The following is a 72,089-nucleotide window of genomic DNA, read 5'->3' on the forward strand; positions in this document are numbered from 1 at the left end:
ATTGCATAGGAGACCTTGCATGTCTCTTCTACAACAAAAAGCCTGCCTGCTCGCAGTTTTTTTTTTTTTTATTTGACACTTTAAGGACTGGTTCAGACCAGAACGTGGTCCAGGGAAGGTGCGTTCCTTGTGTGTTTCCCTCTCTGAGTTCAAAATGCACTGCTTTTGCCATCTGCCAATGCATTGTTAATGGCACCCCCAAACGCAGATTGCATTTGCGAGACCAGATCGCATAGTACTGCAATACCATGTGAATTGCTGCGGTGCTTTTTCCAAAAGCAGTGTATGCTCTACTTTTTGTGTGTTTCAGTGTGATTTGCAGCTTATTCAAATGAACAAGCTGCAAAACGTATTGCAGAGGAACGCACAGGAATCGCAAAGGAAAGCAGACCACGTTCCTGTATAATTCTGGTGTGAACCAGCCCTGAGGGATTTCTGCTTACCTCTGGATCAGCGGTTTGATGAACGTATGTCTTTTTTCAGCCTGATTAACCATGTAACAGGTACTCTTTGCTTGTACAAGAACAGCTTACATTTGGCACATGAGAGCAGTTACCAATCCTTACCAGTAGAGGCGCCACACTGACACCTCTCCTGACATGGCTCTGGAGGGAGTTTTATATCCAATGGGCCGAAAATCAAAGTGTTTCTGGAATCTCCAAACATGTTCCAATCAGATGACAGGCACAGAATGGGAGAGTAGTTCCAGCGCTGATAACACAGGAGCTATTGTTGTAGGTTGGCCTTGAATGTCCCCATTTATGGCTCAGATCCCAGAAACAGAAACTGGGAGGAGTTTATTCTTTTGTGCTCCCCCAAGTCCGTGTGACCTCCGCACCAGATATGAGAGTGACATTCCTCTGTGCAGGGGGGCAGGGTGTCAAGCAAAGCAACATATGAACTATTCCAAGTACAATGCATTGCCAGAGGTTTTCTATAAAAAGCTAACAAATAGGTAAAATGTTATCGTCCTGTAGTAGTTTGTGTCTCTGCCCCTCCCACAATGGTGAGATACCCCAACCAGTAGTTGATTTCTCTGCTCCTCCCACAATGGTGAGATTCCCCCCCCCCCCAGTAGTTGATTTCTCTGCTCCTCCCACAATGGTGAAATCCCCCCCCCCACCACCACCACCAGTAGTTGCTTTCTCTGCTTCTCCAACAATGGTGAGATTCCCCCCCCCCCCAGTAGTTGATTTCTCTGCTCCTCCCACAATGGTGGGATTCCCCCCCCCAGTAGTTGTCTCTGCTCCTCCCACAATGGTGAGATCCCCCCAGTAGTTAATGTCTCTGCTCCTCCCACAATGGTGAGATCCCCCCAGTAGTTAGTGTCTCTGCTCCTCCCACAATGGTGAGATCCCCCCAGTAGTTGATGTATCTGCTTCTCCCACAATGGTGAGATTCCCCAACCCCAGTAGTTGGTTTCTCTGACCCTCCCACAATGGTGAGATGCCCCCAGTAGTTGGTGTCTCTGCTCTTCCCAAAATGGTGAGATCCCCCCCAGTATTTGGTGTCTCTGTCCTTCCCAAAATGGTGAGATTCACCCTCCCCCCAGTTGTTTGTGTCTCTGCCCCTGCCACAATGATGAGATCCCCCCCAGTAGTTGGTGTCTCTACTCCCCCCACAATGGTGATATTTCCTCCAGTTGTTTGTGTCTCTGCCCCTCCCACAATGGTGTAATTTCATACAGTAGTTTGTGCCTCTGCCCCTCCCACAATAGTGAGATTCCTCCCAGATGTTGGTGTTTCTGCCCCTCCGACAATGGTGAGATTTCTTGCAGTAGTTTGTGTCTCTGCCCCTCCCACAATAGTGAGAGTCCCCCAGTAGTTTGTGTCTCTGCCCCTCCCACAATGGTGGGATTTCTTGCAGTAGTTGGTGTCTCTGCCCCTCCCACAATAGTGAGAGTGCTCCAGTAGTTGGTGTCTCTGCCCCTCCCACAATAGTGAGAGTGCCCCAGTAGTTGGTGTCTCTGCCTCTCCCCCAATGGAGAGAACCTCCCAGTAGTTGGTTTCTCTGCCCCTCCCACAATGGTGAGATTTCTGATAGTTGTCTTTTTGGGGTTCTCCCATAGGTGCTCTCAGAAGGTCTCTGACATGAAGCAGTTGGTGGGGATGACGTTAGTTGAGTTGCCCTTTAAGTGTTACTGAGATTGTTGGCACAGCGCTGATTCCAGAAGTGTTGTACCTGGAGCAGAAAGGGCGCGGTCATGTTATCCTCATCGATACGCTCTCTGAATCGCGGTCTGTTTACCCTGTGAGTCACCTGCAGAATTCAGGCACCACTACTATGTGACCTCACTATGTACATATCCCAGGATTTCACAATCACTCCGGGGAAGAAAGTCAGAATTCTCCTGGAGCTCCGATTCCTCCTGAGAGAATCATCCAGTTTATATTTGTAGGTGAAGTGGCCATATTTGCAGATTACATAAATCTGTTTTCTGTAGTGCTGTTCAGTGACTGTACTTTACTCTTCCTCTACATCACTGGACGTCTGTAGAATTCCAACTATATCTATAACCTGCAGCCAACCCAACCATATCTACAAAATGTATCCAACCCAACTATAGCTACAACCTGCATCCAATCCCGATCATATCTACAACCTGCATCCAATCCCGATCGTATCTACAACCTGCATCCAATCCCGATCATATCTACAACCTGCATCCAATCCCGATCATATCTACAACCTGCATCCAATCCCGATCATATCTACAACCTGCATCCAATCCTGATCATATCTACAACCTGCATCCAATCCCGACCATATCTACAACCTGCATCCAATCCCAACCATATCTACAAGCTGCATCCAACCCAACTATAGCTACAACCTGCATCCAATCCCAATCATATCTACAACCTGCCTCCAACCTGACCATATCTACAACCTGCATCCAACCCGACTGCATTTACAACCTGCATCCAATCCCGACCATATCTACAACCTGCATCCAACCCGACTGCATTTACAACCTGCATCCAATCCCAACCATATCTACAACCTGCATCCAATCCCAACCATATCTACAACCTGCATCCAATCCCAACCATATCTACAATCTGCATCCAACCCAAATAGATCTACAACCTGCATCCAACCCAAATAGATCTACAACCTGCATCCAATCCCCACCATATCTTCAATCTGCATCCAACCCAACTAGATCTTCAACCTGCATCCAACCCGACTATATCTACAACCTGCTGCCAACCCGACTATATCTACAACCTGCATCCAACCTGACTATATTCACAACCTGCACCTAACCCAACTATATCTCCAACCTGCATCCAAGATTCCAGCCTGACCATATCTTCAACCTGCATACAACCTGACTATACCTACGTCCTTCACCCAACCTGACTATATCTACATCCTGGATCCAACCAGACTATATCTTCAATCTTTATCCAACCTGACCATATCTACAACCTGCATCCAGTCTCGATCATATCTACAAACTGCATCCAACCCAACTATAGCTACAACCTGCATCCAATCCCGATCATATCTACAACCTGCCTCCAATCCTGATCATATCTACAACCTGCATCCAACCCAACTATAGCTACAACCTTTATCCAACCCGACCATATCTACAACCTGCTGCCAACCCGACTAGATCTACATCCTGGATCCAACCAGACTAGATCTTCAGCCTTTATCCAACCCGACCATATCTACAACCTTGATCCAACCCGACTAGATCTACAACCTGCATCCAATCCGACTAGATCTACAACCTGCATCAAACCTGACTACACCTACAACCTGCATCCAACCCAACTATATCCACAGCCTTCATCCAACCCACCTATACCCAATTGTTGCAATTTTATAAGGGACTGATAGAGACTGATCCCATGTTGGCTGAGAGTTGTCCCGTTGCATTTGACGTTTACGCATGACATAATTCAGGACTCTGCCTCTGTCAGCTGGATTGCAAACAAACTCTGCTTGTTATGTATCTAGAAACTGAGCCTGGACCCCAAAGTGACCTGCAGAGGAGTTTTACCGCAGTCCACCCGGTACGGGGTCCGTATGGCAGCAGAACTTTTCAGAGTCGCTCAGTCCTGTCCCAGGTCTATTCAGAGTCCCTCAGTCTTCAGAAATGAGTGGGTGAGGGATGTGCGTGCTCCTTCCAGCTGGAGTTCAGGGGTTACTATAGGACACGTTGGGTGTGACCCGATTACAGAACCGGAGGGGAATGTTCCAGGACAAACTGATTAACCCCCAACATCCCAAAGGTATCAGTGGCCCCTGCAAGCTGGATGAAGGCCCACTCTGCATCCCATTCTTCTTATGACTTCACCTTCCCGGATAACTCGTGACAACTTAACGACTTCCACATTATGATTGGCGAAGGGAGTTCTCTAAACGCCCAGCGTTGTGCAATGGGACCTGCGTCGATAAATGCAAACTCAATCCAAGGACACTTCAATAAAAACGAGTGTGTGTGTGTGTTGAGGAACAGTGTAGTCATCCTGCATTGTAATGCATTGCAATGTACAAAAACGCATCAACACAGTGCCTATCAATATATGTCTTCATGAACACTGAGCGTTTGCTCAGCTCCTCTGAAGGCCTTCTCTCCCGGCAGGAGAAAAGCTGCTTAAAAACCGCATATAGCACATGCATTTATGTGCACATTCACCTTAATGCATTCTGTTGGCCAGAATATTCATGTCTTTCTGGCTATTAGAATGCATTAACATGCAAACGCACCTAAACACATCATCTAGTGTTCTATAAATGTTTGATTTAGTCAAGACAATTGGGTTTTAGTGTTTATGCGCACTTATGTGCAATCTGTCTTTTTTTTCTCCCAAAAGCTCCTCTCCTGAACTTCTGCCTTCTCTTCTTACACGCCTGTGAGCCTGGGTTGGGTAAATGCGGTGCGGTATATCACATGTGATTCACACAGGAACCGCACCGCATTCCTGTCCAAATCACATGCTATTTGTATGCGGTGCGATTGGTGACGTACATTTTGTATGGCTCCAATCGCCCTGCACCAAAAAGGTGCAGGACCCGTTTTTTGGTCAGCACTAGAATCGGATCACATGCGTATTCACACCTATGCGATCCGATTCTGCACATCGCACTGCGTTTTGCGGACCGTTTTCGGGGTGTTATTAACTTAACATACACACCCGCAGCGGTTTGCATGAACGGGGCGTGATTGTGATGCGGTGCGGAATTTGCACAGAAAATGCTGCAAATTGTCATGAAGCCGACCTGTCTGGAGCCATTTCCTTCCTGGTTTTCCTGAAGGTGACAAATCTTATTAGAACCCAGGTGTCACTTCCAGCCTGAGGAAGCTCTGTCTTTTCAGATGCTAATGGATGACCATATGCCTCTGCCTGAATATTTCTTTAATGATAAGGACTGAACTAAATTTATGAATACATTTTGCTACAGGTCACATTTCAGCTACTCAAATCTGTATATTTATGTCACAGTCAGTAAAAGCAGCATTTTTTATGCCTATTGTGTGCATGAGGCCAATGGGCAAAAAAAAGGATTTAAAATGCTCGGTGTGGTCTGCACAGAAAAAAAGCCTTGAAAAAGACGCACAGTAATATGCAGTGCCGCATAAAAAAGTAAAAAACCCTACATGTCAGTGAGCTTTAGGGCTCAATGGTTAGCACTTCCGCCTGGCAGTACTCGGGTCGTTGGTTCGAATTCCAGCCATGGCACCTCCTGCCTGGAGTTTGCATGTTCTCCCTGTGCCTGCGTGGGTTTCCTCCGGGTACTCCGGTTTCCTTCCACACTCCAAAGACATGCTGGTAGGTGAATTGGCTCCTGTCTACATTGGCCCTAGTATGTGTATGTATGAATGTGAGTTAGGGACCTTAAATTGTACACCCCTTGAGGGTTAGGGACTGATGTGAATGTACAATATATATGTAAAGTGCTGGAGCTATATAAATACCTGAAATAAAAATAAAAAAAAAAATAAAATTTACAGCACATTCAGTTGGGTGCATTTTTAAATGCAGCATGAACGCATATGGAAGAAAAATGAATGTATGTCAATGGACCATTGCAGTGCTTTCATGTGCGTCTAAAAAAAAGTATAGCATGATGTGTTTTTCCCTACCAGAACACACTGCAAATGCACATAAATGCACCACGTATGCATGCGAACTTACGCAGATGCATGTAAGCATGACTTGGCAAAAAAAAGTTTAAAGATTAAAAAAAAGAAATGCACTGTCAATGCATATAAATGCACTGAAATGCATGTAAATGCACAACATGCAGAAATTCACAGTGAGCGCAGTGATTGTGGTGTAAACCAGTCCTTAACGTGTGTCAGCACACATGCATTTTTTGTGCTGTTTGATGTGAATGAGCCCTTAGTACATGGCCTTATCGGTAATGGATTGCAGCAGAAGCGCAAACATGGCAGTTAGTGCGCAGTGACAGTTAAGGGCTAATGCTAAGGCACTAAAGTATAAAAAATGGGTGTGTTCTAGTGCCCTGGAATCGCAGGTGCTGCGTACAGCCTGCTGCCTGCAGATCTGTCAGAAATCAATGACAGGCTGCCGCAGTGATATCCTGTGGCTCTATGCCATTGTGAGAGGTGCTTGCGCTCAGAGGCACGTGCATTTGGGGACGTATGCTGAACACAGGAGTTCCACATTTTGGGCATAGGTCTTTAAAAGCATCTTGTCCTGAATGCAAGTCCCTCAGAACAGCGTAGAGCCGTGGCGTATTACAGCCTGTCATTGACTTGGACAGAGCTGCTGGCAGCGGGCTGTAGGCTGCACCGGTGCCCCCCGGGTGTCGGAATACGCCCGTTTTTTATATGGGCAAAAGAGGCCGTGTGCTCAGCGTTTATCCTCCCCATCCAGAGGATGCTCCAGGCGGATAATTCCATCCAGACTCTGCTCAGTCCACAGAGATCATCTCCGGAGATGTCCCACTTCTCATATCAATATCCATTCCAACAATTATATTACTGGACCTCATCTCCTGCATATTGGATGGAATTCTCGGTATCTGTTCTTATCCTGTATGTATGGACTCTGCACAGTCCCACTTCTCCTGTCCTGTATGCCGGGTGTAATGCTCAGTACCAATCCTTATTCTGTATGTATGGACTCTGCACAGTCCCACTTCTCCTGTCCTGTATGCCGGGTGTAATTCTCAGTATCTGTTGTTATCCTAGATGTATGGACTCTGCACAGTCCCACTTCTCCTGTCCTGGATGCCGGGTGTAATTCCAAGCATCTGTCCCTATTCTGTATGTATGGACCAGGGTCAGACTGACCATTTGGAAAGTCAGGCACTGCCCGTGGGCCCGGGGTCAGTAGGGGGCCCCATGAGATATCCCTGGTACCTTTTTCATAGGCTTTTTGAGTTTGGGCAAGGACACAGGGGTCCCATGATCCCCTATTGCCCGGGGGCCCCATGAGTTGTCAGTCTGCCCCTGGTATGGACTCTGCACAGTCCCACTTCTCCTGTCCTGTATGCCAGGTGTAATTCTCGGTATCTGTTCCTATTCTGTATGTATGGGCTCTGCACAGTCCCACTTCTCCTGTCCTGTATGCCGGGTGTAATTCTCAGTATCTGTCCTTATCCTAGATGTTTGGACTCTGCACAGCCCCACTTCTCCTGTCCTGGATGCCGGGTGTAATTCTCGGTATCTGTTCCTATCTGTATGTATGGACTCTGCACAGTCTCACTTCTCCTGTCCTGGATGCCGGGTATAATTCTCGGTATCTGTTCCTATTCTGTATGTATGGACTCTGCACAGTCCTACTTCTCCTGTCCTGTATGCCGGGTGTAATTCTCGGTATCTGTTCCTATTCTGTATATATGGACTCTGCACAGTCCTACTTCTCCTGTCCTGTATGCCGGGTGTAATTCTCAGCATCTGTCCCTATTCTGTATGTATGGATCAGGGGCAGACTGACCATTTGGAAACTCGGGCACTGCCCGAGGGCCCGGGGTCAGTAGGGGGCCCCATGAGATGCCCCTGGTACCTTTTTTTCATAGGCTTTTTTGAGTTTGGGCAAAGACACAGGGGCCCCATGATCCCCTATTGCCCGGGGGCCCCATGAGTTGTCAGTCTGCCCCTGGTATGGACTCTACACAGTCCCACTTCTCCTGTTCTGGATGCCGGGTGTAATTCTCAGTATCTGTTCCTATTCTGTGTGTATGGGCTCTGCACAGTCCCACTTCTCCTGTCCTGGATGCCGGGTGGAATTCTCTGTATCGGTTCCTATTCTGTATGTATGGACTCTGCACAGTCCCACTTCTCCTGTCCTGGATGCCGGGTGGAATTCTCTGTATCTGTTCGGAGGATAAGGGAGTGGCTCTGGTAAGTCTTGAAGGACCAAAATATTTAGACAATGCTCATTGTAATTACAAACATCTGCAGTGAGTGTGCAGAGAATAGAGCGCAGTCACTGGGGGGTCAGATCCTGGACAGGATTTTATGGATGGACTGGGGCCCTCCAGATGTGGGGGAACTACAGCTTCCAGCATGACCACATAGCCGGGGCTCCCAGGATAGGCTGCAATTGTTGGGGACACATTATAACATAATAATCACAGCCAGATATCTCCCCATACTGATTTCCTGCACCCCCTAATCTGAGAACCCGCTGGGAGTTGTAGTTGTACCATGAAGTCGGCCTGCTGATACTATCTTCAGGGCTTTCTGTGATTTGTAGTTCATCTGCTAGTGATCCATAGATATTTGTTGAGCTCAGGATAGTTTCTGAATCCCCCCCCTTTGTCCTGGGGTGGTAGAGGTCAGCAGCAGGGAGCTGTAGGGTGGGGTAGTGGCAGTGTCTGGGGTAGAAGCTCTGCATGTCTGCTCTGGATTCCCTAGGATGGTCTTTGAGTGTTCCTCACACAGAGCAGCCCAGATACAAAGTATGGACCCCCCCATATCTGATACAGGGACTGTGGGGGGCCCCTGACAGATCTTGCTAGAGATGTATTGGGTGTAGAATGGGGATTTGCCCCTAAAGATTGTATAACAACAGGGAGGGGATGGTGGCACAGGAGGAGATAGCTGTGGGGGATGGAGTGGTAGGAAGAGAGGAGGAGGTCGGCAAGTTAGCAGGGGGTGGGGTAGGCTTCCCTGAAGAGATGGGTTTTCAGGGTGCGCCTAAAGGAGAGGAGAGTAGGTGATAATCTGATGGGTTGGGGCAGGGAGTTCCAGAGGATGGGTGACACCCTGGAGAAGTCCTGGAGGCGGGCATGGGAGGAGGAGACCAGGGAACTAGAGAGAAGGAGGTCTTGTGAGGAGCGGAGTGTGCGTGTTGGGCGGTACTTGGATATTAGGTCAGTGATGTAGTTCGGGGCAGTATGGTGGACAGCTTTGTACGTCAGTGTTAGGATTTTGAATTTGATCCGTTGCGCAATCGGAAGCCAGTGGAGGGATTGGCAGAGGGGGGGGGGGGCGTAAACGGAGCGGTTGGAAAGGTGAATGAGTCTGGCAGCCGTATTCAGGATGGACTGAAGAGGGGATAGCCAGCGGCGAGGCAGGCCAGTGAGGAGGGAGTTGCAGTAGTCGAGTCGTGATATGATGAGGGAGTGGATGAGCTGTTTAGTGGTACATTTACACAGGTGTACCTAAGTATGCACCCATGCGAAGGCCGTACTCGTTCTCATGGATGCACAGGTGTTGCGTGCGTTGCCATGCGGGCAGCCCCATTCATATCAATCGGGATGCAGCAGCTGCTTGGATACGACGGCTGCCCCCCATCAGACAGCCATGTGGATATGAATGCATGCCGCCGAACACACGTTGTCTGCGTCTGGGGACAAACATTCACAATTGAGTGCAGCCGTTGTGTCCGTGCAGCTGCTGCATCCTAATTGATGGGAATGGGCCTGCCTGCATGGGGATGCACAAACGCCTGCACATCCATGCGGACAAATACGGCCCTCGCAGGGGTGTATACTTCCAGTAAGTGAACACGGCCTCATACCCACAGCAGGATAAGGATCTTTATTTTCACGTGTCGGTTATTTTCATGTGATAATTGCAGGCACATGGCTGAAATTAAAATCCTTATCCTTAAAGCTCAGTGACTGAAGTCCAGCCCCCCAGACTTGCTGGGAGTTGTAGTCCACCAGTCAGTAGTAGTTTGGTCCTCCGGTTCCCCTCAATTTAGATCCTTGTCTGTTGTTCGGCTGGCTGCAGCTGCAATCCAGCTGTTGAGAAGTCGGCTCGTCCTCCTCTGGTCGGCGAATCCTCCAATGGAGTCATGGAGCAGCTGCGCCTGACCTCCGGGGATACGCTGCACATTCTCCAACACTTAATGTATTTTGCAGCACGATAAGAGAGGGGAACACAAAGCCTACAAGGTGTCTCCAGCCAAACACTCTGCCCGGCTTGTGTCCGGCCCAGTGCGACTTAACCCTTTTGATGTCAGATCTTGATGACTATTCACTATACAATCTGATTGTACAATCTTCTTTAGATCTACCATCAACTACGTAGTGCATGGGTTTATGTTTGTCCTCCTATTACATAGTTTTGGGAAATATAAAGGAGATTGTATGATCTGATTGAATGGTGTGTGGTCTGTTGTGCACCTGGCAGGGGATTTAACTCCTCTGTGACGGCTTCACCATGTACAAGGCTTCAATTTTTTATCTTGCCAACTGTCCACAAAAGGTTGCAGTCCACCTTCAGTTAAATTGTCTCTTAGTTTTGGATGATGTAGAGAAAAATGAGACCATTTGCCAGGTTTTGTTTTTATTGCTGTTTGTGTCCCCATTGGGGAGATTTCACCCTCACTTCCTGCCCCAGTGACCACGCTCACACCCAACACTTATGGTGTCACCCTGTTTTTTGACATAAATCCCAGCCATGTGTGTCACAGATGTCATTCTTCATCTGCACCTGGCTAGGTATTCTTCCAGTGCATTTCCCAATTCCAACCCTCAGCTCACTGCAGCATGAGAGGGAGGTTGCACAGATCACTAATGATTAAATATTGCTGGAAAGCACTGTGAAGAGTTCCTGAATTTGTGAACTATGAAGCTTGGATAAGGCGGATGGAGTGAACGCTGGGCATCAGCACCCAGAACCCCTTCTTAGGCTACGAGGAGGATGAGTATAACAGAGGGGCGCTCCTGTGGCGGATGGTATATTCCACAACCAGATGGGATATAAAACATTTTAATCATATCGCTGGCAGGAAATAAAAGAGATGCTGCATAACGGCATACAAGGATAATACATGGCTGCGCTAGATGGGGGCGGGGCTTGTCGATATCGCACAGCGGTTGCACAATATGTACCACCATCTGATCTCCATTTACATAAAGGGGAACTCCAGACCAAGTGTCCTGCTTTTAGACTTCAGCATAGACGGAGAGGAAGGATCTGTCCTTCAATTTCTAAATCACAAACTCGCTTTGATCAGATTTCCAGAACAATGTAATTTAACCTGCATGCTGGTAGGTGAATTGGATCCTGTCTAAATTGTCCCTAGTATGTGTATGTATGAATGTGAGTTAGGGACCTTAGATTGTACACCCCTTGAGGGTTAGGGACCTTAGATCGTACGCCCCTTGAGGGTTAGGGACCTTAGATTGTACCCCCTTGAGGGTTAGGGACCTTAGATTGTACACCCCTTGAGGGTTAGGGACCTTATATTGTAAGCTCCTTGAGGGTTAGGGACCTTAGATTGTACGCCCCTTGAGGGTTAGGGACCTTAGATTGTACGCCCCTTGAGGGTTAGGGACCTTAGATCGTACGCCCCTTCAGGGTTAGGGACCTTAGATCGTACGCCCCTTGAGGGTTAGGGACCTTAGATTGTACCCCCTTGAGGGTTAGGGACCTTAGATTGTACGCTCCTTGAGGGTTAGGGACCTTAGATTGTACCCCCTTGAGGGTTAGGGACCTTAGATTGTACGCTCCTTGAGGGTTAGGGACCTTAGATTGTACACCCCTTGAGGGTCAGGGACCTTAGATTGTATGCACCTTGAGGGTTAGGGACCTTAGATTGTACGCCCCTTGAGGGTTAGGGACCTTAGATTGTACGCCCCTTGAGGGTTAGGGACCTTAGATTGTACGCCCCTTGAGGGTTAGGGACTGATGTGAATGTACAATGTATATGTAAAGTGCTGCGTAAATTGACGGCGCTATATAAGTACCTGAAATAAATAAATAAATTTGGCGGATGAAAGTTAGAAAAATAGAAAAGTGACAGCAGAAAAAGGACGAGTGGTCCATCGAGTCTGTCTGTTTTCTCTGTGTGTGTGGTTTTTGTTTGTTTGTTTTTTTTTGAAGGGGGGGTTGTTTTTTTTGGGGGGGGGGTTTACTTTTTTTTGTCTGAGTATAGATCTATGCTTGTCCCACACATGTTTGAATCTATTTACTGTTGCCTTGCTCACAACCTCTGCTGGAAGTTTATTCCAAGCATCAACTACTCTTTCAGTAAAATAATACTTTCTGAGGTTAGTCTTGAACTTTCCTCCAGATAGTTGGAGGTCATGTCCTCATGTTCTTGATTTTGGTTTCCTGTTGAAAATCCCACCCTCCTGAACAGGGGCGGACTGACAACTCATGAGGCCTCCGGGCAATAGGGGATCATGTTCTCCCTGTGCCTGCAAGGGTTTCCTCCGGGTACTTCAGTTTCCTCCCACACTCCAAAGACATGCTGGTAGGTTAGTTGGCTCCTGTCTAAATTGTCCCTAGTATGTGTATGTATGAATGTAAGTTAGGGACCTTAGATTGTACACCCCTTGAGAGTTAGGGATTGATGTGAATGTACAATATATATGTAAAGTGCGGCGTAAATTGACGGCGCTATCAGGCACTATCAGGGGCAGACTGACAACTCATGGGGCCCCGGGGCAATAGGGGATCATGGGGCCCCTGTGTCCTTGCCCAAACTCAAAAAAGCCTATGAAAAAGGTACCAGGGGCATCTCATGGGGCCCCCTACTGTCCCCGGGCCCTCGGGCTGTCCCCAAGTTTCAAAAAGGTCAGTCCGCCCCTGCTCCTGAACATTATTCACCCCCCCCTTTGATGTATTTCAAGGTTTCCATCATGTCTCCCCTTTCTCTTCTTTCCTCCAGACTGGACATGTTAAGTTGCTGAAGTCGCTCTTGATATGTTTTATTCCCCAGACTTTGCACCATTTTTGTTACCCGTCTGGACTCGTTTAGTTCCTCTGAATAATCAATGTATCTGATGAGGGATGAGATTCAGGTTTGCTGCAAACGTGCGTTCAACCCAAACTCAGTGTGTCCGCAGTTTGCAGTTGGCCAGATTTGGGTAATTCATTCACTTGGATCCTCGGCTGCTAAGGCCCCATTTACACCTGAGCGTATCGGAAATGCGCACAGAAAAGTTTTTGCATGCATTTTCTGAAATGCACAACACTCATTTGGGTGCCATTCACTCTGAGCCCGGGTTCACATATATGCAGTGTGGTATATTGCATGTGATTCGCACAGGAACCGCACATGCGATTTGTGTGCGGTGCGATTGGAGCCATACATTTTGTATGGCTCTAATCGCACTGCACCCGCACCAAAAACGTGCAGAACCCTTTTTTTGCTCCGCGCTATAATCGGATCACATGGGTATTCACACCTATGCAATCCGACTCTGCACATTGCACCGCATTTTGCGGAACGCTTCTGATATTATATTTGACATTTATAAGTATAGCAACATTGTATCTATTTGTATCCAAATAGAAACATCTGTATCTGAAATAGATGCAAATAGATACAATGTTGCAACTTTTTCTTCTTCTGCATATTCTATTTCTTCTTTTTATTCGTATTCTATTTATTCCTCTTCTTCATATTCTATTTCTTCTTCTTCTGCATATTCTATTTCTTTTATTTATTCGTATTCTATTTCTGCTTCCAATTAATATTCTATTTCTTCTTCCTCTTCATATTCTATTTCTTCTTCTGCATATTCTATTTCTTCTTCTTCTGCATATTCTATTTCTTCTTCTTCTGCATATTCTATTTCTTCTTTTTATTCGTATTCTATTTCTTTTTCTACTTCATATTCTATTTCTTTTTCTTCTGCATATATTTTATATAATTGCCGGGCGTAGACGGGACGAAAATCAGCTGACCTTTTTTTACCAATAGTGGTAATTTCGGCTGATTGCACGACCGATTTTTCTTCTTTTTTTTAAAAAAAAAACGCCGGTTTTCTCCCCGTCTATGGCCTGCATAAGTGAGCACTTGTAAGACAAAGCTGCTAGCACCAAAAAGGTGACACACCAACCATATAAAATTGTTCAGAAAGAAAAATAGTGCAGCACTAAATAACACTGAATAAAAACATAAAAATTACTTTATATATGAAAAATCATCAATACATGGTATAAAAAAAAATTGTATGTGCACAGGAAATCACCCCCAAATATTATAATCAATACCCAAATGAAACATCAATCCATGCATCAGATATGGACCGATACTACAAATACAAACAGTGATAGCAAATAAATAAGTCCAGTCCATGAAGTGTATGTCCAAATTCATATAATGTCCAAAACAAAAAAAAAAGAGGACCAAAGAGCTTCTTCACCCGATCACCAGCAGTGTGCACTCCTCAACCCTTACAGTATGCACTCACCAGAGGGCTAAAATACAAGTGCATGTATCATTGCCAGCGTAGTGATTCCAACATTCCAATCCCTGGTCCGGCAGCTTGACGTCAGTTCGTAAGGCCCCTCCCAAACGCGTTTCGTCCGCATGCACGTCTTCAGGCATATCCCCTTATGTGTGGACGTCATGGTTGCTCTGCAGATGTGCATTGTACATCTTTGTTAGATTAAGAGACCCCGGCCAGCATGGCTGATGTACAACCGACAAGAAATGATTACAATCAAATTAGATTACTCGGTTTTTTTTTGGGTGTGTTTCTAAGAGTCTCCACCACAGACACACTGAGAAATATTGATGGCACAGTTAGGTTGTCTGATCACATTTCTTTATTTATTTCAGGTACTTATATACGTCAGTTTACGCAGCGCTTTACATATATATTGTACATTCCCATCAGTCCCTAACCCTCAAGGGGTGTACAATCTAAGGTCCCTAACTCACATTCATACATACACATACTAGCGACAGTTTAGACAGGATCCAATTAACCTACCAGCATGTCTTTGGAGTGTGGGAGGAACCCGGAGTACCTGGAGGAAATCCGCACAGGCACAGGGAGAACATGCAAACACCAGGCAGGTGGTGCCGTGGCTGGGATTCGAACCAATGACCCGTGTACTGCCAGGCGGAAGTGCTAACCATTTATCACATGATCAGCGCTCTGTCCTGTCCGTTATCTGGGTGGAGCTGGTTATGTTCTCTATAATACAAATAAGAGGATTTCTTCTCACCACTGGGCTGATCCGTTGTCTTGTCTTTGGGGCGTATTCATGACAGATCAGATATGATAGTTCACTACCGATATCGTTGCCGTCGTTATAAATCTGATGTGGACGATCTCTCCAATAATTCCACTCGAATCCAATAAGGATTAATAAATATATTAAGTATAAATAAATGATAATATTATTAAAAAAATACTAAATATAAATAATAATTATAATGATAATGTGATATAGGAAAAATATATTGAATAAAATTACATTTATAGTAATATGATTATTCATGTGTATTATTATTCATATATTAATATTCATATTATTATTGCATTATTATTCTTCATATTATTACTTATTTATATTTTTATTATATTTAATTTATTATTATTTAGTTTATTTATTACATTTAGCTATATATTTATTATTATGATTATTTGTTACTGCCTGGACCTTGAAGAAGGGGACCTTCCCCCGAAAGCTTGTCCTCAAAATTGTTTGTTAGTGTACATAAAAAAAGAATCACGTCCGTACTCATATGTTTCATTTTTATTATATTGTTACATTATTATAATCTATTTATATTTAGTATGTTTTATTATATTTACTAAATAATAATAATATAATAAAAATAGACGTACAAAAAAATCTGCTGCATTGCAGCTCATCCCACAATGCAATTCAGAGCCCCTCCACAGGTCAGTGAAGAGTGGAAGGGATGTGACTGAACTCTTCTGGCACTTGTCCTGGATATGAAGGCTCCCAGAGGGCCAGATTTTTTTTCCAATATTAGTACATACCACCAAGATGTGCCTCCATAGCTGTGACTGCTTATCCTGCTTTAATGACAAATGACAGGTTCTTTTATAAAGAGGACCTATAATAAGATATATTCTCAATTATAAATCCTTACATGCTCAGTTATGTGACAGTGTAACCCTTCCAGGTATTTATTACCTGACATAAAACACTGCACTCCCCCTGAAAATACCTTCATCTGCTTTTCTCTCCTGAAGGACAGCACCATCTTTGTTCAGGCATCATATATTTGCGTTTGAAATTTTTTTTAACTCTTCCATTTCCAGATGCTGTCCAGAGCCTTTTTTCATCATGAAAAATGCATGTAAAGCGTTTTCCCGGTACTCAGATGGACCCGGTACACCATACTTTGAGGTTTTGCATGAAAAAAATATGTTTTATTTATTATTATTTCAGGTACTTATATAGCGCCATCAATTTACGCCGCGCTTTACATATATATTGTACATTCACATCAGTCCCTAACCCTCAAGGGGTGTACAATCTAAGGTCCCTAACTCACATCCATACATACACATTTTTATTTTTTTTCTTAAGTCCGCCAACGTGCGAAAAACGAAAAACCCGTAAGTGTTCACAAAAAACGTGCAAGTGCAAAACACCACACAAAAAAGTGCACTTAGGGGTGTGCTTTGTCCTTCCCCCGAAGGGGATGGACCTCCACCCTGATCCCCCGGGGCACGAAGCTCCTGACAGGGACAAGGTTCCCATTTGGTCCACCTAGCCAAAAGGCCTGGCGGACCCCTTTCCTTGTGGCTAGCCAAAGCCAGCCACCAAGTACTTAGTAAGGGGGCTCTCCCGAAGAGAAAACCCCCTAGGGACAGGGGAGGAAGGAACCAAAAGGCCACACATCCTCCCCCTAGACTTCAGGGTAGGCCCGAGGACCCACACCCTACCATCCTGTGAGAAAAAAAACACACACAAAAGTGAAAAGTGACAAACGTGGGAGAAAATAAATGAAATAAATAAGTGGCCGTGCAGATTGTGCACTGGCCAGGCCCTGAGGCCCTAAAAGGCGCAGTGCAAGAAAAGTGTTTGAATACAGTGACCATGTGCCTTTTCACACGCTGGGGTCCCACACCCAAGTGTTACTAAGAGCACCCCTGAGGCGACCACTCTCAGGGGGCACTGGTTCGTGGACTTTCTGCCTCCCCAGCCCCTGGCCAGACAAGGTAGATCCGTTCAAATCAGGAGGAACTGGGCCCCTCCGTTTTTTTGGGGGGAATTACTCCCGTGCCCCAGCAGCCTAAGGGCACCTCGGTTTCTGTTCCAGCCTGTGCTAACCATCAGGACCCCCATCCTACCAGGAGGGGTACTATACAACCAATCATCCCCGCAAAGCTAGAATGATGGTGGAGCACCCCTACTGGACACTGATAAGAACAGATACTACACTTGATCTTAGCCAAAAGGCCATACATACACATACTAGGGCCAATTTAGACAGGAGCCAATTAACCTACCAGCATGTCTTTGGGTGGGAGGAAACCGCAGTACCCGGAGGAAACCCACGCAGGCACAGGGAGAACGTGCAAACTCTAGGCAGGTGGTGCCATGGCTGGGATTCGAACCAACAAAACCCTAGTACTGCCAGGCGGAAGTGCTAACCATTTAGTCACTGTGCTGCCCATAGACACTGTTGCAATATTTTCTAAACAGAAATGAGCTGGAACACATCCAACCACAAAAAAAAAAAAAAAGGACAGCTAATCTCAACACATACTGCTCTTTCTGCTTCTGCTCTCTTTATTTCTCTCAAATATCTGAAATAGTTATTTTTTTTACTGTTTTTCAGTGCATTCTGGGCATTTGCGAAGGTCTCCTGAGGTTATCTTTAAAAAACGCTTCTAAACACAAACACTCATAAATGCGGTATGCAAACGCGGCTAAACAGACGTTTTTTAACCTACGTTTTCCAGCAGTCAGTTTCCATCGTTCAGAAGTGTCCCGTGTACATGGAGCCTAAATGACACACAGGTGGACTCTATTTACTAATAAGGTGACTTCTGAAGGCGATTGCTTCCACTAGATTTTAGTTATCAGAGTAAAGGGGGCTGAATACAAATGCACGCCACACTTTTCAGATATTTATTTGTAGAAAATTTTGAACACTATTTCTCATTTTCCTTCCACTTCACAATTATTTATTTATTTATTTCAGGTACTTTTATAGTGCCCAGGGGCGGACTGACCATTTGGAAACTCAGGCACTGCCCAAGGGCCTGGAGTCAGTAGGGGGCCCCATGAGATGCCCCTGGTACCTTTTTCATAGGCTTTTTTAAGTTTGGGCAAGGACACAGGGGCCCCATGATCCCCTATTGCCCGGGGGCCCCATAAGTTGTCAGTCCGCCCCTGATAGTGCCTGATAGCGCCGTCAATTTACGCAGCACTTTTACATATATATATTGTACATCAGGGGCGAACTGACAACTCATGGGGCCCCCGGGCAATAGGGGATCATGGGGCCCCTGTGTCCTTGCCCAAACTCAAAAAAGCCTATGAAAAAGGTACCAGGGGCATCTCATGGGGCCCCCTACTGACCCCGGGCCCTCGAGCAGTGCCCGAGTTTCCAAATGGTCAATCCGCCCCTGTTGTACATTCACATCAGTCCCTATCCCTCAAGGGGTGTGCAATCTAAGGTCCCTAACTCACATTCATACATACACATACTAGGGACAATTTAGACAGGAGCCAATTAACCTACCAGCATGTCTTTGGAGTGTGGGAGGAAACCCACGCAGGCACAGGGAGAACATGCAAACTCCAGGCAGGTGATGCCGCGGTTGGGATTCGAACCAACGTCCCGAGTACTGCCAGGTGGAAGTGCCACTTTGTGTTGGTCTATCACATAAAATACATTGACGTTCTTGGTTGTAACATGTCAAAATGTGGAAAACTTCAAAGGGTATGAAAACTTTTTCAAAGCACTGTACAATCAAAACTAGGATTGCAATTAATTACATTTCGCCGATCACATCTAAAATCCTTGTGCATCATCCAAGGAAAATATTCCGATTTTCCTTGTAGGTGCAGTTGGGGCGGGGCTATATGGCAGACTGAAGAGGTAGAACGATCGCAATGATTGGATGCAGAAGAGAAATAAACCCGTTTGCAGTGTTCACACCCCATGCAGTACGGACACCTTCACCAAGAGGAAAGATTTCAGGTGCCTGTTCCTTTAAGCCTGTACATAGCCGGCAGAGATATCTGGCCTTGCTCTCCGGGGAACAGCGCAGCAAACGCGGCCTACAGGCGTTTTCCTCGTCCGCATCATCCAAACACAAGTAAACTCTGGCTGATCCTGCAGATGTTTTTTGGGAATTTTATATACTGTGAAGAAAAAAAAAAAAAAGAAATCTTGTTCTCTCTCGAAGGGGAAAAACGATCCATATGATACATAGAGCACACCGCGCCGTGACAAGGAATGGCGGGAAGGGATAACCGATTCGAAGATGCGGAATAGCAAAAACAAACTGAATTATTAAAGACACTCTGCACATATTCAGTTTGGTGTGTATTGCTATGAGGGGTTTTTTTTTGTCTTGGGAGGGTGCATGTGATCAGCACAGGGCCAATCGGCACTGTCCAGACAGAGGTCAGGGATTCTGGATCCTCCTAGACCAGAAAGAAAACTCCTCCTACAAGCTTTAACCAGTGCTCTGCTGCACACTGATAGAAGTCACAAGACTGCTATATACTGCTGATGAGAAAAGGTATTTAGCAGTTTATATTTAATAAAATAATTCATTGCATTTCCATGTTGTGTGTACTGTGGGAGAGCAGATATAGTGAATGCAGGGTCCGGGAAGACCAGACATAGTGAATGCAGGGTCCGGGGAGACCGGATATAATGAATGCGGGGTCCAGGGAGACCAGATATAATGAATGCAGGGTCCAGGGAGACCAGATATAATGAATGCAGGGTCCGGGGACACCGGATATAGTGAATGCAGGGTCCGGGAGACCAGATATAATGAATGCAGGGTCCGGGGAGACCAGATATAGTGAATGCGGGGTCCGGGGACACCGGATATAGTGAATGCAGGGTCCCGGTGAGACCAGATATAATGAATGCAGGGTCCGGGGAGACCAGATATAGTGAATGCGGGGTCCGGGGACACCGGATATAGTGAATGCAGGGTCCGGGGAGACCGGATATAGTGATTGCAGGGTCCGGGGAGACCGGATATAGTGAATGCAGGGTCCGGGGAGACCGGATATAGTGAATACATGGTCCTCGAAGACCTGATATAATGAATGCAGTGTCCGGGGAGACCAGATATAGTGAATGCGGGGTCCGGGGGGGGCGAATATAGTGAATACGGGGTCCGGGGAGACCGGATATAGTGAATGCGGGCTCCGGGGAGACCGGATATAGTGAATGCGGGCTCCGGGGAGACCGGATATAGTGAATGCAGGGTCCGGGGAGACCGGATATAGTGAATACATGGTCCTCGAAGACCTGATATAATGAATGCAGTGTCCGGGGAGACCAGATATAGTGAATGCGGGGTCCGGGGGGGGCGAATATAGTGAATACGGGGTCCGGGGAGACCGGATATAGTGAATGCGGGCTCCGGGGAGACCGGATATAGTGAATGCGGGCTCCGGGGAGACCGGATATAGTGAATGCGGGCTCCGGGAAGACCGGATATAGTGAATGCGGGCTCCGGGGAGACCGGATATAGTGAATGCGGGGTCCGGGGAGACTGGATATAGTGAATGCGGGGTCCGGAGAGACCGAATATAGTGAATGCAGGGTCCGGGGAGACTGGATATAGTGAATGCGGGGTCCGGAGAGACCGGATATAGTGAATGCAGGGTCCGGGGAGACCGGATATAGTGAACGCAGGGTCCGGGGAGACCGGATATAGTGAATGCAGGGTCCGGGGAGACCGGATATAGTGAACGCAGGGTCCGGGGAGACCAGATATAGTGATTGCAGGGCCCGGGGAGACCAGATATAGTGAATGCAGGGTCCGAGGGGGCCGGATATAGTGAATGCAGGGTCCGGGGAGACCGGATATAGTGAATGCAGGGTGTGGGGAGACCAGATATAGTGAATGCAGGGCTCCGGGGAGACCGGATATAGTGAATGCGGGGTCCGGGGAGACCGGATATAGTGAATGCGGGGTCCGGAGAGACCGAATATAGTGAATGCGGGGTCCGGGGAGACCAGATATAGTGAATGCAGGGCCCAGGGAGACCAGATATAGTGAACGCAGGGTCCGGGGAGACCAGATATAGTGATTGCAGGGCCCGGGGAGATCAGAAATAGTGAATGCAGGGTCCGGGGAGACCAGATATAGTGATTGCAGGGCCCGGGGAGACCAGATATAGTGAACGCAGGGTCCGGGGAGACCAGATATAGTGATTGCAGGGCCCGGGGAGACCAGATATAGTGAATGCAGGGTCCGAGGGGGCCGGATATAGTGAATGCAGGGTCCGGGGAGACCGGATATAGTGAATGCAGGGTGTGGGGAGACCAGATATAGTGAATGCAGGGCTCCGGGGAGACCGGATATAGTGAATGCGGGGTCCGGGGAGACCGGATATAGTGAATGCAGGGCTCCGGGGAGACCAGATATAGTGAATGCGGGGTCCGGGGAGACCGGATATAGTGAATGCGGGGTCCGGAGAGACCGGATATAGTGAATGCGGGGTCCGGAGAGACCGAATATAGTGAATGCGGGGTCCGGGGAGACCAGATATAGTGAACGCAGGGTCCGGGGAGACCAGATATAGTGATTGCAGGGCCCGGGGAGACCAGATATAGTGAATGCAGGGTCCGAGGGGGCCGGATATAGTGAATGCAGGGTCCGGGGAGACCGGATATAGTGAATGCAGGGTGTGGGGAGACCAGATATAGTGAATGCAGGGCTCCGGGGAGACCGGATATAGTGAATGCGGGGTCCGGGGAGACCGGATATAGTGAATGCAGGGCTCCGGGGAGACCGGATATAGTGAATGCGGGGTCCGGGGAGACCGGATATAGTGAATGCGGGGTCCGGAGAGACCGGATATAGTGAATGCGGGGTCCGGAGAGACCGAATATAGTGAATGCGGGGTCCGGGGAGACCAGATATAGTGAATGCGGGGTCCGGGGAGACCAGATATAGTGAATGCAGGGTCCTGGGAGATCAGAAATAGTGAATGCAGGGTCCGGGGAGACCGGATATAGTGAATGCGGGGTCCGGGGACACCGGATATAGTGAATGCAGGGTCCGGGGAGACCGGATATAGTGATTGCAGGGTCCGGGGAGACCGGATATAGTGAATGCAGGGTCCGGGGAGACCGGATATAGTGAATACATGGTCCTCGAAGACCTGATATAATGAATGCAGTGTCCGGGGAGACCAGATATAGTGAATGCGGGGTCCGGGGGGGGCGAATATAGTGAATACGGGGTCCGGGGAGACCGGATATAGTGAATGCGGGCTCCGGGGAGACCGGATATAGTGAATGCGGGCTCCGGGGAGACCGGATATAGTGAATGCGGGCTTCGGGGAGACCGGATATAGTGAATGCGGGGTCCGGGGAGACTGGATATAGTGAATGCGGGGTCCGGAGAGACCGAATATAGTGAATGCAGGGTCCGGGGAGACCGGATATAGTGAATGCAGGGTCCGGGGAGACCGGATATAGTGAACGCAGGGTCCGGGGAGACCGGATATAGTGAATGCAGGGTCCGGGGAGACCGGATATAGTGAACGCAGGGTCCGGGGAGACCAGATATAGTGATTGCAGGGCCCGGGGAGACCAGATATAGTGAATGCAGGGTCCAAGGGGGCCGGATATAGTGAATGCAGGGTCCGGGGAGACCGGATATAGTGAATGCAGGGTGTGGGGAGACCAGATATAGTGAATGCAGGGCTCCGGGGAGACCGGATATAGTGAATGCGGGGTCCGGGGAGACCGGATATAGTGAATGCGGGGTCCGGAGAGACCGAATATAGTGAATGCGGGGTCCGGGGAGACCAGATATAGTGAATGCGGGGTCCGGGGAGACCAGATATAGTGAATGCAGGGTCCTGGGAGATCAGAAATAGTGAATGCAGGGTCCGGGGAGACCGGATATAGTGAATGCAGGGTCCGGGGAGAGCGGATATAGTGAATGCAGGGTCCGGGGAGACCAGATATAGTGAGTGCAGGGTCCTTGGTGTAGTAACACTTTAAACAAAATACAATCAGAAATTCGTCATGGCTTACCAAATGCTTGTCACATTTGTCCAGCAATTTGTTTTTATTATAGACCCCTTTGTGTATATCTTCCAAATCAGCTCAGTAATTTCGTGTGAAACTTTCTTCTTGTAATAAAGACCAGTCAGTGCTGCTTTCTCTCCTTGTGCAGGGTGACTGGTCTGGTCTGTAGTGGGTGGGGCCTGCTGGGCCCCTCCCACAGCTTTGCTCTTTGCGCAGGCTATGTACAGCACAGTGATGATGTCACTGCTACTTTTACAAGGTAATATCTGGGTTTTATTGGCATTTCGGTGCACACAGAGTGGATTTATATCCTGTGGGGCTGTTTAGGAATATATTTAAATGTTATTTTTAAGGTCTGGAGTTCGGCTTAAAGTATGGTCATCCCCAGGTGACTTTACAACATTAATCTGGACACGGATGTCACTTCTTTCTGTTGGGGTTCTGTAGGGAACGGTAAAACCAGGAAACTCCATACATTTTTGAGACCAGGAAAATCGATCTTAGAAATTGATGCCATATAGACGGTGTCACTCCCCAGTTGCCAATCTCTATCGCCAGGCCTTATGTTATTGCGTTTTTGGCAGGGGGTCAGCTGCGCAATATGGCGTCAGTCATGTGACCTCTTGTATGCTAATAAATGGACCACAATGGCCTGTGTAGTGTGTAGTCAACCGGACACCTGTAGTCCGCATCAGAATAACGCAGAAGCATGACTGGGAGACAGGGCAGAGCGTTGTCACCTTATAACAGGATGTGCCTGCACAAGGACCTCTGTGGCAGGATCAACAGTGCAAAAACACAGGCACACAAACACAGAAGTGAGAGAGCAGAAAATACAAATAGGAGTCGCAGAGCATCGCGACCGATGTTTCTCTGCTCACTGCGTCTCCATGGCGACCGTCTCGCGGCGATCACCGCACTTCACTCATGTGATATGATTCCACCAAACAAACTGTTATTGTGTGAAGCTGTAAACTAATTATCTGTCATCAGATCAGAATGGGACCAAATTAGACGATAAGGCGGAGAGATGGCGGAGGAGAATGGTGGGTCACGTGACACAGGAAGACGGTACCGGGGGCGAGGAGTGCACAACGATTCCCGGGATCCTAAGTCGTAACTCCGCATCTCACAGTCATAGTATAATGTGTTCTAGGGAGCTCATCAGTACCACAAACTATACCATACCTGAAATAGTACACATAGATATACAGATGATTGATATCCTCCTCTATACACCCCTCTTATTTCCAGCCACTCTTCTCTTGTTATCTCCTCTCCCTCTCCGTCTCTCCCCCCCTTTCTCTCCTCTCCTCATTTCTTCTCTCCTCTCAACTCATTTCTCTTCTCTCCTTTTCCACTCTCCCTTCTCTCTCTCTTCCCCACTTCTCTCCCCCCCCTCTTCCTTCTTCTTCCTCTTTTCTCTCCTCTTCTTATTTCTGTTTTGTCTTCCCCGCCTCCATTCTCTCCTCTCCTACTCTCCCACTCTCCCTTCTTGTTCTCTTCCCCTCTCCTCTCTTCCTTACTTTCCTCTCACCTCTTCTCTTCTCTCTCCTTTCTCTTTCCCTCTCTTCTCCTCTTCTTCTCCTCACTCTTCTCTTTCCTCTCCTCTCTTCCCTTTTTCATTCCCCTCTCCTCTAATATTCTGTCTTCTCCTCTCTCCTTTCCCTGTCTTCCCTTCTCTTTTCATCTCTTCTCTCTTCTTTTTTCTCTCCTCTCTTCCCATCCCCTCTCCCTGCTCTCTCCCCTATCTCTATCTCTCTGTCTCCTCTCTCCCTCCCTCTTCTCCCTCTGTCTCCCCCCCCTCTCTCTCTCCCCTCTCTGTCTCCTCTCTCCTTCCTTCTTCTCTCCCTCCCTCCCTCCCTCTTCTCTCCTCTCTCTCCCCCTACCTCCCCTCTCTCCCCCTACCTCCCCTCTCTCTCTCGCTCCCTCTTCTCTCTGTCTTCTCTATCCTCTCTCTGTATCCTCTCTCCCTCCCTCGTCTCTCTGTCTCCTCTCTCGCTCCCTCTTCTCTGTCTCTCCCCTCGCTCCCTTCCTCTTCTTTCTCCCCTCTCTCTCTCCTCTCTGTCTATCCTCTCTCTCTCCTCTCTCTCCTCTCTCTCTCTGTGTCTCCCTCCCTCTTCTCTCTGTCTCCTCTCTCTCTCCCTCCCTCCTCTCTTTCCTCTCTCTGTCTATCCTCTCCCCCTCTTCTTTTTCTCTCTCCTCTCTCTCCCTCCCTCTTCTCTTTTCTTCTCTCCTCTCTATCTCCCCTCTCTCCCCCCCCTCCTCTCACTCGCTCCCTCTTCTCTCTCCTCTCTCTGTATCCTCTCTCCCTCCCTCTCCCCCCCCTCTCTGTCTCCTCTCTCCCTCCCTCTTCTCTGTCTCTCCTCTCTCCCTCCCTCTTCTCACTCCCCTCTGTCTCTCCCTCCCTCTTCTCACTCCCCTCTCTGTCTCTCCTCTCTCCCTCCCTCCCTCTTCTCACTCCCCTCTCAGACTCTGTCTCTCTTCCCACTTTTCCCTCCTCTCTCTCCTGTCCCCCCTCTCTCTCTCTCTCGCCTGTCCTCTCTCTCCTCTATTCTCTCTCTCCTCTCCTCATGCAGTACATTATCTATACTGAGTGACCATAAAGAATGATTATTGAGCTGCCCCCCCCCCCCCATCCCATAGATCATTTTTTCTCTCGTTCTGACCACCCACACTAGAAGGACACCGACATAAACATTGGAACATGTGTTTACAGTGATGGAGGTTGAGCTACAGTGAGTCCAATGATTATACAATGTAACAGTGTGAATTGTCTCACATATATCCCCCCCCCCAATCCTCCACCAATAGGAAAGGCCCATTTAGTATCCCAGCACAGCAACCTCCGGATGGCGGATTAGAAGTCGATTTTACACTTTTATAAATGTGAAATAGGGATTTCATGGTGTAAATTCTCCTCTGATTGCTGAAGATGATAATATACAATATCTACAAGTCAGATGGCAGGAAGGTTTGAGGTTTGGGCTTCCCTTACAAGGTCAGCCATGGGTCAGATGTTTCTGGTTATTAAAGGGAAGAGAGGAGGCTGTCACGTGTGGAGCAGGATGATAAATGCTGTAGAACAGACTGGAACAATCTAGATGCCACTTTTTGCATCCATGCTGCCATTCCCGAGTAAGCAGCAGTGGAAATTCAGAAATAGTTTTAGTCATTTCTGTGTAAATCCACTTTATCTTTTACAGTTTTTACAATTTTTCATTTGCTTAGTATCAAATCAGGCAGGCTCTTGCATTACGTATCTAAAGGAGATTGTACAATCTGACTGTATAGTGTATGGTCACTTTACAGAAGATTGTACAATCTCCACTTTAAGTGGATCCATTTCATTTCCTTATCATAAAGACAGAAGTTGCCCTTTAAGAGACCTCAGAGTTTTTGTTGTGGTGGCTGAAAAGGTTGCCACCGAGCAGCGGGTCCAAATTAAGGGGAAATTTAGATTTTACTTTGAAATGTGTTTTTCCCACTTTTCAAAGGTTTATTTGAAGGCGGCAGCATGGAGACCGAAATCCGATCCTCATTCCTGCCCCAAATACGCGAGAGCGGGCGGCAGCGGTGGCGTCCCAGAACACGCCGATCCCTCTGTGTTTATAGAATGAAATCTCTTCTGTCATCGCAGCACCTCTCGCCATGTGACGGCCGGCTGCTGCCAACGTCGATAAAAGGAGCTCGTTATTTCCACCTAAATGTATGAACTCTGCCAGAGCGGGCTGCATTCAGACCCGACACGAACCGCCGCTCCGCGCCAGCGATTATAACGTCGACACGGTCTTGTTAGTCAAAAACAAAAATATGAAATTTTCCAGAAATTGTGGAGAGGAAAAGTTTACTGTTTTCATGTCTCTTGGCAAAAAAAAAGTGACCTTTAAAGAGGACCGGTCTTGTATGATCTTGGACAGATCTTGGACAGTGTCACCAACATCTGACTTGGGTCACATGACTCCACCTCCTGTGTGCCACTATTTCTTGTCGGTATTACCTGATAGGCCTGGAAAATATCAGCTGCCATGTGATTGGCAACAGACGTGGGCGGTGCTAGCCATGTCCAGCCTATGAGGGACACTCAGCAGCAGTTTGGGAGCCCCTAAAACTCCAGGACCGGTCTTGTATGATCTTGGACAAGTGTCACCAACATCTGACTTGGGTCACGTGACTCCTCCTGTGTGCCACTATTTCCTGTCGGTATTACCTGATAGGCCTGGAAAATATCAGCTGCCATATGATTGGCAACAGACATGGGCGGTGCTAGCCATGTTCAGCCTATGAGGGACATTCAGCGGCTGTTTGGGAGCCCCCAAAGCTTCAGGACCGGTATTATATGATCTTGGACAGAGTCACCAACATCTGACTTGGGTCACGTGACTCCACCTCCTGTGTGCCACTATTTCTTGTCGGTATTACCTGATAGGCCTGGAAAATATCAGCTGCCATTTGATTGGCAATAGACATGGGTGGTGCTAGCCATGTCCAGCCTATGAGGGACATTCAGCAGCAGTTTGGGAGCCCCTAAAGCTCCAGGACCGGTATTGTATGATCTTGGACAGAGTCACCAACATCTGACTTGGGTCACGTGACTCCACCTCCTGTGTGCCATTATTGCTTGTCAGTATTACCTGATAGGCCTGGAAAATATCAGCTGCCAGACATGGGCAGTGCTAGCCATGTCCAGCCTATGAGGGACATTCAGCAGCTGTTTGGGAGCCCCTAAAGCTCCAGGACTGGTCTTGCATGATCTTGGACAGAGTCACGTGACTCCACCTCCTGTGTGCCACTATTTCTTGTCGGTATTACCTGATAGGCCTGGAAAATATCAGCTGCCATGTGATTGGCAACAGACATGGGCGGTGCTATCCATCTCCAGCCTATGAGGGACGTTCAGCAGCAGTTTGGGATTCCCTAAAGCTCCAGGACCGGTCTTGTATGATCTTGGACAGAGTCACCAACATCTGACTTGGGTCACGTGACTCCTCCTCCTGTGTGCCACTATTTTTTGGCGGTAATACCTGATAGGCCTGGAAAATATCAGCTACCATGTGATTGGCAACAGACATGGGCGGTGCTAGCCATGTCCTGCCTATGAGGAACATTCAGCAGCAGTTTGGGATTCCCTAAAGCTCCAGGACCGGTATTGTATGATCTTGGACAAGTGTCACCAACATCTAACTTGGGTCACGTGGCTCCACCTCCTGCGTGCCACTATTTCTTGTCGGTATTACTGGATAGGCCTGGAAAATATCAGCTGCCATGTGATTGGCAACAGACATGGGCGGTGCTAGCCATGTCCAGCCTATGAGGGACATTCAGCAGCAGTTTGGGAGCCCCTAAAGCTCCAGGATCACGGATTGACCATGGGACAGAGTAGGCTTGAGCCTAAGGTGGCTGGGGCTAAGTGGCGACCTTTCCGTACATAGTCATTAGTCACATACAGTATTCTCTCCACCATTGTAGAATGATGATGGGCCAAACACCTCCTTGTTCGGTTCGCGGTCGAACATTTGAACCTAAAGTTCGACCGTGAACTTCAAACCGAGACAATTTACTAAGTGGTATCTTACCGCATCTGAGTATGTGGTAAGATCCCGCACAGCTACTAAAATAAGTTATGTTATTAGGTCATGTATTTTAGTAGTGGAACATTCTTTAATGTATCAGCTGTCAGTGGGGTTCCCAGCTTACAGCTGAATGAAAAAAAAAACGGCGTAACCTCCCCAATCCATACCAAGCCCTTTGGGTATGGTATAGATTTCAAAGGGAACCCCCAAGCCAAAATTACAAAAAAAATGGCGTGAGGGTCCCCCCAAAAACCATGCTAGACCCTTATCTGAGCATGCATTGCGACAGGTCATTAAAGGAGGGAACGAGTGAGCGGCCCCTCCCCGAACCATACCAGGCCACATGCCCTCAACATGGGGGGGACGCCCCCAAAGGACCACAACTTTTCGGCACACTGCTGGCTCCTGAGAATCAAGAAACGGCTGTGTCTTTTTTACTTGGTATTTTTTTTTAAGACTTGTGAAGTCCCCCGAGGAGCCACTGGATCTGGAGGGACATCAATGGATAAGTTAGGTATGTCTTGCTGGCGGTCTATCTATCTGGACAACAACAGATGAGTCCCATGTTGGTGACACCTACCCAGGGGCGGACTGACAACTCATGGGGCCCCCGGGCAATAGGGGATCATGGGGCCCCTGTGTCTTTGTCCACACTCAAGCACACCCAAAAAAGCCTATAAAAAGGTATCAGGGGCATTTCATGGGGCCCCCTACTGACCCCGGGCCCTCGGGTCAGTCCGCCCCTGCACCTACCTAAGTACCTCCTCTTCCTGCCCTAGCCTACAGAGCAGCCACTGCAAGCCAAATTTTGGGATTCAGCTGGTTTGTGACAGCTCAGTATTCCACGCGTGACTGCGTGGCATTTAAATTCTGTTTCAGAAAAACCTGTAAATGTCCCCCATTCTCCCTGCGTCTCGTCGCGGCACCGCGCACCTTCGCGGCACCGCGCACCTTCTGCCAGGAAGTCACTTTCTCTGTGTTGGCGTGAAAGGGTTTCATCTGTGAAGTGGTTGTCAGGGGACGTTCGGCTGTTTATTGTTTGAAGCCGTTACACGTTTTTAGTTTTGCTAAGGAAGGTCTACAGCGGCGAGGGCGTCATGTGTGATTAAACGCCGCGTCGCCATGGAGACGCCGTACGGCGGGCTGAGGGCCCTTCAACAACAATAACAAATGTTCCTGACAACTTTGTTCGAGGGAAGGTGCTGAAGTTTATACTGATGAAGTCAAAACACCAATCGGGTGACAAACAAGTCCCATCTGTCGGCGGCTTTCGAAATGTTTATTTTCCAGCGTGTAAATGCGATCTCGCCGTTTTTGGTTCCCTGTCCTATTTTCATTCAAAGGGTGACTCCATCTCTGTCATATTTTAATTTAAAGGGTGACTCCATCTCTGTACTATTTTAATTTAAAGGGTGACTCCATCTCTGTCCTATTTTAATTTAAAGGGTGACTCCATCTCTGTCCTATTTTAATTCATACGGTGACTCCATCTCTGTCCTATTTTAATTTAAAGGGTGACTCCATCTCTGTACTATTTTAATTTAAAGGGTGACTCCATCTCTGTCCTATTTTAATTTAAAGGGTGACTCCATCTCTGTCCTATTTTAATTTATACGGTGACTCCATCTCTGTCCTATTTTAATTTAAAGGGTGACTCTATCTCTGTCCTATTTTAATTTAAAGGTTTACTCCATCTCTGTACTATTTTAATTTAAAGGGTGACTCCATCTCTGTCCTATTTTAATGTAAAAGGGTGACTCCATCTCTATCCTATTTTAATTTAAAGGGTGACTCCATCTCTGTCATATTTTAATTTATAGGGTGACTCCATCTCTGTCCTATTTTAATTGAAAGGGTGCTTCCCATCTCTGTCCTATTTTAATTTAAAGGGGAACTCCATCTCTTTTCTATTTTAATTTAAAGGATGACTCCATATCATGGATATTTTTGTTCACTATTATAACGTTTCTTTGTGGCATACATTTAAGAAAGTACTTAGCACCACAGTGGGTCCTAAGGCCTCCATCACACAGGTGTTGAAAATAGGTGCTTGGGTTTTATTTTTATCGCTTACCGACTATCAACACCAGTCACATGCGTGAAAACAGGGAGCAGATGGAGGTGTACACATGGTGGGGTTACTGATGCTTTACTTTGCGAAAAGGTAAAAAATGCTGCATGCAGAATTCACCAGGTGATGGTGCTTTGTGACTGCCTCCAATCACATCTATTGCTCTGCATCGAACATGTGCCTGTGGTGTTTACCTGCGTGGTTCCGACGTGTCAGTTGTGATCATTTCCCACCTATTAGCACTGTAAAAATATTTTTATGTGAACTTATCCTAAAGCTGAGCTACAAAGTGAGATGGGGGGGGGGGGGCTGGGTCCTCCCTCCCCTCCATGTGACTGTCCCACAGTGTAGCTAGTGAGGAGATGGCTGCTGGATAACTGGTGCTTGGCTCAGTTTCAAGACAATCGGCAGCAAGAAAAATACAGAGGCTGACATCACCGCTCTCAAGATATAAGACATATCATACAGGAGTGACATCACCGCTCTCCAGATATAAGATATATTATACGGGAGTGACATCACCGCTCTCCAGATATAAGATATATTATACAGGAGTGACATCACCGCTCTCCAGATATAAGATATATTATACGGGAGTGACATCACCGCTCTCCAGATATAAGATATATTATACGGGAGTGACATCACCGCTCTCCAGATATGATATATTATACGGGAGTGACATCACCGCTCTCCAGATATAAGATATATTATACGGGAGTGACATCACCGCTCTCCAGATATAAGTTATATTATACGGGAGCGACATCACCGCTCTCCAGATATGATATATTATACGGGAGTGACATCACCGCTCTCCAGATATAAGATATATTATACGGGAGTGACATCACCGCTCTCCAGATATATTATACGGGAGTGACATCACCGCTCTCCAGATATAAGATATATTATACAGGAGTGACATCACCGCTCTCCAGATATAAGTTATATTATACAGGAGTGACACCACCGCTCTCCAGATATAAGATATATTATACGGGAGTGACATCACCGCTCTCCAGATATAAGATATATTATACAGGAGTGACATCACCGCTCTCCGGATATAAGTTATATTATACAGGAGTGACATCACTGCTCTCCGGATATAAGTTATATTATACGGGAGCGACATCACCGCTCTCCAGATATAAGATATATTATACGGGAGCGACATCACCGCTCTCCAGATATAAGATATATTATACGGGAGTGACATCACCGCTCTCCAGATATAAGTTATATTATACAGGAGTGACATCACCGCTCTCCAGATATAAGATATATTACACAGGAGTGACATCACCACTCTCCAGATATAAGATATATTATACGGGAGTGACATCACCGCTCTCCAGATATAGATTATAGTACAGAGGAGTGAGGAGTAGCGCTGTCCTGTGCAGGAGTAGAGTTGCAGTCTGTATACGTTATGACGTCTCTGCTCTCTGCGGTGTCCTTGTCTCTGTACAGATGTGTTGTTACATTGTATCGGTGGATTCCATTGTCATCGCCATGGTGATATGAAGCACACAGAGATGTTGTGGAGCTCTCGGCCTCCCTTCTCCTCTGAATACCATAGAAACCAAATATTTCTCTGTAATATTCCAAAATAAAATCCGGAGATGAGCAAAGTGTGAAAACAGAACTGGCCTCCCCTGTGCGGCTCGGGGTCCAGGTGCCCATTTCTTGGTGCATTCAGAGGAAAAAAGTCACATGATAGTTCCCCAAAAATGTCAGCAACTCTGAGCAATGGACCTTCCCTTCTCGGTCCAGAGATGCTTGTAATACGGCTCAGCAAATATTACCTTCCCCTCCCCCCATCTTTTCTCCAAACCCCCCCCCCCCCAATCTCTCTCATCTCTCATTGTCCCCCATCCCCCCCCCACTCCTGCCTCACTCCTCCATGTCTAATCTTCTTATCTTCCTCTCCCTGTGCCCTTCTCTTCCCCCAAACCTTCCCCACCCCCTTCTCTACCATAACCCCCCCCCATTGTTTTCTCGCACAACCCCCTTTCTCTCTCCCCAGCTTTCTCTCTTCCTCCTCCCTCACCTCCCCCCCCACTTACTTCCTTCCCCCATCTCCCCCTCCACTTCTCCTCCATACCCTACCTTAATCTCTAGGACCCCTTCTCTGCCATAACCCCCCTCCCCATTTTTTTCTACCAAAACTCCCCCTTCTCTCTCTCCCCCTTCTTCCCCCCCATCTCCCCCTCCTCCATTTCTTGCCCATACCTTACCTTAATCTCTCTGACCTCTTCACTCCCCAGCCCCCCCCCCCATTCTCCCCCGTTACCCCCCCACACCTACTTCCTTCCCCCATCTCCCCCTCCACTTCTCCTCCATACCTTACATTAATCTCTTCGACCCCTTCTCTGCCATAACCCCCCCCCCCATTTTTTTCTACCAAAACTCCCCCTTCTCTGCCCTCCCTCCCCTTACCCCCCCCCCCACCTACTCCCCCCATCCCCCTCCTCCATTTCACACCCATACTTTACCTTAATCTCTATGACCCCCTTCACTTCCCAGCCCCCCCACCCCCATTCTCCCTCTTTACCTTCCCCCACCTACCTTCTTCCCCAGTCTCCCCCCTGACCCCCACCATCTCTCCCCATCTTCATTTCTCACACCATCCCCCCTTACCTTCCTACCTCTCACCCCCCCCCCTTCAACCTGCCCCCCCATCTGCCTTAACCCCCCCCATCTATAACCTTACCTTTTTATCTCCGCCTACCCCAAACCTTCCCTTTCTCTACCATAACCCCCCTCCCCCCCCCTATCGCTCCCAACCCCTTCTCTACCACAACCCCCCTCCTCCCCCCCCACCATCGCTCCCAACCCCTTCTCTACCAGAACCCCCCTCCCCCCCACACCATCGCTCCCAACCCCTTCACCTCTCCCCCTTACCTCCCCTTCACTCCCCCAAACCTTTCTTTCTCCTCCCCCTCCTTTCTCTACCCCCCCCCCACCCCCACCTTCCTCTTTCTCCAACCTCCTTTGCCTTCCACCTCTCTGTGCCCTCCCTCCTATGTTGTAATCCTTTACTTATTGTCCTGCAAACCTTCTGAAAGTCAGAAATCAGTCTGGCTGGTTGTGCTGCCTGCCCTATAATGAGAGAGAAGGCAGAGAGCCGGAGTGACCCATCTACGGCTGTCATCCGCCTTTAGGCTAGGGTCACACCTATGCAATTTGAGTTTCATCTGTTTCTGCAGTGCTTTTTGCAGTGCGCTTTGCGTTTTTGACGCATTTTTTATGCAGTTTGCGCTTTTTATGGGGTTTTTTTGTCCAGCTTGTTGCTAGCCAGATTAAAGACACATCAAAAATGCCACATACATTTCTGCGGCATCTCCATTGAAGTCTTCTGAACCAAAATGCAGCATTTTGCATTTAAAAAAAGTCCCTGACCCTTTCCAAAAATCGCATCGGGTGAAAACGAGGAGATGTCAACGTGTCCCATAGGAAATCATGTTAATTGGATCATAGTGCGTTTCTGCAAAATGTAAGTGTACAATCCAAACGCACATGTCCCTGCGTTAAAAATGGCCGTGTGTATAAGTGGGTGCTGCAGCGATCGTCGGCTGGAACCGAACAGAATCGGCAAGGGAGAATGTCACCAGCACACCGAGGATCACTAATACAGGTCCAAAAGTTGTAATGAACGATCACATAGTTACAGCAAGGCAACATTTCAGAGTCTCGCAGGACTCTTATATAAGGTCACATGCCTGATGAAGGGGTCCTGCGAGACTCCGAAACGTTGCCTTGCTGTAACTTTTGGACCCATATTGGTAATCCTCGGTGTGCTGGTGACATTCTCCCTTTCTGCAAAATGCAAAACGGTTAGGTGTGAACCTATCCTTACTGTATAACTAAACCCAAGAGCAAAGATCTCATATATGGTATCTTACCAGTCCTTGGATGCGGTGGCTGCATTTGTTTTCCTTTTTCTGCAAGTACAGAACAATGCTTGTTGATCCTGCTAGAAATCCAATGTGCCTGTCACTTCCTATGAGATGGAAAAACTGCAAAACCAGTGTTATGTTTTGTAAACCCCTAATATCCCCCCCCCATGTAACAAGAATATTTTATTTATTTCAGGTACTTATATAGCGCCGCCAGTTTGCACAGCGCTTTACATATATATTGTACAGTCGCATCAGTCCCTAACCCTCAAGGGGTGTACAATCTAAGGTCCCTAACTCACATTCATACAAACATATGCACCAAACAGAATCTCATGCGATTTGCATAGGATTGTGGTGCGATTTCTGTGCGGATCACATACGATGTGACAGTGTGAACCGCGGCTAAAATGTAAAATGCATGCACAGCTTGGTTTACATTACGGCACAGTGCCTGTGTGCTGGGATGTCAGGAGTGATGTCATTCCACGCCGGCCAATCAAGAAGGTTGAAGCCTGCTCCCTGGAAGAAGCCGGGCTGAAGGTGGCAGCACTAGTGCGGGACCTCACCGATGTTGGACCATTGAAGTAATGCGGACTTTAGTTCTGCTTTAAAGGCCAGTTTACAGCGGGATCATTCATTCATTTGAATGGGCTGCAAAACACACCAGACTGTGCTTGTACTACTTCTAAAAATGCATCCCACCACATTGCTTCATCATTTATTTATTTCAGGTACTTATATAGCGCCGTCAATTTACGCAGCTCTTTACATATACTGTATATTGTACATTCACATCAGTCCCTAACCCTCAAGGGGCGTACAATCTAAGGTCCCTAACTCACATTCATACATACACATACTAGGGACAATTTAGACAGGAGCCAATTAACCTACCAGCATGTCTTTGGAGTGTGGGAGGAAACCGGAGTACCTGGAGGAAACCCTAGTACTGCCAGGCAGACGTGCTAGCCATTGTGTGAATAGCAATAGATTTGTGTGTGTAGCCCAGAGTGTGTGATAGCCATGGCTCCCTCTATAGATTCATTGGAGAAATGAGCTTTGTCACCCTAAGACAGGAAGGTGTGTAACTGACCAAAAAAGAATAAAGTCTAAAAAAAGAAAACTGATGCAGCCACCACATCTAAGGACTGGTCAGCTGCAATAGACTGGATTTCATTTGCTTTTAGGTATAGATAAGGGAGGCTGCCATACATTCAGCCACTAGGGGGAGCTTGTAAATGACCTTCAGCCTTTGAAATATTATTATTTATTTCAGGTACTTATATATCACCGTCAATTTACACAGCACTTTACATATATATTGTACATTCACATCAGTCCCTAACCCTCAAGGGGCGTACAATCTAAGGTCCCTAACTCACATTCATACATACACACACCAATTTAGACAGGATCCAATTCACCTACCAGCATGTCTTTGGAGTGTGGGAGGAAACTGGAGTACCTGGAGGAAACCTACACAGGCACAGGGAGAACATGCAAACTCCAGGCAGGTGGTGCTGTGGTTGGGATTTGAACCAACGACCTGAGTACTGCCAGGTGGAAGTGCTAACCATTTATCCACTGTGCTGCCCATAAATATGGAACAGGAAAGGATGTGAAAATGGAAAGTTTCACATCAGATTTTTGGAGACCAGCAGGCTGAATATAGATTTGAGTTTCACTCTGAAAGCTTTTTTGGTTGTGACAATAAACTTTCCCACGCAGAACAAAGCCGATGTCCAGCTCCCCGGCCTGTGGAGTGCGGAGGGAGGATAAACACGCTCGGCTCTTCAGCACAGGAAGGAAGCGGGACCGCATTGTCCCTGCACACACGTGGTCTCACTCCTTTGCCCCCAATTTCCTGGCAGATCGCAACATGAACAACAAAGAAGTTGTAGTGCAGTGTGAGGGGATTATAGGGCCACGTGACACGGGGCCCCTTAATAATCACCATTATTTCCTGCGGGATGGCCTCATATTTCATAGTCCCCCCCCAGGACCCCCCGATTATCATTTCCATTTCTCATAAATGGAATTTTACTTTAGCCACTTTGGGTTTTCCAGGAAACCCTGCAGCTGTGCTTAACCGCTTTCCCTCCGCCCTGTAGCAGATATACTGCTACAGGGCGACAGGGGTGCGCAAAATCATGTGTATATATACGTGATTTTGCATTTCCGGGTTGAGGGGCACGTGCGAGCCGCGGCTGTCAATCGCGGGGTCCCGGCTGGTGATTACATGCCAGCACCCCTGGTGATCGAGGAGCATTACCTACGGAGGGAGAGAACTGTCTGTAAACAATACAGATCTCTCCTCTGTCAGCTCCTGCACACTGCTTTGTATGGCTCTGCATAGAAAAGCCATACAAAGCAGTGTGCCTACAGTGTAAAGCACACATACAGCACCCATAGTAAAACAGCACACTGTTAACCCTTTGATCGCCCCACATTATTATTATTATACAGGATTTATGGCGCCAACAGTTTGCTCAGCGCTTTACAATATAACGGGAGACAATACAGTAACAATACAGTTCAATACAAGAGGGTTAGGAGGACCTGATCCTGGAAGCTTACAATCTAAGAGTTGTTAACTCCTTCCTGCCCAGTGCTGTCAGTACAATGTCAGTGCTTTTTATTAGCACTGATTACTGTATTGGTGTCACTGGGGATGTCAGTGACACCAAGTCAGTCTCAACCCCCCCCCCCCCCCAGAGTCAGAATGCCCACCGCAGTCCCTCTATAAGTCGCTGATCGCCGCCATTACCAGTAAAAAAATAAATCCCAGTATATATACCGCCATTTGTAGACGTTATAACTTTCACATAAACAAATTAATTTACACGTATTGGGACTCTTAGGTGAACGGGGTACTCTGATGTGGTGGGGGGACTTTGATGTGATGGGGGGGTCTCTGAAATGATGAGGGGGGTTCTATGACATAAATTAGTGGACCTCTGATGTGAAGGGGGAACCTCTGATGTGATGGGGAGGACACTAATCTCTAATTTGAAGGGGAGACCACTGATGTGATATTCTGATGTGATGGGGGGCTCCGGTGTGCACGGTCCCAGGCTGCGGTGTGCACTGTCCCAGGCTGTGGTGTGCACGGTCCCAGGCTGCGGTGTGCACTTTCCCAGGCTCCGGTGTGCACGGTCCCAGGCTGCGGTGTGCATGGTCCCAGGCTGCGGTGTGCACGGTCCCAGGCTGCGGTGTGCACTTTCCCAGGCTGTGGTGTGCACGGTCCCAGGCTGCAGTGTGCACGGTCCCGAACTCCGGTGTGCACGGTCCCAGGCTGCGGTGTGCACTTTCCCAGGCTCCGGTGTGCACGGTCCCAGGCTGCGGTGTGCACGGTCCCAGTCTGCGGTGTGCACTTTCCCAGGCTGCGGTGTGCACGGTCCCAGGCTGTGGTGTGCACTTTCCCAGGCTGTGGTGTGCACTTTCCCAGGCTGTGGTGTGCACGGTCCCAGGCTGCGGTGTGCACGGTCCCGAACTCCGGTGTGCACGGTCCCAGGCTGCGGTGTGCACGGTCCCAGGCTGCGGTGTGCACGGTCCCAGGCTGCGGTGTGCACTTTCCCAGGCTCCGGTGTGCACGGTCCCAGGCTCCGGTGTGCACGGTCCCAGGCTGCGGTGTGCATGGTCCCAGGCTGCGGTGTGCATGGTCCCAGGCTGCGGTGTGCATGGTCCCAGGCTGCGGTGTGCACTTTCCCAGGCTGTGGTGTGCACTTTCCCAGGCTGTGGTGTGCACGGTCCCAGGCTGCAGTGTGCACGGTCCCAAACTCCGGTGTGCACGGTCCCAGGCTGCGGTGTGCACTTTCCCAGGCTCCGGTGTGCACGGTCCCAGTCTGCGGTGTGCACTTTCCCAGGCTGTGGTGTGCACGGTCCCAGGCTGCGGTGTGCACGGTCCCGAACTCCGGTGTGCACGGTCCCAGGCTGCGGTGTGCACGGTCCCGAACTCCGGTGTGCACGGTCCCAGGCTGCGGTGTGCACGGTCCCAGGCTGCGGTGTGCACGGTCCCAGGCTGCAGTGTGCACGGTCCCAGGCTGCAGTGTGCACGGTCCCGAACTCCGGTGTGCACGGTCCCGAACTCCGGTGTGCACGGTCCCAGGCTGCGGTGTGCACTTTCCCAGGCTCCGGTTTGCACGGTCCCAGGCTGCGGTGTGCACGGTCCCAGTCTGCGGTGTGCACTTTCCCAGGCTGCGGTGTGCACGGTCCCGAACTCCGGTGTGCACGGTCCCAGGCTCCGGTGTGCACGGTCCCAGGCTGCGGTGTGCATGGTCCCAGGCTGCGGTGTGCATGGTCCCAGGCTGCGGTGTGCACTTTCCCAGGCTGTGGTGTGCACGGTCCCAGGCTGTGGTGTGCACGGTCCCAGGCTGCAGTGTGCACGGTCCCGAACTCTGGTGTGCACGGTCCCAGGCTGCGGTGTGCACTTTCCCAGGCTCCGGTGTGCACGGTCCCAGTCTGCGGTGTGCACTTTCCCAGGCTGTGGTGTGCACGGTCCCAGGCTGCGGTGTGCACGGTCCCGAACTCCGGTGTGCACGGTCCCAGGCTGCGGTGTGCACGGTCCCGAACTCCGGTGTGCACGGTCCCAGGCTGCGGTGTGCACGGTCCCAGGCTGCGGTGTGCACGGTCCCAGGCTGCGGTGTGCACGGTCCCAGGCTGCGGTGTGCACGGTCCCAGGCTGCAGTGTGCACGGTCCCGAACTCTGGTGTGCACGGTCCCGAACTCCGGTGTGCACGGTCCCAGGCTGCGGTGTGCACTTTCCCAGGCTCCGGTTTGCACGGTCTCAGGCTGCGGTGTGCACGGTCCCAGGCTGCGGTGTGCACGGTCCCAGTCTGCGGTGTGCACTTTCCCAGGCTGCGGTGTGCACGGTCCCAGGCTGCGGTGTGCACGGTCCCAGTCTGCGGTGTGCACTTTCCCAGGCTGTGGTGTGCACGGTCCCAGGCTGCGGTGTGCACGGTCCTGAACTCCGGTGTGCACGGTCCCAGGCTGCGGTGTGCACGGTCCCAGGCTGCGGTATGCACGGTCCCGAACTCCGGTGTGCACGGTCCCAGGCTGCGGTGTGCACGGTCCCAGGCTGCGGTGTGCACGGTCCCGAACTCCAGTGTGCACGGTCCCAGGCTTCAGTTTCCCAATGACAAGTAACATTTATGTTCTGTTTTTACATTGCAGCCTGGGGTGCCTCCAGATGTTGAGCACATTGAATGGGGGCTGCAGGTGGAGCGGGAGTGCTGGAACATCTGATGTATACAATCCCGGGCATTATGCAGAGTTATGTAAATACGGAACATCAAGAATGTAAAATGTGAAAGTCGAATCAAAAGCGATTTTTACCCCTTGCTGTAACACAGCGTACGTCAGTAACAGTACACCAATGTCCCCTTTAGGGAGCGCTCCACCCAAGTATGAACAGCCAGGGCTGAGCCCACGCAGAGGCAGGAGAAGCTCCCTCCTGTGGAGGACGATGGGGCCCTTTATTTGCAGTTAGAGTCCGCCGGAGTCGACTGTCAGACTTCTGAGCAATCTGCAGGACTGCCAGCTCAGCAGGTAGATTAACCCCCTGTGTATCAAGAGGTCCAATCCTTCATTTATAAATTCTGGCTCAGGCACAAGTGAAAGTATTGTCCTTCAGTCTGCACAACGCTTCCAGCGAATCGCTAATTTCACTAAAATCGCTAAAAAAAAAATATTTTGTTTCACACAACCTCTTGTCAAGGATCACACCCATGGTGACTTGCTAAGAGGGGTGAGAGCCTGGAGTTTTTACAGACTGCAATACCACCAGCCACCACTAGAGGGAGACTCACCAGCATCTAGCTATCTGGACACACACAGGCAGATACAAATCTTGCATACATTCTGTTGCAGGATCAGCCAGGTGATTAACACACACTTCTGAGATTCCCCCACGCTGTCCTGCAAGGGTTCCCACCCACTACTTTTGTAGCATGATTATCACGTGATTTCAGGCAGCCCGCTCACATCAAGGGGCCGCCCTATATGCCCTCTGCTTTTGATCTTTTTTGGACAACAAGCTTTGCCCAATTTTTAAACTCGCGCCTCTGCCACATGATTCTGTAATGCGACCGTCGTGGCCGAAGCGCACCGTGTTTGGGGTGTTATTAAAGAATAAATGCACATCATGTGTTCTGCTGCGATTCGGAATCACTGGCAGAATTGCGATGATTCTGCCAACAATTTCAAATCGTGATATCTGAACTGGGCCTCGGGGATGAAACATATTCCCATTTTGATCTTAAATTGGTTGTAAACCCTTCCATAAACCCAGTGAAGTGACTGGCCTCGGGTGATAACAAATCCTCCTACATAAGTTATACCTGTTTATCTACTACATTTTGTCCCGTTCATCCATCCAAAGTGCAGAATTTACACAGGATCTCTCAGCTGTGAAAAGCAGGGGGTGGGGAGCTACAGTTACATCAGTGAGGAGAGCTCTGAGAGCTGATTGGATGGAAGGGACACACCCCCCTTCACACAGAAGACAGGAACACCTTTTTTTTTATTGGTATCAGAGCTGGTTAAAGGCTGGCAAAGGGCCACATCCGGCCCCCTGGTCACAGTTTGGAGACCTCTGGTTTAGCTGATTACATGAAAGTAAGGTTACTAATAAAACTTAGAATTACAAAAACTTCCATTTTATTCAAATTAGTCGATGAATATATTAATACACCCCACAACAAAAACTCCTCCATCTACAGTAGTATTTTGTATGACCTCCATGATTTGTAAGGACGGCACCAAGTCTTCTAGGCATGGAATGAACAAGTCGGCGACATATTGCAACATCGATCTTTTTCCATTCTTCAAGAACGACCTCTTTTAAAGCCTGGATGCTGGATGGAGAGCGAGGCTTAACGTGTCTCTTCAGAATTCCCCATAGGTGTTGGATTGGGTTCAGATCCGGAGACATACTTGGCCACTGAATCACTTCCACCCGGTTCTTCTTCAGAAATGCAACAGAGGCCTTAGATGTGTGTTTTGGATCATTCATGTTGGAAAAGTGCACGACGACCGAGAGCACAGAGTGATGGTAGAATCTTCTCTTTCAATATAGAGCAGTACATTTGTGAATTCCTGATACCATCAGTGAAATGCAGCTCCCCGACACCAGCAGCGCTCATGCAGTCCCACAGAAGGACACTACCACCACCATGTTTCACAGTAGGCACCATGCATTTTTCTTTGTACTCCTCACCTTTGTGAGGCCATACAGTTTTGAAGAGATCAGTTCCAAAAACATGTATCGTGGTCTCATCACTCCAGAGTACAGAGTCCCAGTAGTCTTCTTATTTTTCAGCATGGGCCCTGGCAATTCTAGGTGGGCTTTTCTGTGCTTGGGCTTTAGGGAAGACTTCCTTCGTGGACGACACCCCATGCATGCCATTCCTCTGCAGTGTACGTTGCATTGTGTCACGGGAAACAATCACCCCAGTTTGTCTTTCTACTTTGTAGCTAACTGCAGTGAACTTGCATGGAGATTTTCTTCAACCCTTCTCATCAGAAGACGCTCCTATCAAGGTGTTAACTTCCGTGGACGGCCTGAATGTCTCTGTGAGATGTTAAGAATGGGGTATGTAGCGCTAGAGAACAGATGACAAGCACGGGGATTGTTACAATATGAAGTAACCATACAGTAGTTCATATAATGATTCATATATAACGGTCAGAAGCAAAACGGAGATGATCCAATGCTGCTCCAGATCACATTCGGTGAGATAAGAGAAAATAGTGAGGTTGTGCGCTTACCACAAGTACACACAATATGAGCATTGTATGCAATTCAACGGCAACCGGGCATCATGGTCTGGTCAATAGCCTGGGCACCCTCTGGTCATATCCGAACATCTTTATCACAGGTACACCGCTATCCAGGCCCCCTCTGGCTTTCAAATCCAGAACGCCACCTTGCATAAGCTCATTAAAAAACGAGCCGGAAAGCAAGAAAGCGCTAATAGTGAAGTACGTTTTATTAAAAACACAAGATGTAAGCAGAACAACCAGAACTTACATCGACAAAATATACATCCAGGCCCAAATATATAGGCTCCCTGGTGGTTAGTGGTTCATACAACATGCACTGCATACAAATCCAGGTCCAATAGATGAATCCCTGGTGGCTAGTAGTACCATGAGTATAAAGTCATATAATGTAATGGGTGATAATGCAGATATACTCATCAGAGTCTGGTGAGGTAGTTCCCTGGTGGCTAGTGGGTCCTCAATAGCAAAGGCGTCAGTAGGGAGGATCCCCTAACATGTTTCGAGCTCCCTAGGGATCCTCCCTACTCCCTACCTTTCATCTATTGGACCTGGATTTGTATGCAGTGCATGTTGTATGAACCACTAACCACCAGGGAGCCTATATATTTGGGCCTGGATGTATATTTTGTCGATGTAAGTTCTGGTTGTTCTGCTTACATCTTGTGTTTTTAATAAAACGTACTTCACTATTAGCGCTTTCTTGTTTTCCGGCTCGTTTTTTAATGAGCTTATGCAAGGTGGCGTTCTGGATTTGAAAGCCAGAGGGGGCCTGGATAGCGGTGTACCTGTGACCCAGATGTTCGGATATGACCAGAGGGTGCCCAGGCTACTGACCAGACCATGATGCCCGGTTGCCGTTGAATTGCATACAATGCTCATATTGTGTGTACTTGTGGTAAGCGCACAACCTCACTATTTTCTCTTATCTCACCGAATGTGATCTGGAGCAGCATTGGATCATCTCCGTTTTGCTTCTGACCGTTTTATATGAATCATTATATGAACTACTGTTTGGTTACTTCATATTGTAACAGTCCCCGTGCTTGTCATGTGTTCTCTAGCGCTACATACCCCATTCTTAAGTCTGTATTCCAAGGTTTTGAGGTTTACCCTGTATGTTAGCTGCTCACCTGATCTGTTTGCGCTCACTTACCCACCCTTTATATTTGTCTCTGTGAGATGGTTGCAGTTCCATCTTTGTTAAATTCTTTTGCTACAGTGTTCTGACTGATAAGTAAAGCTTTGCTGATCTTCTTGTAGCCTTCACCTTTCTCTGTAAAGAAATCATTTTTTTTTTTCTAAGGCCTTGTGACATTTCTCTTCCATGTGGTGCCAATGCTGACAGCATGAAATGGGAGGGGTTTTATTTGTTAAGTAACGCCTTTTAATAATCACCTGTCTGCTGGACACCTGTTCAATGAATAATTAGATTCCCCCATAGTTGGATTCTTGTTAATTAGGATTTTATTGTCTAAAATGTAGCTTTGCTCCTAAGACTGTCATCGGGGTGTATTCATTTTTTCAGCACGGTCTTGGATGAATTTGTTAGGAAACATAATTTTTTGTGTGTGCAAATTACCAAATCTTGTTTGCGATCAATGGCTGGCCTTTGTGGGAGGATTTTGTAGTATAGTGTCCCATAGAAAATGTTCATTCTGAAAGGAAAGGAAAGTTTTCTGACAAATCTGTTGGGGTGTTCTCATTTATGCTGAGCACTGTATATAAATGTAAAATAATAGTGTGTGACTATGGTGGGGACATTAGAGTGTAAGCTCCTGTGGTTCTGAGACTGATGTGACTAGCTCAGTGTTCTCTGTACAGCACTGCGGTATATGTCAGAGCTATATAAATGTATATAGATTAATACTGTGTGACTGTAGGGAGGGGGGCATAAGAGTGTAAGCTCCTCTGGTACAGAGACTGCTGTGAATGGCTCAGGGCTCTCTGTACAGCGCTGCGGTATGTGTCAGAGCTATAGAAATGTATATTTATAATAATAGTGCCTGAATTTGGTGGAACATTAGAGTGCAAGCTTCTCTGGTTCTGAAACTGATGTGACCGGCTCATTGTTCATTGTACAGTGCTGTGGAATATGTCAGCGCTATATAAATGTATATTGATAATAGTGTGTGACTGTGGGGGACATTAGAGTGTAAGCTCCTCTGCTAGAGAGACTGCTGTGATTGGCTCAGTGATCTCTGTACAGCACCGCAGAATATATCAGAGCTATATAAATGTATAATAATAATAGTGTGTGACTGTGGGGGACATTGGATTGTAAGCTCTTGTGGTGCAGAGACTGATGTGACTGGCTCAGTGTTCTCTGTACAGTGCTGTGGTATATGTCAGCGCTATATGAATGTATAATAATAATAGTGTGTGACTGTGGGGGATATTAGAGTGTAAGCTCTTGTGGTGCAGAGACTGATGTGACTGGCTCAGTGTTCTCTGTACAGCACTGCGGTATATGTCAGAGCTATATGTATAATAATAATAGTCTGTGACTGTGGGGGACATTAGAGTGTAAGCTCTTCTGGTGCAGAGTGTGATGTGACATGACCCTGTCACACACACTATCATCAAGATACATTTACAGGATATAGGTCTGACATATACCGCAGTGCTGTACAGAGAACACTGACCCATGTTTTCTGTACAGCACTGCAGTATATGCCAGACCTATATGATATATGTAAATGTATATTGATGATAGTGTGTGAATTTGGTGGGACATTAGAGTGTACATTTTTTTAAATTAAAAATCTTCCAAACAAATAACATCATAAAAAAATATTTATATATATATACAGGATAAATAAATATATATATATATACATATATATATATATATATATATATATATATATATATATATATATAAAAACAAAAATGGCATACTTCGGCATAGAAAACAGGAAACAGCTTTTTTGCCGGGAAAAAACATTAACGGAACTAATCATATTTTAATATTATTATCATCTTTATATTGTATCTCAACATACCCGACCGTCACCTACACACACTCTCAGGCTAAGAAACAATGGAACATTGATCCCATGTATGAAGCCTTTTTAAAAAAATCTGATCCTATAAAAATCTAGGGGATGTGAAAAGACAGAAAGAGAAGCCGCACACCCAGAGACTGACAGACAGCAGCTATGGGGACCTGACATTCCTCCACACCTTTGTCCAGGCAGGACAGAGTGTAAATTTTTGTTTATTAAAAATCTTACAAACAACATAATAAAAAAACATATTTACATATATACAGAATAAATAAAATAAATATATATAATTAACCACTTGCCTACAGGGCACTTATAACCCCTTCCTGCCCAGGCCAATTTTTCAGCTTTAGGTGCTGTCACACTTTGACAATTGCGCGATCATGCGACACTGTACCCATATGAAATTTTTATCATTTTTTTGAGACAGAGCTTTCTTTTGGTGGTATTTAATCACCTCTGGGTTTTTTATTTTTTCTTAAACAAACCAAAAACAAGTGAGAATTTTGAAAAAGAAAATTTTTTCTTAGTTTCTGTTATAAAATTTGGTAAAGAAGTGATTTTTCTCCTTCACTGATGAGCGCTAATGAGGCTGCAGTGATGGGCACTGAGAGGCTGCACTGATAGGTGGCACTGATGGGCACTGATGAGGAGGCACTGGTAGGTGGCACTGATGGCCATTGACAGGGATCACTGATGGGCACTGAAAGGCGGCACTGACTGGCACTGTTAGGTGGCACTGATAGGCAACACTGACAGGCACTGATAGGTGGCACTGATGCTCACAGATAGGTGGAACTGATTGGCAGCACTGATAGGTGGCACTGACTGGCACTGATAGGTGGCACTGACTGGCACTGATAGGTGGCACTGAAAGGCAGCTCAGATGGGCACTGATATGTGGCATTGATGTGGCACTGGCAGGTGGCACTGATGGGGCTACACTGATCATCAGGGCACACTGATCATCAGTGCCCTGATGATCAGTGTAGATGTCCCCTCTGAGGAATGCCGATTACCGGCTCTCCTCTTCTCTGTCAGCGTGACAGCTCGTGAGAAGAGAAATGCCGATAACCAGCATTTCCCTATTTACATGCGATCAGTTGTGATTGGACACAGCTGATCACATGACAGAGCCAACGGCTCTTTCCGTTGATCGGTGATCTGCTGTGTCCCAGGGACACCGCGCACCAACGATTGCTGCGCTGCGCCCCCCCGATGCCACGCAAACGCTGTTAGAGTGGGAGGACATCATATGACGTCCTCCCAGAATGAGAGAACCGCCTTGCGCCCGTCATTACCTTATATGGCAGGTGGGAGGCGGTTAATATCAAAAATAGCTTACTTCAGCATAGAGAACAGGAAACGGCTTTTTTTTGCCGGGAAAAACATAAACAGAACCAATCATATTTTACTATTATGATCATCTTTATAATGTATCTCAGCAAACCCGACCGTTACCTAAACACCCCCTCAGGCTGAGAAACGATGAAACACTGAGCCCATGCATGCAGCTTTTTAAAAAAAAAATCCAATCTTACAAAAATCTAGGGGATGTGAAAGAACAGAAATAGAAGCCACGCTCCCGGAGACTGACAGACAGCAGCTACGGGGACCTGACATTCCTCCACGCCTTTGTCCAGGCAGGACATTAGAGTGTAAGTTCCTCTGGTACACTGTAGCTCTGCAGGATATGTTGGTACAATGTTATCATTGTGTCCAGTTGCCAGTTGGAGAACGGCTCCACATATTAGGATGAGAATAATCGTAGTTTTGTTCTGGAACATCTCTGCAAACAAGATTTCTTCTAAGTCTCCCTTTGTACCATCTTGTTGGGCTCAGTGCCAGACTCATGTTCTACAATCCTCTCTTTTATTCCCTGTAAATGGTGACCCGGAGTGTCTGCTGGAGCCCATCTGCAGCATTGTGCCCCCCGTGTGATCTAATCGTCTGACCAGACAGGGGTCGGGGGGGTTCAGTAAGAAGTTGTCGGTGAATGAAATGTGTGAATGACGGGTGACAGGAAGTAGCGGGTACAACAGTCATAGAAATTGCTCAATACGGTGACCTCAGAGCTCGCCGTCATATATTTCCCTTTTCCTCTTATATTTTGAGCGTTGACATTATTTATTCTCAGTAGCTGGAAGTGGCGGCAGAGTTGCGACAAGACGTGGCAGAGGGAGCTGAGCGACACTCCGGTAAGTACAGAGAACGCTGGAGGAATGCCATCTTCACCTTCAGAGGCCAGAATGGATTCTGGTCAGAGGTTCCAAATCATTTATATGGCACCGCCATCTCCTGTGGTGCTGTACAAAGTAATAGATATAATGAGGGAGGAAACACATGATGCAACTCTAAGCTCCACCATATGCCTTACAATCTTCTTGTACAATCAACCTTTTCTTTAAAAAATGTAGTATGAGAACTATGTAGTATGAGGACTATGTAGTGTGAGGACTATGTAGTGTGAGGACTATGTAGTGTGAGGACTATGTAGTGTGAGGACTATGTAGTGTGAGGACTGTGTAGTGTGAGGACTGTGTAGTGTGAGGACTGTGTAGTGTGAGGACTGTGTAGTGTGAGGACTATGTAGTGTGAGGGCTATGTAGTAAACTATGTAGTGTGAGGACTATGTAGTGTGAGGACTATGTAGTAAACTATGTAGTATGAGGACTATGTAGTAAACTATGTAGTATGAGGACTATGTAGTAAACTATGTAGTATGAGGACTATGTAGTAAACTATGTAGTATGAGGACTATGTAGTAAACTATGTAGTATGAGGACTATGTAGTAAACTATGTAGTATGAGGACTATGTAGTAAACTATGTAGTGTGAGGACTATGTAGTATGAGGACTATGTAGTAAACTATGTAGTATGAGGACTATGTAGTATGAGGACTATGTAGTAAACAATGTAGTGTGAGGACTATGTAGTAAACTATGTAGTATGAGGACTATGTAGTAAACTATGTAGTGTGAGGACTATGTAGTATGAGGACTATGTAGTAAACTATGTAGTGTGAGGACTATGTAGTATGAGGACTATGTAGTAAACTATGTAGTATGAGGACTATGTAGTAAACAATGTAGTGTGAGGACTATGTAGTAAACTATGTAGTATGAGGACTATGTAGTAAACTATGTAGTGTGAGGACTATGTAGTATGAGGACTATGTAGTAAACTATGTAGTATGAGGACTATGTAGTATGAGGACTATGCAGTAAACTATGTAGTGTGAGGACTATGTAGTAAACTGTGTAGTATGAGGACTATGTAGTATGAGGACTATGCAGTAAACTATGTGGTATGAGGACTATGTAGTAAACTATGTGGTATGAGGACCTACCTAGACCATCCAATCAATTTTTTATCCAATCAGGTAAGTCGATGTGCTAGATTATAGATGGGCACTAGATTGTTGGTGAATCTAAAGTAGATTGCAGAATCAGATATTACACAGATCAGTACAGACATTGGTTCAGGGGCTGTACTGCCAATAGTCCCTCTCGCTGTGTTCCCTGACTGTAGTGTTCAGATGACATGTCTATGTCAGGTGATCAAAGTCAAAGGACAGTGATCAACCCACTGGAAGGATATGAAGGTGGAAATACTAGAATCATTACACCACTACAATCAAGTATAAAGAGGGGGCCATGTAATGTGTATTCGGTTAATTACCTGTCACCCTGACCCAGCAGGGTAGACAGACATGGATGGACACACCGGTCTCCACTTGTGTGTGCGCCCTCGGATACACACATAGGGTCACGTACATGCGTGTATAGTATAAAGAAAGGAAGAGGCCATTGTATATGTACTATGCCTGTCTTCTTGGATCATCTAACAGGATACAGATCTGCTGCTATAAGAGGTCATGAAAGGATGAGGAAGTTACTTATCCGGAGTCTCAGAGAACATATATATATACATGTCCTATACAGAGAATAACGTGTATGTATGGAGCTATGCTGTTCACTATGTCAGCTGCTGTAGGCTGAAGGAATGACCCCCGTAGTGGGTCTGAACCCCTCTGTCTATTGCAGCTCACCCCCCTCTGTCCGTCTGTTGTTGCCCCATCCCACTTTTGTTCTACTGTACCCCAATCCCCTCGCAGCCCCTTATTGTACCCCGATCACCCCCTCTTCCTCTAATATACCCCAATCTCTGATCTGACCGTCTATTATTCCCCAGTCTCATGTCTGTCCTTCTATTAAACCTCAATCCCAACTCCATCCCTTTACTGTATGCCAACCCCCTCTTTGTACCATATTCCACTCTGTCCTTCTTTTGTACCCCAACTTCCATTCCACCCTTTTATTATACCTCAATTTCCTTGCTATCCCCCCCCCCCATTGTACCCTAAATTCCCCTTTTTGTTTTCCTTTCCACAGTCCCTCATCCCTAATTGTTTTACCCCCGTTCCCCTCTGTTCCTCTATTGTATCCCAAACTTCTCTCTGTCCTTCTAATGTACCCCTCTCCCCCCTGCCATATCTCTCTTGTACCCTAGTTCCCCATCCTTCCTTCTATTGCACCCCAATCCCTCCTCTGTTTCTCTATTGTACCGCAGGCCTCTCTGTCTCTCTAAATATACCCCAATCTCCCCTCTGTCCCCTCAATTTCACCTCTGTTCCCCTATTGTATGCCAATCCTCCTCTATGCCTCTGTTATACACCATTCAACTTTCTGCCCCCCTATTGTACCCCAGTCCCCCACTATTGTTCTATTCTACCCCAATCCCCCCCTCTTCTGTTGTACCCCAGTCCTCCACTATTCCTTTTTTATATCCCAGTGGACCCTTTTGTCCCTCTTTTGTACCCCAGTCCCCCCATTATACACCAGTCCACTGTCTGCTCCTCTATTCTACCCCAATCCCCCATTTGTTGCTCTTTTGTACCCCAATCCCCTGTCTACTCTTCTTTTCTACCTCAATCCCCCCTCTGTTCCTCTGTTGTACTCCAGTCCTCCTATATTCCTCTCTTCTACTCCAATCCCCCATTTATCCCTTTATTGTACCCCAATACCTCTTTTGCTCATCTCTTGTACCCTGACCCCCCCTTTCTTTCTCTTTTGTACCCCAATACCTCACTGAGGTGGTCACATGAGAGCAGTACATGGGTCTGGAATCAGGTTTTGTTCACACCGATGCGCTGCAGGAAAGCATGCAAAATTGTGCGCTTTTCCACAGCTCATGAAAACGCACTGCCCCTTTGCCAATGTGTGGCAGTGTCAATAATTCTCAATGGCACCCCACGCATTTTTCTAACATGCGTGCAAACGTGTACCATGTACCATGCATTTTTGGTGTGGCGCATTTTTTTAAAATGTATCACTTCTTTTGTTTCTCATGCATTGGTAGCCCATTGACATAATTGGGCTGCCCTAAACGTGATGCACAGGAACGCACGAAAACGCACACATGCTTTGATATCTCTTTGTATTGGTTCTGTATGGATCATTTCCGGCTAATACAATACCAACGGATAAGTGCAGCTTTATAGTAATTGCCCATCTGTAATAATGTGGTGTATGTATCTCAGGTGGCCATAATATGTCATTTTATATATACGTGATGTACAGTGTGCGTGTGTGATTGATTGATATATATATATCAGGTCAGTGGAGTGTTGTCTGTTGGTGATATTCCCAGTGTAATCCCTCAGTATGGAATGTATGAGAGCCGTGCGCTCCCCGCTAAGCCAGCCCATAGATCTGTCTGCCAGGCTCTGTACCTTCTCCATATTTATGAAGCCGATATCCTTTCTGACTCTGAAATCTGCAAATCGGCGGTTTTACAGCTGATCCAGGGGATTGGGGAGATTTTCAGAGCCAGCATAGTGTCACCTGAACATGAGCGAGAATTTCTGAGATGGGAAAAGTCTAATTCTGGGAGATGATCCTTCCTGGCCCCAAGTTAAAATGAGGTAGGAGGGGGAAAAAAGGTGGGGGGGAACAATGTCTAGATGATTGGACATGGGGTAGGAAAAGTGGGGGGTGAAGAAAAAATGGGAGAGAGGGCTAGGAAAGGGGGGAGGATGGAGAAACTTTAAGAGGGGATAGGAAACATGGGGGTGAAAGTGTGGAGGGGGGGGGGGGGTGAATGGAGAGAACTCTAGATGGGGAGGTAATAAATACAGAGAGGTAGGTGCAGGAGGAAGAAGTCTAGATGGATGGAGGGAACAAAGAGAATACTAGATGGGAGGGAGTGGATGGACAAAGGAGAATTAAAGTGTTACTAAACCCACAACAGTCTGTATATGCAGTAAAGCATGCTTGTTATACTCACTGTCAAACCTAAGGGGTTAACCCTCTGCATTGTGTACAAAGGATGTTTGATCCTGACTTCTCTGATACTCCTCTTCTTCCAGTGTCCCCCTCTTATCTCTTGATAAGACATATCGTGTGGAGTCACTCTGCACATGCTCAGTTTAGTGTGTATTGCTAGAGAGGTTGTTTTTATTCTTGGGAGGGTGCATGTGATCAGCACAGGGTCAATTAGCACTGTAAAGACAGAGGTCAGGGTCCTGCATCTTGCTAGAGCAGAATGAAAACTCCTCCTACAAGATTTAACCAGTGCTCTGCTGGACACAAGACTGCTCTAGCTGCTGATGAGAAAATGTATTTAGAAGTTTATATTTAGTAAAATAATTTCATTTCCTTGTTCTGTGTACTGTGGGAGATCAGATATAGTGAATGCAGGGTCCAAGGAGACTGGATATAGCGAATGCAGGGTCCAAGGAGACCGGATATAGCGAATGCAGGGTCCGGGGAGACCGGATATAGTGAATGCAGGGTCCGGGGAGACCAGATATAGTGAATGCAGGGTCCGGGGAGACCAGATATAATGAATGCAGGATCCGGGGAGACCAGATATAGTGAATGCAGGGTCCGGGGAGACCGGATATAGTGAATGCAGGGTCCTGGAAGACCAGATATAGTGAATGCAGGGTCCGGGGAGACCAGATATAGTGAATGCAGGGTCCGGGGAGACAAGATATAGTGAATGCAGGGTCCGGGGAGACCGGATATAATGAATGCAGGATCCGGGGAGACCGGATATAGTGAATGCAGGGTCCAGGGAGACCGGATATAGCGAATGCAGGGTCCAAGGAGACCGGATATAGCGAATGCAGGGTCCAGGGAGACTGGATATAGTGAATGCAAGGTCCGGGGAGACCGGATATAGTGAATGCAGGGTCTAGGGAGACCGGATATAGTGAATGCAGGGTCCGGGGAGACCGGATATAGTGAATGCAGGGTCCGGGGAGACCGGATATAGTGAATGCAGGGTCCAGGGAGACCGGATATAGTGAATGCAGGGTCCAGGGAGACCGGATATAGCGAATGCAGGGTCCAAGGAGACCGGATATAGCGAATGCAGGGTCCAGGGAGACCGGATATAGCGAATGCAGGGTCCGGGGAGACCGGATATAGTGAATGCAGGGCCCGGGGAGACCAGATATAGTGAATGCAGGGTCCGGGGAGACCGGATATAGTGAATGCATTTCCTGTGAGTGTCAGCTCCATCTAGTGGCCATAATGCGGTACAGTATTATCCTGAAGTACCTCAGTCAGGAAAGTTAGGCATTATGGCCACTGGATGGAGCTGTGACTCTTGGGAAATAAACATATTAGACACATTACAGGGATTATTTGTGAAAGCTGAGCCATTAGCAAGCTTTTTTCTGTTTTAATAACCAGACCCCATAATGTAATGTAACATGATGTTAATGCCACCCATCAGGTGGATATTCTTCGCAGTTCTGATAACTCTAACCGTTCCGTGTCGAAACGTGATCTGTTTCCTCCTTCCAGGGGTTCCCAGCGGGACCTGGTGCTCACTGGAATTCAGGCACTTAGTCTTCATTCATTTATTGCTGAACCTGATTTAGATGAGCAGCCTGTATCAGTGGCTGATCTGATCACCACATTGACCTGCGGAATATTGCGGAGCTTCTCATGGTGACGATCTCGAGGAATATTCTGCCGTCCTGACATTTTCGTCTATTCTTGTATAAAGATTTTTGTAGCAGAGATCTGCACTGTTCTCCTATACAGAATAGAAGCTAGACGCCACTCTACAGAAAGTGCGATCTGAGATTAGAGCTTTTGGATTGGTGACGAGTTGCGGTCAATTACAAATCACTGGAATTCCATTTGCTACAATTTGGTTTAAAAACTGAAAATGCTTTTTAAAAAGATCAGCTCACCCAACACTGAATTTTTTTATTGTTGGTGGACGTCATGTTTATGAATGGTGCCTGTATTGCCTCCATATCTTGGGGGCTTTGGTGGTGAGATATCTTCAGCGTTCCTGTCTCCACCTCTCTGCTGCCCCATGTTTGGTTGTTATTTGATTTTATTTTCTGAAGTATGGAGGGGGGGGGGGGAGTGAGATTCTGTGAACAGAGACAAAGACTCCAGAAATTTTGACCCTGTGAAGTCAGCAGGTAATTCCGTTCTGTCACCAACGTCTGCTGTAACAAATGTCAGTATTGGGTGGAGTGACCCGTAAAATGTCATTGCCATCCTGTACAGGAGCGCGGTTGGATTCCGTCACATTTCACTGGGCTCTTCTGGCCATTTCTGCGCTGTGTCAGTTGTGCTGACCGCCTGCTAAGATGTCATGTCAGTGGGGTGAAGGTCTGTGACGGAGAGAAGGTCCTCAGAGATGTCACCTCTATAAGATCAGCTCAGTGCTGGGAATGTTTTCTGGGAAGAGTAGAATCTACTTTCACTGAACAAGAATATGAAGTGTGTGAGGCACCTCGCTTAAAGGGGACCAGTCAGGATAAAAACATGGGAGCCGCCATCACAGTATTGTGGAGGATCAGGGGCTGTCATCTTCAGTTGGGCTTCATTACGTAGAGAGACACTAACCCAGAACACACAGAAGAACAGTAAAGTCATTGGGTCAGTCCTCTGAACATTGATATACACTCTGTACATCTCAGACCCAAAACCCTCAGAGCAGTGAGAGGATTCGGGTGGAGCAGTGGGAGGTGGTGGAAGATGTAGTGGATGGTGGCAGGAGGCACAGATTGGGAGAGGGTCGGAAGAGCAGGTGATAGTGGATGGCAATAGGAGGAGCAGTGGGCAGTGGTGGGACAAGTTGTGGGAGGTAGTGGTAAGAGTATTGGAATTGTGGAAGGGTGAGCAGTGAAAGGTGGCAGGAGGAGATGTGAGAGGTGGTAGGAGTGGGCAGTGGTAGGACGAATAGTGGGAGGTGGTCGTAAGAACATTCGGAGATGGAGGGGTGAGCATTAAGAGGAGAAGTGGGAGTTGGTAGGGTGGGTGTTGGATGAGGGTAGGAGGAGCATTGGGCAGTGGTGGTGGTAATAACATTGGGAAGTGGAAGATTGAGCAGTAGGAGGAGAATAGGGAGGTGGTAGGGTGAGTAGTGGATGGGGGTAGGGTAAGCAGTGTAAGTAAGCTTGTTTGAAGCCTTGGTTGTATCTCTATGAATGGATTCCCCCAGCCTTGGTTGTATCTCTATGAATGGATTCCCCCAGCCTTGGTTGGATCTCTATGAACAGATCTTGTCTGTTGCCCTGGTTGGATTTTTACAAGTAAATCCCTCAGCCTTGTCTGTAGCCCTGGCTGGATCTCTGTAAACAACTCCCCCAGCCTTGTCTGTAGCCCTGGCTGGATCACCATGAACGGATCCCCCAGCCCTGTCTGCAGCTATGGTTGGATCTCCATAAGTGATTCCCTAAGCCTGGTCTGTAGCGCTGCTTGGATCTCTGTGAACAGATCCCCCATCCTTGTCTGTAGCCCTGGCTGGATCTCTATGAATGGCTCCCCCAGCCTTATCTGTAGCCCTGGTTGGATCTCTTTGAACGGATCCCCCAGCCTTGTTTGTAGCTATGGTTGGATCTCTATGAACAGATCCCCCAGCCTTGTCTGTAGCTATGGTTGGATCTCCATAAGTGTATCCCTCAGCCTTGTCTGTAACCCTGGTTGGATCTCTATGAACGGATCCCCCAGCCTTGTTTGTAGCTATGGTTGGATCTCTATGAACAGATCCCCCAGCCTTGTCTGTAGCTATGGTTGGATCTCCATAAGTGTATCCCTCAGCCTTGTCTGTAACCCTGGCTGGATCTCTGTGAACGACTCCCCCAGCCTTGTTTGTAGCCCTGACTGGATCTCTTTGAATGGCTCAACAAGCCCTGTCTGTAGCCCTGGTTGGATCTCTATGAACAGATCTCCCAGCCTTGCCTGTAGCCCTGGTTTGATCTCTATGAACAGATCTCCCAGCCTTGCCTGTAGCTATGGTTGGATCTCTATGAACAGATTTCCCAGCCTTGTCTGTAGCTATGGTTGGATCTCCATAACTGAATCCCCCATCCTTGTCTGTAGCCCTGGCTGGATCTCTATGAATGGCTCCCCCAGCCTTGTCTGTAGCCCTGGTTGGATCTCTGTGAACAGATCCCTCATCCTTGTCTGTAGCCATGGCTGGATCTCTATGAGTGGATACCCCAGCTGTGTCTTTTTCCTTGATCAGATCTCTATGGGTGTCTCTGACTCTCCACTGTCTGTTTTTTCCATGCTGTATAATAAAGCCGTACAAAAGTTCCAGACTCAAAATAAAAGCCTCTTTTCCTGGACAGAGTTAGCGCTCGGACCACGTTGTCCTGTTATTAGTGGACTTAGTCACAAGATTTCCCATAAATGACATTGTGTTCAGCACAACTAAGCCGTCTGTTGTGTTCAATCCTGAGCGAGAGCTGCTCCACCCTGAACCGTGTTTTCTGAGTCATAAAAAACATCATAAACAACGCAAAAAAAACTCCACTTAAAGACTCCTGCATTAAAGCTCTATTCCAGCTCAGAGTCTGCTTTTTTTTAAGTCAGGGTTACAATGCTGGTGGTGTCTCCACCTCATCTTGGGAAGATTTACCCTCACTTCCTGTCCTGGTGATAGGGAGTCACGTGGACAGGAAGTGATGGGTTTTTGCTGACGGGGACACCTTTATTTAGTGCTGGGGGGAGGAATTAGATCATCAGTTTTATTTTTGTTGCCCCTGCTATCTTTCTGTCTCTGTGACACCTGTACTGTCTTTGTTGTTCTGGTGTCACTGAGACAGGAAGTGAGGGGTGAATCTCCCCAAGGAGAACTTCAGCAGTGGATTGTATTCTTCTCTGCCTTACTAAATTAAATTGGGCTTTAGATTCTTTTTCTTTCATTTCCAGCAGTGAAAGTTGCTGAAATCTATCTTGATGCTGATTTTTCACACTTTAGATGAAGATCGAAATCAGGCATACGGCGGTCGTGCCGTCTGCCCTCTTGAACTCCAGATCCTTTACCTTCTTCAAATAAATGTGCAAATCCATATATAATTTCATTTAAATATAACTATTTTAGTTTTTTGCTCTTTCGCTGCCTACTTCTGTGTGCAAAAAGTGCACATCCTCGCCCTGTCATTGGATTGCACATGGAGGAGGGGGTCTCCACCAATGGGTTTTCTTAGGGTAGGCCATGTGACCACTCTCCCCTTCTCTTCTATAGCTTTGCATGGATTGTCTATCGGGTCTATTTATAAAAAAAAACAAATTGCTGGGCGAAGGTCACAATGTTTATTTCCTATAAACATCAGCTCCATCTAGTGGCCATAATGCAGTAATTTCCTGATTGAGGTATTTCAGTAAATACCACATTATACCCACTAGATGGAGATGATGAGCATAGGAAATACACAAAAAAACAGGGATAATTTGTGATAGCTTTGCGAATGCTTGTGACCTTGAATTTTTTTTTAAAATAGACCCCGATAGTTGTCGCTGTGCAGGTGTATGCAGTATGAAAATTAATGACAGATTTGAATGTTTCTGTAGAGGACAGGGCTATGATCGTATGAGGAAAACGCCCCCCCGGGGAGGGGGACAAATCTAATTGTGGCCATACATGGTGTGATTGAAGTGCGATCAGGAGTGTACTGACCATTTGGAAACTCAGGCACTGCTCGAGGGCCCGGGGTCAGTAGGGGGCCCCATGAGATGCCCCTGGTACCTTTTTCATAGGCTTTTTTGAGTTTGGGCAAGGACATAGGGGCCCCATGATCCCCTATTGCCCAGGGGCCCCATGAGTTGTCAGTCCGCCCCTGTGTGCGATTCGAAGAAAACAATTGAATCAGACGCAGAACGAGACAAAAATGGCATGGCGAGCGATGGGCGACAGATGGTGATGGATTGTGGGAAAAAAAAAAATCAATTGTGCAGGGTCAGTCCGTGGTGCTGTTTTGAACCTTTTATGTAGATCGATCGTAACTGATTCACAAATGCGCAAAAAAAACTCCACCAATTGACTGCAACTAAAACTCCACCAATTGACTGCAACTAAAACTCCACCAGTTGACTGCGACTAAAACTCCACCAGTTGACTGCGACTAAAACTCCACCAATTGACTGCGACTGAAACTCCACCAGTTGACTGCAACTAAAACTCCACCAATTGACTGCAACTGAAACTCCACCAGTTGACTGCAACTAAAACTCCACCAATTGACTGCAACTAAAACTCCACCAGTTGACTGCGACTAAAACTCCACCAATTGACTGCAACTAAAACTCCACCAATTGACTGCAACTAAAACTCCACCAGTTGACTGCAACTAAAACTCCACCAATTGACTGCACTAAAACTCCACCAGTTGACTGCAACTAAAACTCCACCAGTTGACTGCAACTAAAACTCCACCAGTTGACTGCAACTAAAACTCCACCAATTGACTGCAACTAAAACTCCACCAGTTGACTGCGACTAAAACTCCACCAATTGACTGCGACTAAAACTCCACCAGTTGACTGCGACTAAAACTCCACCAATTGACTGCGACTGAAACTCCACCAGTTGACTGCAACTAAAACTCCACCAATTGACTGCACTAAAACTCCACCAGTTGACTGCAACTAAAACTCCACCAATTGACTGCAACTAAAACTCCACCAGTTGACTGCAACTAAAACTCCACCAGTTGACTGCAACTAAAACTCCACCAGTTGACTGCAACTAAAACTCCACCAGTTGACTGCAACTAAAACTCCACCAGTTGACTGCAACTAAAACTCCACCAATTGACTGCGACTAAAACTCCACCAGTTGACTGCGACTAAAACTCCACCAATTGACTGCAGCTAAAACTCCACCGATTGTACAATTATACATTTTCTGCCACAACCGATTGCCTTGGGTCGGTTGAAATCATCACTATCAGTCGCTAATCCCTCAGCCGTTCCATTCTCATCTCACTCGATTCCTCCTGCCAGTCCAGGACCACACTGAGGTTGTATATGAAGATCTGCGTTGAGATGTGGTCGGCTGTTCATGATAAAGGTGACTGACAAGGTCAGCGCAGTTCAGCCAGCATCACGATCCCAGATCTGTAGGCGTGGCAAATGGAATCTTCCAGATTCCGTCTGCAGAGAATATGGACTTCGCCTAAATTTGAGTAAAATTTCAGTGGGAACCAAAAAATTTTATAATTTGTTGAAATCTTTTAAACGCTGCCATAATGCGGAGAAACGAATGCAGAATTTCCCGCAGACTCCCTCTGACCTGTCAAATGCTCTAAATACGCGCCATTCAGTCTGGATGGGATGAGACATTCGCTTTCAGCTGCCGGTCACACAATTCCTGACAAGTGCGGATTCATTCGGAAGCCCGCCGGCGGTCACCGATACGGCATTTGGAAAACCGCAGCAGGCCCTTGAAAGCAGGATGGCACTTCGCTGACAATGAGGACTCGCAGGTCGACCACAATGGTGACATTTGTGTTGTTCTGCATAATGAGATGGCGACGGATTCCTGCTCGCTGATCGGATTGCACCACACTCTTTCCGCGTCTTCCTGAGAAACAACAAAAAATAATTCCTCGTCTTGTATGAATGATGATATTGTAATAAATCTTTAACAGCCGGTTCACACCATAGAAACGCAGTCAGGATGTGTTCCGGATGCGTCTCCGCATGCAGCTTTTTGATGCGTTTTCAGTGCGGTTTTGATGCAGTTCATTTTATCCCCTTTTTATTCATTTTTTATAGGGACATATGGGCAGCACAGTGGCTAAATGGTAGCACTTCTGCCTGGCAGTACACGGGCCCTGCGTGGGTTTCCTCCGGGTACTCCGGTTTCCTCCCACACTCCAAAGACATGCTGGTAGGTGAATTGGATCCTGTCTATATTGGCCCTAGTATGTGTGTGTATGAATGTGAGTTAGGGACCTTAGATTGTACACCCCTTGAGGGTTAGGGACCTTAGATTGTACACCCCTTGAGGGTTAGGAACCTTAGATTGTACACCCCTTGAGGGTTAGGGACTGATATGAATGTACAATATATATGTAAAGCACTGCGCAAATGGATGGCGCTATATAAGTACCTGAAATAAATAAATATGCGTTCCAGTGTGTTTTGGTGCGTTTTTTATGCGTTTTACCGCGTTCCAGTACAGATCTGGCAAGGAAAAATGCAGCCTGTTCTACTGTTGTTTTCTGAATCCGGAACGCACTGGAACTGCAAGCACTGATGTGAACTATGACATTGACAACCATATCACCTACTTTCTGTGCGTTTTGGATGCAGAAAAAAGCAACGGAAACGCATGTAGTGTGAACCGGCCCTAAGAGAAAACAAATAAGAAATACGGGTTATATAGAGGCGCTGATGGATGAGGGCTCATTTAAACCTCTTGCAATCCCACAGGACGTGTAAATGAGCCCCGTGTTCAGGTCACAGTTCTGCATGTGCGCTTACATGCATTTTTAATGTGTTTGTGGTGCACTTTTTGGAATTATTCATGTAGGGGTTTTTTTTCATTTCGAGTTTCATTTACATGCGTTTGCAGTGTGTTCTGTGTTTCAATATGTTTATGCGATAACTTCGGCAAATCACAGATTAATTTTTTTAACCTCTGGACAATATTTTTTATATTGGCAAGTTGGGGTAAAAAAATGCATTAGGTTTTCCTTTCTGTGTGTGATTTCCCCCCCCCCCCCTCCATTGGTGAGATTTTTCTCACTTCCTGTTCCTGTGACACCAGGCACTTCCTGTCCCTGTGACACCAGGCACTTCTTCACTTCGTGTCCCTGTGACACCAGGCACTTCACTTCGTGTCCCTGTCCCTGTGACACCAGGCACTTCACTTCCTGTCCCTGTGACACCAGGCACTTCACTTCCTGTCCGTGTGACACCAGACAGTTCCTCATTTCCTGTCCCTGTGACACCAGGCACTTCTTCACTTCCTGTCCTTGTGACACTAGGTACTTCACTCCCTGTCCCTGTAACACCAGGCACTTCACTTCCTGTCCCTGTGATATTAGGCACTGCTTAACTTCCTGTCCCTGTGACACCAGGCACTTCACTTACTGTCCCTGTGACATCAGGCACTTCCTGTCCCTGTGACACCAGACACTTCCTCACTTCCTGTCCCTGTGACACCAGACACTTCCTCACTTCCTGTCCCTGTGACACCAGACACTTCCTCACTTCCTGTCCCTGTGACACAAAGCCATCTAAACTCCAGAATGAACTACCCATGGCACCAGATAGGGCCTTCAAGGCCACGGCGCCAAAGCCGATCACCTGACCTCGCTTATCGTTCCCTGGTCTACGTCGCCAGCTCATCACTTTTAGCCGAGACATTGGACAACATCCAGAACCCCCATTGTGTCCTCTCCTCTGATACGGCCCCAGAGACCTCATTAGAGCTTCACCATCTTCCCACAACCGCCGTCTTCCATCGCTTCCTCCCCAACACATGGCTCAAATCTGATGTTTGGCAACAACTTCCACAATTCTGGCCGAAAGCAAGAAGTAAAAGTTCTGTTCTCTTCTGAAAGGGGAATAATGTGTGTGTGTGAGGGGCCCCGGGCCCCGAGGGTGGGAGCTTACAATGACATCACCGCTCTCCAGATATAAGATATATTATACAGGAATGACATCACCGCTCTCCGGATATAAGTTATATTATACGGGAGTGACATCACCGCTCTCCAGATATAAGATATATTATACAGGAGTGACATCACCGCTCTCCAGATATAAGATATATTATACAGGAGTGACATCACCGCCCTCCAGATATAAGATATATTATACAGGAGTGACATCACCGCTCTCCAGATATAAGATATGTTATACGGGAGTGACATCACCGCTCTCCAGATATAAGATATATTATACGGGAGTGACATCACCGCTCTCCGGATATAAGATATATTATACAGGAGTGACATCACCGCTCTCCGGATATAAGATACATTATACAGGAGTGACATCACCGCTCTCCGGATATAAGATACATTATACAGGAGTGACATCACCGCTCTCCAGATATAAGTTATATTATACAGGAGTGACATCACCGCTCTCCAGATATAAGTTATATTATACAGGAGTGACATCACCGCTCTCCAGATATAAGATATATTATACAGGAGTGACATCACCGCTCTCCAGATATAAGATATATTATACATGAGTGACATCACCGCTCTCCAGATATAAGATATATTATACGGGAGTGACATCACCGCTCTCCAGCTATAAGATATATTATACGGGAGTGACATCACCGCTCTCCGGATATAAGTTATATTATACGGGAGTGACATCACCGCTCTCCAGATATAAGATAAATTATACGGGAGTGACATCACCGCTCTCCAGATATAAGATACATTATACGGGAGTGACATCACCGCTCTCCAGATATAAGATACAATATACGGGAGTGACATCACCGCTCTCCAGATATAAGATATATTATACAGGAGTGACATCACTGCTCTCCAGATATAAGATATATTATACAGGAGTGACATCACTGCTCTCCAGGTGATGATGGAACAATGTATTTCCCGTTGTTGGCAATATGTTCGGTGTGCGGTAGACGGTCGGGGACATTGTAGACGATGTTTCGTGTTTCTCTCTCTCGTGTTCCGCCTTCCTCTGGGATTCCGCTGCTCTCGCTCCTTTCGGCGGAGGAAAGTCTTTGATCCAGACTTAAAAGGCGTTTGCGGAATAGACGCCGTTCTCCGGGGCACACGCCGCCTCGCGGATCACCTTGCCTGTCATGTCGGTCGGTCGTCAGCTCCGCGCTCTCTTTCGGCATCTCATCTGGTAATGATGCCTCTTATCAAAGGATGAGATGCTGACCTGAAAAAAGGAAAATAAAAAGTGCCAGTCGGCGTCCTGTGATCACGCTGTCAGCAGTTGCCATGGCGACGTATCTCCAAAACAAAGAGAAGACTTCCTTTTTTTTTTTTATTTTCGATCTCCTGTGTAGAATGCCATGGCTGGCGTTTAGCTCCATCAGCAGGAAATGGGGCATGAGGTGAGATTAGTCACGGCGGTTTCCTAGCTTGACCCGGTGATGAGCGGCCAACTGTGCGCTGACCAGGGGCGGACTGACAACTCATGGGGCCCCCGGGCAATAGGGGATCATGGGGCCCCTGTGTCCTTGCCCAAACTCAAAAAAGCCTATGAAAAAGGTACCAGGGGCATCTCATGGGGCCCCCTGCTGACCCCGGGGCCTTGGGCAGTGCCGAGTTTCCAAATAGTCAGTCCGCCCCTGGTACGGGGGCCTTTTATGGAGCCGTGTTGTGCATTTGTGGCCCTATAGACTTTAATGCAAGCATCTGTAAATGCATGATACAAGCATTTTGCGTCTGAACAATCGTTTTCTTCCTCTCTCCTCTCTATAATGAAATGCATCTTACATGTGCAAGAGCACTTTGAAAAAAAATGTGCATGCAAAAACAAAAAAAACACTCCCAAAAAAACGTTCCGGCTACAACTTTTTTTTATTGACCGACATAAAAAAACTCAGGATGCATGAAACGCGTAAGAAACATGCCTTAACGAACATTCAAAGCACATACAAAAAGCTAGAAAATAGCAGCACAAAGTTGTAATACTCGCCTAAGCGTCAATAGGCTCCCAGTCGCATCTGAGCTTTTTGTTGCACGATTCCTATATTTCTCAGTAGGCCCGCTCGCACCATGAGCCTCATAATTATGCATTTTTGGCTGAATAGTTGGGAGCGTCTGAAAAATGCTTAAAAAATACTTTTACACTTTTTTTTTTTAGCGCATTTTTGGAGCGACGCCATAAATTTGAATGGCCCTGCCTCTGCTCCAAAAACATGCTAAAAGGAGCTCATTGTACCAAATTTTGGACATTTCATTGCGTCTTTTTGTGCTTGTTTCTGCCCGCGTTTCTGCTACCTCCAAGTGTGAATGGGGCCTTGTGGTCATTTTTAGGCGCTGCCATTTAAATTCTGTGGGGTGAAGAATTTAACGGTTCTGCCCCTGTATTATAAGTTGCATGCCCCCCCCCACCTAAAAAAAATATAGGTTTATAGGCTTCTAAGTCTCCTGGCAACACTCACAATATGACCTCTTTGCATTGCTATCTGAAGAGCGTTCTGCGTTCTGATCGCTTATCATTTGACAGGCGGTGAGGAGGCCTTGTATTGCCTCTTCACTGCCTTTTTTAACCCCTTAAACACTGGACTGTCGCGTCTCAACCGCATGCATTGCTTATGGAGCAATTGCAGCGTGGTCCCATTTACTTTAATGGAGCACATGGTAGCGCCCTCTGAACTGGACAGACAGGAGGTATCATTCCTGCCGCAGTCATGAAGCAAAGCATCAAGGCTCAGGTGTGTACAATTGACGGGTGGTAAAAATGCGGCTCAACACCGTCCTCTAAAAGCTGAGCACACACTGGCGACTTTTGTCAGCGCGATTAAAGTCAGTCGCCAATAACGGTGATAGCTATAATAGTATACAGTAGCGACTGACTCGCAAAAATTTGGAGCATTGGCCAATCGGAGATCAATCGCTCCCCCATTCCACATTTTTTTCCAATCTATGGTGATTGATCAATTAAATGCAGGCGATCGGAAAAATTGCTGCTGCATAGTATCATTATTTATATTTTGTAATATTTTTTTAATTTTTTTATATTTTGTAATATTTTTTTACATTTGTTTATATTATTTATATTTTGTATATTTTGTTTACTGATTATAAACCCACAGGCTCCGCGTAGGTGCTCTGCTCGTCACTGCTCCTCCCTGTCAGTGTAGCAGACTATCTCTTTAGCTCCGCCCCAGAGGAACAATCTGCATATCTCTATGCATAATATGAATATGCAGCAAAAATGTCAGATGTGACTGCGGCATCAATAATGAATTTTAGGGAAATGTTGCAATAATTTAGAACGCAGCTGAGATTCTGGAGTTAGGTATTTGTGGAAGAAGCATTATTTTTCCACGCTTAAAGCGGAATATTATCACCAAGCTTTTGCACCCCCTCCCCCCACACACACATTTAATATGCTGGGCAGGCGGTCACGGTGGGGCGCCGGTGGCAATGGAGTCAGAGAATGAGGTTTCTGTCCTTCTAGGGGGGCTCTGAACTGATTACAGGTTGCAGGAAGAGCTGACAATGTCATCCTTCAGGTGCGTCCGACCGCCAGCTGGATAATTCTGTATCTGCCGTGTACGCTGTATAGAAAACACGAGTCCCGCTGAGAGATTTGTTATATGAAAAACCATTTCAAGTGAAAGTCTTAAGTTGTAAAAGCAATCTCCTCCAGGTCAGCTCCCTGGAGGCAAACACTTAGAACATTCCATTGCAAATTCTCACCCGCCTCTGTTCTGGACACACAGAAAACATGTACTTTCTTTAAAAGGAGGGCTAAGTGTTGGGGAGAGGGGGTCTGCCTTTACTGATCACACGATCATCTCCAACACACGGCAATGCTGCCAACCTTCTAGATTTTATCAGTGGTGAAACTACCAGTGCAATAAACTTTTCTGGGGATGCTAGTTTCCAGGATGCCTATAGTTTGGCTAAAAGTGGAGTTCCAGTGTTTTTATATATATATAAATATATATCCCAGGAAAAATACAAACAAAATAATCGGCTTTTGCTGCAATAGTAACCGTCAATTCAGAGCTGTCCCCTGCAGTAATAACTTTCCACCACTAGATGTCCTTAGTCTCCCATATTACTTGACACTGGCTCTTCCCTCTGAGCCCTGGGTGTCATGGACACACCCCCTAGGAAGGGGGGGGGCAGCCTAGACAGACCGTACTGCAGCACAGAAGGACGGGAGGAAAGACCCCATACCACTGGAAGAGAAGAGCTGGCAGAGCAGTGTTTATATATATATATATATATATATATATATATATATATATATATATAGGGGTGTAATTATTTCATGTATTTTTTCAATCCAAGCACATACAGTTGTGTTCAAAATAATAGCAGTGTGTTGAAAAAAGTGAATAAAGCTCAAAATCCTTCTAATAGTTTTTATTTCCATCCACACAAATGCATTGGGAACACGACACATTCTATTCCAAATCAAAACATGAAGAAAAATATATCAAATTTGTGTTGTTCCTCTAAAAAAATTGAAGAAAAGTGAATATTAGACGGTTCAAAAAAATAGCAGTGTTTGTATTCTTCTTTACAAACTCAAACATTCACTATATAAACTGAAAAATGTTTGAAGATTTTGCTTTCCTTTGAATGACTTCATGAATATTTGGTTGTAGTCGCACTGTTTCTGAGAACTGCTGTACATCTGTGTTGCATGGAGTCACCCAACTTCTGGCCCCTGTGATCAGGTATTCCAGCCCAGGATGATTGGACGACATTCCACAGTTCTTCTCTATTTCTTGGTTTTGCCTCAGAAACGGCATTTTTGATGTCACCCCACAAGTTTTCTATTGGATTAAGATCCGGGGATTGGGCTGGCCACTCCATAACGTCCATCTTGTTGGTCTGGAACCAAGATGTTGCATGTTTACTGGTGTGTTTGGGGTCGTTGTCTTGTTGGAACACCCATTTCAAGGGCATTTCCTCTTCAGCATAAGGCAGCATGACCTCTTCAAGTATTCTGATGTATTCAAACTGATCCATGATCCCTGGTATGCGATAAATAGGCCCAACACCATAGTATGAGAAACATCCCCATATCATGATGCTTGCACCACCATGCTTCACTGTCTTCACAGTGCACTGTGGCTTGAATTCAGTGGTTGGGGGTCGTCTGACAAACTGTCTCCGCCCACTAGACCCAAAAAGAACAATCTTACTTTCATCAGTCCACAAAATGTTGCGCCATTTCTCTTTAGGCCAGTTAATGTGCTCTTTGGCAAATTGTAACCTCTTCAGCACACGTCTTTTTTCCAACAGTGGGACTTTGCGGGGGCTTCTTGCAGATAGCTTGGCTTCACATAGGCGTCTTCTAATTGTAACAGTCCTCACAGGGAACGTCACACCTTCTTTCATCTTCCTGGAGCTGATTGTTGGCTGAGTCCGCGCCATTTTGGCTATTCTTCTATCCATTCGAATGGTAGTTTTTCGCTTTCTTCCACGTCTTTCAGGTTTTGGTTGCCATTTTAAAGCATTTGCGATCATTTTAGCTGAGCAGCCTATCATTTTCTGCACTTCTTTATATGTTTTCCCCTCTCCAATCAACTTTTTAATCAAGGCACGCTGTTCTTCTGAACAATGTCTGGAACGACCCATTTTCCTCAGAATTTCAGAGAGAATGCACTGTAACCAGCATGTACAACATTTGCTGCCTTCCTTCCTTAAATAAGGGCAATAATTGCTACCTGTTTTACAAAGAATGAATGACCTCACTAATAGAACTCCACACTGCTATTATTTTGAACATGCCCCTTTCAATTAGTGATTCAATGACACAGAATCAGCAGCATGCATGTCATGACTGTTGGGTCTGTTGGATTTCTATTACTCTACTATACCTGCTAGTAAATTATTTGCCATGTAGAAATATAATTTCTACCAAAAACAGTGATTGATCCGGTTAGTGATGTCTGCTATTATTTTGAACACAACTGTACCTGTGAGGAAGGAGTGTGCAAACTTTTCCTGCCGTTCAGCACTGCTCCGCTGCAGAGTAGATTATTATTATAAAACTGTGGAATTTTCCTTTTCTAGAACACGGATAAGCACCATCAGGCAGAGATAGAATTCTGCTCCCTGTTCATGCCAGGAAGAGATTATTTCCTTTTATCATTTTATTTATTGTTTTATTCATCCTGAGAGCGGCGGGACGTCACCTGGAAAAATGAGCTGCTAAGTGTGTTTTTGGAAAAGTTTTCAGCAGAAGGTTTTGGCCGTCAGACTGAGTGCACTCTTCCTGCCGGAGAAACGTTTACTTTTATTTGGTGGCCAACTGATCGCTGTGTCTGTTTTTACTGGTCACTCTCTCCCTCAACTTCCCCCCCATCCCCCCTCCATCTGTCTGACTCTCTCCCCTTCCCCTCTCCCCCCCAACTCTTTCTTCTCCCTTATTCTCTCTCCCACCATTTCATTTTCTCTCCCCTTTCACCCTCTCTCTATCCCCATCCCCCCTTTTAACCCCCCTCTCTCTTTCCACCTATCTCTCTCTCCCACTCCCCTCTCTCCCCCCTTTTCTCTCTCTTCCTCACCCCCCCTCTCTCACTCTCATTTCTCTCCCAACCCTCTCCCTCCTCCCCTCTCCTTCTCCCGCCTCTCTCCCCCTCTCTTTCTCCTCTTCCCCCTCTGTTTCTACTCTTCCCCCTCTCTTTCTCCTCTTCCCCCTCTCTTTCTCCTCTTCCCCCTCTCTTTCTCCTCATCCCCCCTCTCTTTCTCCTCATCCCCCCTCTCTTTCTCCTCATCCCCCCTCTCTTTCTTCTCACCCCCCTTCTCTCCTCATCCCCCCTCTCTCTCCTTCTTCTTCCTCTTTTTCTCTCCCTCTCTCTTCCTCCCCCACTCCCTCTCCCATCTCTCTCCCCCTCTCTTTCTCCCCCTCTGCTTCCCTCTCCCCCCTCCCCTCTCTTTCCCCCCATCTCTCTCCCCCTCTCCTTTCCTCTCTCCCCCTCTCCTTTACTCTCTCCCCCTCTCCTTCCCTCTCTCCCCCTCTCCCCCTCCCTCTCTCCCCCTCTCCTTCCCTCTCTCCCCCCTTCTCTTGCCCTCCTCCCCTTTCCTTCTGCCTCTCTCTCCCCCTCTCCTTTCTCCTCCCCCCTCTTTCCTCCTTTTCCCCCCTCTCTCTCCTCGTCCCCCTTCCCCTCTCCCCCCTCCTATATCTCTCCCCCCTTCTCTCTTCCTCTCCCTCCTCCTCTCTCCTTTTTCTTCCTCTCTCTGCTCCTCCCAACTCCCTCTCCCATATCTCTCCCCCTCCCTCTCTCTTTCTTCTTCCTCTCTCTTTCTACCCCCTGATTCTCTCCCCCCCCTTTCTGTCTCTCTCTCCCCCTCTCTCCCATATCCCCCCAATCTCGGTCTCCCCCTCTTTCCCCCCTTCTCCCTTTCCCTCCCCCTCTTTCCCCCCTCCCCCCATTCTTTGTCTCTCTCCCTCCCCCTCTTCCCTCTCCCCCCCTTTCCCCCCCCCCCCCTTTCCCTTCCTCTCACTTCTCATATAACCTTTGCTCTGAGTGTTGCTGGCCACAGTGGTCAGCAGATTGTAGATCTCGGGGAGGAAGTTCCCATTTTCCGCTGTCATTTTAAATGTCACTTTTTGATTTTATAGAAGATATATGGCAGATGATTTCCTTCTGCTTGTTATATCAGATAACAGGAAAACGATGTGCGCAGCTTCCTTTTACACATTAACTCTTTTCAGGGTTGTGGACACTTAGGGGGGTAATGATCATGCCGATTAGATTGTAAGCTCTGTGGGTAATTTGTCTTGTCAATGAATATAGAAGAACTCCATCCTGTTCTATATAGGGTGACATCCCATGAATGGGGCTTAATTGTATCTCTACCCACCAGACGCACTGTTTGATGACTAACACTGTAAAGCTCCAGGAAAACAGCTGCATACAAAAAGATGACATACATATGCAGGAGCTCTTTAACCTGCCAACAGATTTGTATTTATGTCCATCCAGTCCTGAGATTTACACAGCTCTGCCACACAGCACAGCTCTATCTACAGATAAGCAATCCAGCCTGGTCACCTCCCCACCAAGCCTGTGATTGGAAAATAAAGGAGCAGCAGAATACTGATGAGTCCTCTCTCTGCTCTCTCTTCATGTCAGCATAATTCTTCTCGGCTCATGTAAATGCAGAAAACTTGATTGCACTTGGTGTCTGGTCTGGTTCAGGAGTCTCTCACTGGCAGTTCAGTCCTGGAAATGTGATGTCATGGTAGCTCAACCCAACCACCCCTACATGCTCCACCCGGATCTACACAGCCAGGAAGAGATTGACTATTGCAGCTAAATGTACATTATTTATGATGGAACCATTGTGTGGCCATCACCAGGAGGACCTCTTGTGTTACTATTTGGTGTACGGTGACCACCTAGAGGACCAGCCATGTCACTGCGTAGTGTATGAGGACCGTCAGAGTTGCTGCTCCTTGTACGATGTCCACTAGGAGAACCACCCATGTCGCTGCTCTCTGTATAGTGACCAATAGAAGGACCACCCATCTCATTGATTGTTCTATGACTTCCACTTGAAGGACCACTCATATCATTGCTCACTGTATGATGACCACTAATTGGACCACTCATGTCACTGCTCACTGTACGATGACCATTCATGTTGATGCTTGGTGTATGATTATCACTAAGACGACCACTCATGCCACTGCCCAGTGTATGACAATCGCCAAAAAGGACCGCCCATCTCACTCATTGTTCTATTACTTCCACTTGAAGGACCACTCATGCCATTGCTCACTGTATGAAGACCACTAATTTGACCACTCATGTCACTGCTCACTGTACGATGACCATTTATGTTGATGCTTGGTGTATGATGGCCACTAAGAGGACCATCCAGGTCAATGCTTGGTGTATGATGACCACTAAGAGGACCACCAGGTAAATGTTTGGTGTATGATGACTGCTAAGAGGACCAGTTGTGTCACTGTCCAGTGTGTGACAATCACTAAAAGGACCACCCATGTCATTGCTTGGTGTATGATGACCACTAAGAGGACCACCCAGGTCAATGCTTGGTGTATGATGACCACTAAGAGGTCCACCCAGGTCAATACTTGGTGTATGATGACTACTAAGAGGACCACCCAGGTCAGTGCTTGTTGTATGATGACCACTAAGAGGACCGCCTATATTAATGCTTGGTGTATGATGACCACTAAAAGCACCGCTTATGTCACTGTTCACTGTATGACGACTAAGAGGACCGCTGCTAAGTATATGAGGAACATCAAGAAGACTGCATGTGCTGCTGATCAGTGTTTGTTGACCACCAAAAGGCCCACCCAGGTGGATGCTTGGTGTATGGCGACCACTTTGAGGACCACCCCTGTCACTTCTTGGTGTCTGATGATCACCAAGAGGACTACCATTGTTTCTTCTCGGTGTCTGATCACCAAGAGGACAGCCTGCTCCACTGCTCAGTATCTGATGATCACCAAGAGGACCACCTGTGCCACTGCTCGTCCCCCTTCCTGACATTCTCCTGGCGATATGGCCAGATTGTGTCTCTGGCTGGTCACATGTGACTGCGGATTTGGGGCGAAGGCTGCGCCATGTCACACTTGCCACTTGCTTGCCGAGGTGAGGAGTTTAAAGATATTTTTAGCTGCACATTATCGCTTTTCCAAAAACCAGAGAGCGGGGTGCTAATGAAGACATGACACCTTTCTATCTCCAGAGAGGCTGAGCGCCTCCAACAAGATTCATCGCAGGAATGGCAATAGTCATAAAAATAGTAATAAAAAGGTTGTGTCACCCATGGCAACTGGATTTTGGGTGGGCGAGCCAAAGCAACCATGGCGGTTCATCCTCCTGCAGGACAGTCATGTGACCACGTAGTGCCATGTTTCCAGGAACAAGGGATTATGGGAAATACAGGGGTGACACCATGATGGTTTAGAGATGTAAAGGCGACTTTGGCAAAATATTAATAACAACAATCCTACAAATCGAATGGAAACTTTGTAGAAGATTTCATTTCATTCAATTCTCTTTTGCAACAAAGAAACTTACAATAAAAATATTGATTGAAAAATACAATGCTGCCACCTTCTGGCTGCCAGGATGTACTGCACACCCTTCACATCAGACATAGCGGCGCTGGGGTGAGGTACCCAAACGTGCGTTGTCTGCGGCGTCACGTTATAACGCTGCTTAAATAATCATTTCTGATGTGTCCTTCCAATGCTACCTCTTTTGCTGTTCCATATTTCCACAATGGGATTTAACACACAGATTTGTTCTCCCTCTACTGGCCGCCTGCATGTCAAGCAGTGCAGTCAGCATTTGTGCTAAACGATCTGTTAATCACATTTTGTGTTTTTTTGGCTGCATTCACATTTGTGTGTTCTGGGAAAGCGAGCAGAAGCCTGTGAAAAACACAAGTCGCGCCTGCAGTGCCTTTTACATATTG

Source organism: Staurois parvus, unplaced genomic scaffold, assembly GCF_062004578.1.
Source record: "Staurois parvus isolate SC_StPar_1 unplaced genomic scaffold, SC_StPar_1.0 ptg000918l, whole genome shotgun sequence".
Classification (NCBI taxonomy): domain Eukaryota; kingdom Metazoa; phylum Chordata; class Amphibia; order Anura; family Ranidae; genus Staurois; species Staurois parvus.